Below are 71,752 nucleotides of genomic sequence, written 5' to 3' on the forward strand. Positions count from 1 at the left end.
AACATCTTCTTCTAGCTCTACATTATCATCTTCTAGATCAACACCATCTCGCATCCATCTATTAACAAAAAAGCACTATCGGTATTTAACAAATTACATACAATCGCTAAATATAACTAGTATTTCCGTTTCACTCACACTTTCGTCCACATCATCGTCTCCAGATGTTTGTTCATCTTCAGGAGGTGCATTATCGTTGCCAGACGAAATATTGAATTCCTCTTCATCTGTATTTCCGCTCTCGTACTCCATTGAACTTGCACTCAAATCGAAACGTCCATCGCCTGTCCAAAGTAACAACCAAATAAGTACATCCGAAAAAAGGAGCTCCAAACCCAAACCCTAACATCAACCAAATCATGAACATGCAATTATTTTTTACAATCAATTACCTACCACGAACCAACAATGTAGCGGCAGGAACAACCCGCTCGCGATCCTTGCCCGGCCTCGCCGTCGCCGGATGCGCCTCCCGCCTCCCGCCTCCACGATACACGGCTCCGCCGGCTCACCTCTCGAACGAAACCGCCTCGCGCTAGGCCTTGCCGTCCCAGCGTCGTCGTCCCTGCCGTCTCCCTCCCGATGGACACAACCTTCGAAACCCTAACGACGACCAGCAATGGCGCAAACGAACGAAATTAAACCGCCCAGCGCTACCCCTTGCCGTCCCAACGTCGTCGTCACTGCCGTCTCCCTGCCGATCGCCGAACCTTCCAAACCCTAAGGACCACCAGCAATGGCGAACACGCAAGGTTTCCAAATATTTCCCCGTAACCACCGCCTATCGCACGGCATCTAATCCACGTGATCGACGTACTTTACGGGTCGATCTCTGATTCTAATGCCGTGGGGCCGCCGGAAACCGTCATCACCAAGGATACGTACCAAATCTACGTGGCAAACCGATCATCTATGTGGATAATGACGTGGAGTATAATTATACGACACTAATACGGCCCACCTGCTCGAACGGGTATCCCATCTGAACGTTGTTCGCCAAGGGGGGACACCGGAGCACACCCCAAACCCAAGGGGGCCAAAACAGGCAACCTCCCCAAACCCCAGTTCTCACGCCCCCCTCACGCGCGCCGCCGCGATGCCTCCCTCCCCGGCGGCCACCGCCGCCTCCGCCACCACCCACCTCGCCCTCCTCCTCGTCCTCTCCTCCTCCTCCCTCTTCTTCCTCTACAAGTCCATCACCCTCCGCCGCCTCCGCCGCATCCCCTCCTCCACCCCTCCCCCCACCGCCGCCGCCCCCGCCGCCACCCCGACCCTCCTCTACGCCTCGGTCACCGGCACCTCCAAGGACCTGGCGGCTCGGCTCTCCCTCCGCCTCGCGGACGCCGGGGCACCCGCGCGCCCCACCGACGCCGCGGCCTTCGACCCGGACGACCTCCCCTCGGTCTCGCTCCTGCTGCTCGTCCTCCCCACGCACGACGCCGGGGCGGCCCCGCCCGGCGCCGCCTTCCTCGCGCGCTGGCTCGCGGAGACCGCCGCCGACTTCCGCGCCGGGGCGCTGCTCCTCTCCGACCTCCGCTTCGCCGTCTTCGGCGTCGGGTCCAGGGCCTACGGGGAGACCTTCAACGCCGCCGCCAGGAGCTTCTCGCGGTGGCTGCGCGCGCTGGGCGCCGTCGAGGTGGTGCCCGTCGGGGAGGGCGACGTCGATGGTGGGGACCTCGACGATGTGTTCGAGGAGTGGTGCGGGAGGGTGCTCAGGGTGGTAAAAGGGGAGGATGAGGAGGATGAAGATGGGGTCAATGGGGAGGCCAATGGATTTGAAGAGTTAGATGGCGAGGAGTCCGATTATGATGATGAGGATGACGAGGAGGAGGAGGAGGAAGAGGTGGCGAGTGGGGAGGTTGACATGGAAGACATTGCGGGCAAGGCAATAGCAAAGAAGCAGAATGGGAAGGTGGGTGGTGGCTTGCCGAATGGAGGGCAGAATGGTGCCAGGGCGATGGTCACGCCGATCATCAGGGCCAGCTTGGAGAAGCAAGTGAGCATCAAGTTCTTCTCGCTACATTTTATTATGCATTATGATGCTCTTGATTGGTTATATAAAAGCACATCAACCTATATCTTTGATTAGTTAGATGATGACAGCAAGTTGGGTTATGCATAGTTAAAATAGAATATTGCACATTCCGTTATCTTTGATCTGTCCGTACATTACGTAACATCAGTGATAGGGAATTACAGCAAAACTTGAAGAATTGTGTGGGCGCAATTAAGTAGTTTCCTTCAATAAATTTATTGAAACTAATCTATGTCGTGCTAGTGGAACTAATGCGTCATGTAAAATACTTAGTTTGGCAATTTGCTATGATAGAGTGAGATCGTTGAATCAAGTTCCAAGTAATCAACCAATCATCTTTGTGAAACTTCTAATCAGGATCTAAGGCAATATTTACTGGTGCCAAAATGATGTTGAATAACACTAGGGTTGTGTATTTTGTACCCAGATCTCTGTGGTCCTTGCCTGTGAGGTAGACGCATTATCTGTATAGATGGGCTTAGCAACTTATAGTTTGTCTGTAGTGTACGTGTTTTGTCTGTGTCTATTTTAAATCTACATATTGTGATCTAGTGCCCTATATATCAATCCTTGTGTTTTTTCAGGGATACAAAATTGTTGGTTCTCATAGTGGAGTGAAGATCTGTAGATGGACAAAGTCACAGCTCCGAGGTCGTGGAGGGTGTTACAAGCACTCATTTTATGGCATAGAAAGCCACAGGTGATATTTCTTCTGCCAGTGTAACATGGTAGTATATGGGATGTTGGACTTAGTTCATAAATGTTCTATGACATGGATCTGTCTCATGGCATAGCCCCGTAGAACATGTTGTTATGTGGTTTGCTTCCTTGATTTTTTTTTTCTGATTATATGCTCAATTTGGTAGATGTATGGAGGCAACTCCTAGTTTGGCTTGTGCAAATAAGTGTGTGTTCTGTTGGAGGCATCACACGAATCCTGTTGGCAAGAGTTGGAAGTGGAAGATGGACGATCCTCTTGATATTGTTAATACTGCAATTGATGAACACAGGAAGATGGTTAAGCAAATGAAAGGCGTGCCAGGTATCCATTATTCTACTAAGTCCTATTAAAGTCGCACTGCATATTTTAGTGGCCAAACAAAAGGTAGATCCATGACAAAACACCTGTAACTTGCCTAAATGGATGCATCATTTAGAAGGTCTCCATGCATATGCCAGCAGTAACCATGGTGGAAGTGTTAGTGTTCAATTAAAATATGCTTCTTTTAATCTGTAAGTAACCATGGTGGAAGTGTTAGGGTCCAAATTTGAACTTCTTTTAATCTGTTTACTTGATGTGCTCGGCTTGCAGTGCTAAGAACCTAGGCTCGACATGATTAATGGAACCTCATAAAATGCCCTGTAAAGCTGTTGATTACATAATAGAGAGTTTCTGTCAGGAATATTTGTTAGTACCATAATATGTGTATCATCAAGCAGTACACTGCAATCTTTAATTATGCCGTTTCTTGCTCTCTTTCTTTCAGGAGTAAAGCCAGAACGACTAGCAGAGGGCCTATCTCCTAGACATTGTGCATTATCTCTTGTTGGTGAACCTATTATGTACCCAGAGATAAATGCTCTCGTTGATGACCTACATCGCAGACACATTTCTACGTTTCTGGTTACAAATGCCCAATTTCCTGATAAGATCAAGGCGCTGAAACCAATCACCCAGGTCATATTCGTAATAGATTCAAATTAAGACCCAGACCTTGGCATTTTGATGCCCAAACAACACATTCTACAGATGATTATAATGCCTCTATGGTTGCAGCTATATGTCAGTGTGGATGCAGCTACAAAAGAAAGCCTGAAGGCTGTTGACAGGCCACTCTTCTCGGACTTCTGGGAGCGTTTTCTGGTAGGTTTGCAAAAATATTTACAGATGCACATCATGAAATTATGGTTTACAAATACTAAATATATCGGTTTATTTTATTTACTTTGATACTGCATTAGGATTCTCTCAAGTCCCTGCATGACAAAGATCAAAGGACAGTGTACAGACTGACATTGGTCAAAGGCTGGAATGTGGAAGAGATAGATGCGTACGCAAACTTACTAGAACTCGGGCAGCCTGATTTCATTGAAATCAAGGGTGTAACATACTGTGGCTCGTAAGTGAATTTTAAGAAAAGAACCCACACCTGATGATTCTGTCTTAGCTTTTCGGGTTGATGAGTTCCCCATTTGATATTTTCTGGTAATGCATACAGGTCAGCAACTTCAAAGTTGACAATGGAAAATGTCCCCTGGCATGCTGATGTAAAAGAATTCTCTGAGGTGTTGGCAACCAAAAGTGGTGGCGTATATGAATTAGCCTGTGAGCATGTGCATTCATGCTGTGTGCTACTTGCAAAGGTGGATAAGTTTAAGATCAATGGAAAATGGCATACCTGGATAGATTATGACCGATTCAATGAACTGGTGAGCTTTCTTTTAGCAATAATTAATACTGGGGCTGAGTATTTGTTTTGGTAAAGAAGTTATCACTCTGTTACATAATATAAGCAGTTCTAGCAAACTAAAATAGTTTACTAAAATGGCTTATATTATGGAGCAGATGTAGTAATATTCTACATCCATTGGCAGGCTGCCACATGAAATCGTCTTGTACATATGAGCCTATGTTCACATGCAAGTTTATTTATATTTATACAATGCACTAATGCAGTAAAAAATACAAAATTACAGCGCTAGATTATAGAATATGTGTACATAACAAATTGTGCAAAAAAAAATACTGTTGGGCACTTTTGCACACATGCAAAATGTGTGCACAAATATGACCATATTTTTGCACAAACTTTTGTGTGTACATATCCTAAGTTTCTCACATGTTAATACTATGTTGCTTTGGGAAATTTAATGTTGAACAAGTACTCAAACTAGCAGTAGGTGCATATGAAGTTATGAAGTGATGTTCAAAATGGTACTGTTTTGGGCTCCATATTTGTGCATTGTGCATTGTCGTCCTTTACTATATACATTTGCGGCCATTGGATGAAATTCAGAAGGCAGGGAGAAACTGTGATTACAAGGCACTCCCATAGATCATTGTTTATACCAAGGCTTAACTAGTAGATGGAGACTAAGATGTGACACAGATAAGAAGATAGTTTGCACATCTAGATTGACAATTTATTCACCAATGCAGGTGATGTCTGGAAAGCCTTTTAAGAGCAGCGATTACATGGCTATGACACCTTCATGGGCCGTCTACGGCGCAGATGAGGGCGGCTTCGACCCAGATCAAGCTCGCTTCAAGAAGGAAAGGCGCCATGGAGCTGCAGCACTCAAAGGCTAATCTTTGACCAATCCTGTCACCAAACCATGGGACGGCTGCTTTCAGAGACTAACATATGCACCACATTCCAGGAGTCAAAATTCCGGAATCAAGAATTGTGAGAGAGTGGGGCTCCTGTGCTATTTGTTTGTCTCAGTACCTAGAGTGTATGCAACATGTACCTCTGTTCTTCTGACCCCTGAAAACTTTTTGGTATAGTGATGTTTTCATTATCCTATCCAGTGCGGCGAACCTATACTTTGTATCAGTGATAATTCCTATCAAGTCAATCAGAATTTTGAGAATTTTGGTGTCCTATAACTGACATGAAACAATGGTTTGCTCTGTCGTGTATAGTTCAGTGAAACACAACCCTTTCCTCCAGGATGTATCTGAACTTGCAATCACAGTTTCATCGACTAAATCTATTGTATGACTACCAATCATCCAAATTTCGTCCAGTAGTAGTGCTTTAACTGTAGAGGACAACATACAACTTATTTGCAGCTAGAACATGTCAAGTTTGCATGGTTTCAAGCTACATGAAGTTATCTTATTCCGATCACTATCAAGAGGAAATATTTTTCAACGTGGGACATCTATCTCATCCTCTCAAGCAGAACATTCATGATGCCTCTCATAGGTCGTGGTGGTGTAGAACATGAAATGGAACCATTCTTCAAGCAGTTTTGTGGTGATTTCAATCCTAGCTTCCCCATGTGCACTGGCATGGGGATGGAGAAGTCAAACGGGAGTGATCAACTAACTGTGGTTGACCAACTACTACAAGCTGGTGGACCAATTTGGGTGCCAACGCATCGACGGCGCGCTCCTCCACCGCATCGAGCACCTCACGTCCAGACCACCGCATCACTTCCTCCGCCGCGGGATCTTCTTTGCCCACCGGTGAGACCTCTAGTTCTCCCTACGTCAGTCGATCAACTCAAGCGTTTTAGATTTTAGCTGCTGATGAACCTTGCTGTTTCCTTGTGTAGCGATCTGAACCTGATATTGGACATGTTCCAGAGGAGCGAGAAGTTCTACCTGTACACCGGAAGGGGCCGCTGCACCTTGGCCACCTCATCCCCTTCATGTTCACAAAGTATTTGCAGGATGTTTTCAAGGTGCCTGTAGTGATACAGTTAACTGATGACGAGAAGTTCGTCTGGAAGGACGACTTAACTGTTGAGGAATCTATGCGGCTTGCACGTGAAAATGCCGAAGACATCATAGCATGCGGATTTGACATTGAAAGAACTTTCATTTTCTCTGATTTCAGTTATGTTGGAGGGTACGTTTACTGGTATCATTTGTGGTATTTAAAGGCCTATGCTAGTGTTGCATTTTTTGTTCTATATATTAATAAACTAATAATGACCTCTATCTGCCAGCAAATTTTATCAAAATATGACGGAAGTTGCAAAACGTGTGAAATTTAATACTGTAAGAACTTCTCAATCAAAATCAATATTTTTTCGACACTACCGATCATTGTTTACTCTATATTAATAATTAATTAATTATACTGTTTGTTTTGAATAACAGCTTAGAGGCACATTTGGATTTACTCCGGAAGATCGCATAGGAAAGTGTTCCTTTCCTACTGTGCAGGCTGCTCCATCGTTTGCTTCGTCGTTTCCCCATCTCTTTGGGGACGATGCCAAGATGCCGTGCCTTATTCCATGTGCAATAGACAAGGTAAGAGCATATCTCTGGTGTGATGATATTGGTGTACAGAATGGTTTTGTATCTTCTTTCTTACAACTATCATAATGCAAACTTATCTGGTATTTTCATTACTGCACAACTTTTTGTTTTGTATGCAAGCAGGTTTGCTTTACCTTCTGATTTATTTATATCTGTGCAGGATCCTTATCTTAGGATGACTCGTGATGTTGCTCCTAAAATTGGTAAAACCGGTAAAAATGGTAAAACTGGTCATCCGAAACCTTCACTGATCGAGTCAAAATTCTTCCCTGCTCTGCAGGTATGTTGGGAATATCATAGATTTAGGTCTGAACAGAACATGTCTAGTTAATAGTATTTAATTAGTCTAACTCCCCGAGAGCATTTTTTTTTGCCTTTCATTACTGGTTTGGTTTATTTCCCTTTTACAGGGGGAAAGTGGTAAAATGCCTGCCTGATATGGGGTGGCCCGATCTTCTCAGTAAGCAATGGTGGCGATGATGATCACGGATGATGGCAGCGGAGATACACGACGATGAAGTGGATGATAACTTGTATGACGCAACGAGATCTCTCGATTGGTCCCTGTCGCCAGATGCAACAGCTCTCAACCCTGCAAGATATTCGCAACTCCACACACTTGCGCACGTAGCCGCCGACCACGAAGCGGTAAGTTGCAAACGTCTAATTCCCAATGGAACAGCAGATCACACAAGACTTAAACAGGATCTACACAATATCCAAGCAATATGGTGTAGGGAATTCAATAGTTTTACAGAGCAAACAACTAAGAACTAGGGTTTATCTTAAACGTGGTCTAAAACCGCTAGGGGGGCGTCCTGGGCACTTATATAGGCGTCCGGGACGAGTTCTGGTCGAAAAGATACAAAAATAACCGACCCAGAATAGATCTGGTCGAGACAGACTCGGACGCGTCCGGTCCTGGGATCCGGTCGACCGGCCGTGGACCGGCCGGTCCGGTTGGCGGCCGGTCAACCGGCCGTGGACCGGACCGTCCGGTCTCGTGGTCCGGTCAACCGGGCTGGGAACCGGGAAGCTGCGAAGTTTCCGGTTTTCGTCCAGTACGAGGGGCTTCGCTCCGTCGTCGTCCGGTTAGCGGCCGGTCGACCGGGCCAGAACTCGGGCTGGCCGGTCCGGGGCCGGTCCGACCGGGTTCTGGACCGGCCTGGACTTCTTCTTCTCCTCTCGCGCATGCCTCCCGCTCCTCCTCGCGCGTCCATGAGATATCTTCATATCCAGCTCCATGTCCAGACTTCACGGCCATCTTGTCGTCCGTCTTCATGTCCAGCTGCTCCTCTCCTCGTGCGATGCCCGTCTCCTCTTGATACCTGATGATACATAAGTAATAGGACTTAGGCAGTATAAAGTTCTCATCAATCAAAGTACCGTTTAGAAACAAGTTCACCTGTTGTTTAAGTAGCTTCGCATGAGCTCGTGTCATTGGTTCATCTTCAGTTGATAATGACGGAGGTAGTAGTGAGGTAGGGATGTCCTCATCATCTCCCCCCCCTTCAAAAGGCGTCGACCCCGACGCTCCAAGGTCTTCTCCGTCATATGGTGTCAAATCAGCAACATTGAAAGAATTACTGACACCAAACTCATCCTCCGGAAGATCTATTGAGTATGCATTATCATTGATCTTGGCAAGCACTTTGTAAGGACCATCACCACGAGGCTTCAACTTAGACTTTCTCAGCTTCGGGAATCTATCCTTGCGAAAATGTACCTGCACCAAATCACCAGGCTTGAACAACATCTCTTTGCGCTTCTTATTCATCCTTGCAGCATTGCTCTTGCCTTTCTTCTCAATCAACTCTTTAGTCTTCTCATGAATCTTCTTCACATAATCCGCCCTCTTGGATGCCTCCATATTAACTCTCTCATGTATGGGCAAAGGCAACAAGTCAAGTGGAGTAATGGGTTTGAAACCATACACCACCTCAAAAGGACATAGCTCGTGGTAGAATGTACCGCCCTGTTGTAAGCAAACTCCACATGCGGCAAACACTCTTCCCACTCCTTCAGGTTCTTCTTGATCATGGATCTCAACGAGTTGTGACCATCGAGCTTGGGGATGACAAGTAGTGCTGAACAGCAGCTTCGTCCCCGGCTTTCTCCAAAGCGTCTTCCGAAGTAGCTCATAAACTTCACGTCACGATCGAAACAATAGTCCTCGGGACTCCATGTAGACGTACAATCTCCCCGAAAAACAAGTTAGCAATATGCGACGCATCGTCGCTCTTGTAGCGAGCAATAAAGTGGGACATCTTAGAAAATCTATCCACTACCACAAATATAGAATCATGGCCTCTCTTAGTACGCGGCAAACCCAACACAAAATCCATACTAATATCCTCCCAAGGTGTAGTAGGTGCCGGTAAAGGAGTATACAAACCGTGAGGCTTCAGCTTGGACTTGGACTTGTTGCAAGTAATGCATCTTCTCACATATCTATCCACGTCCCGCCTCATCTTTGGCCAATAAAAGTGGTCAGCTAGCATGAGTAGCGTCTTCTCACGCCCAAAGTGACCCATCAAACCTCCCAGCATGTGATTCCTGCAATAAGAGCAAACGCACAGACGATTCTGAAACACATAATTTGTTAGCCCTAAACAAGAAACCATCATGTATGTGATATTTTTCCCATGCTTTACCAAGAGCATATAAGCGATATGGTTCAGCAAAATCATGATCAGTAGCATACAAATCACATAGTATCTCTAAACCAGGAATTTTAACATCAAGTTGAGTTAATAGCATACTCTTCCTAGATAGAGCATCGAGCAACAATATTATCTTTTCCCTTCTTATGCTTAATAATGTATGGAAAAGACTCAATGAACTCAACCCACTTAGCTAGACGCTTATGCAAAGTAGATTGAGCTTTCGGATATTTCAAAGCTTCATGATCAGAATGTATGATAAATTCTTTTGGCCACAAGTAATGTTGCCAAACCTCAAGAACTCTAATTAAAGCATACAACTCTTTATCATATATTGGATAGTTCAACTTAGCACCAGATAGTTTCTCAGAAAAATATGCAATTGGGCGACCCTCTTGCATCAACACACCACCAATTCCAATACCACTAGCATCACATTCAATCTCAAATTGCTTATTGAAATCGGGAAGTGCAAGCAACGGTGCGGAAGTTAACAATCGTTTCGGTTCATCAAATGCATGATCTTGGGCTGCGCCCCACTCAAAGACAACACCCTTTTTAGTCAAATCATTCAAAGGTGCGGCAATAGTACTAAAGTTGGGCACAAATCTGCGATAAAACCCGACTAGACCATGGAAACTTCTTACTTGACTCACATTCATGGGAGTAGGCCAATTTTGAATAGCTTCAATTTTAAACTCATCTACTTCTACTCCATGCTTAGAGACAACATAACCCAGAAATATGACCTTATCTTTGCAAAATGTGCACTTCTCAAGATTACCATAGAGTTGATTATCACGCAACACTTGCAAAACATGTCGAATATGTATAGTATGATCAGATTCATTGCGGCTGTAAATTAATATGTCATCAAAGTACACAACCACAAATTTGCCAATAAAATCACGCAAAACATGGTTCATCAGTCTCATGAAAGTACTAGGTGCATTAGTTAATCCAAAAGGCATTACTAACCACTCATATAAACCAAATTTCGTTTTAAAGGCTGTTTTCCACTCATCCCCTTCTTTCATCCTAATTTCATGATAACCACTACGCAAATCAATTTTAGAGAACACAGCAGCACCACTCAATTCATCTAGCATATCCTCTAAGCGGGGAATAGGATGACGATATCGAATAGTAATGTTGTTTATAGCTCTACAATCTACGCACATACGCCAAGTACCATCTTTCTTAGGAACTAGAATAACGAGGAACGACACAAGGACTAAGGCTTATGCGAATATAACCTTTGTCGAGTAGCGCTTGTACTTGCTTACGTATCTCCTTCGTCTCTTCGGGATTAGTGCGATATGGCGCCCTATTGGGCGGCGATGCTCCAGGAATCAAGTCAATTTGATGCTCAATACCTCGCAATGGTGGTAGTCTCGCGGGTACCTCTCTCAGGAAACACGTCGCCGAATTCCTGCAAAACACTAGAAACACCAAGAGGAAGAGGTGTCATGTCGTTAGAAACCAAAACCGTACCTACGTACAAAAGCACAAGAGGCATGGCCGTAGGATCCTCACTAAATTCTCTCATGTCTTCTTTGGTGGCTAATGAGACTAAGGAATTCACTCTCTCACTTTTCGTTATATCACTCACGACATTACAATTCTCTCGCCTATCTAGAGGTGCATCTTCCAAATTCACTTCGATCTTCTGACGAGACTCATTGACAATTTGTTGTGGCGACATAGAGTGTAAGTTAATTTTCTTGCCCTTGTACTCCAAGTGATATGTATTGGCACGGCCATTGTGTTGCCACGAACGGTCATAGAGCCAAGGCCGACCCAATAACAGGTGACAAACCGTCATAGGAACCACATCAAAGTCAATGCAATCCTTATACGGTCCAATCGCAAACTCAACACGCACCATGTGGTTTACCTTCATCTCACCATTGCCGCTCAACCACTGAATATAATACGGATGCGGGTGCGGTAGATACTTCAACTTCAGCTTGGTACATAACTCCTTGCTTGCTAAATTGCGGCAACTCCCACCATCAATAATGACCTTGCAAGCCTTGTCAGGACCAACTAAAGCTTTGGTTTGGAACAAATTGCAGCGGCTGAGTAGATGCACTAGGCAACACATTAAGAGCACGTGTTGCGACACAACAATGGTGCGAGCATCGGAAGGATATGCATCTTCACCATCGGTGTCATAGTCATCATTGTACGGAGCATTTGGATCAACATCATCTCCCAGTCTCATACTCGTTGTCCTCATTGACAAACATGACTTTGCGGTTAGGACAATCTCTCTTGAAGTGGCCCTTGCCACCACATGTATGGCAAAGCATATCGCGGTTGCGCGTTGTAGACACACCAGAACCACTCGTACTTGCAGCAGATTCGGACTTCTTTGCATTAGATACATTGGAGACCGGTTTGCTAGGCGGAGTAGAGTAAGGAGCGGAGCGCGTCGAAGCGCCGGCGCCGTAGAGGGCGCGCGGGGTGTAAACGCCCAGCTCCGTAGCACGTCCTTTAACCTTTGCTTCTTCGGCCAAGCTGTGATTCGACTTCTCTTGCATGATGTAACAATTGATTCATATTGGTGTAGGTGTAATGACGAACAATGCCTTTAACATCATACTTCAATCCATTGAGAAAACGCTGCATTGTCATCTCTAGAGACTCACGGACACGACCACGCTGCATAAGCATCTCCATCTCCATGTAGTACTCATCAACGAGTCTTCACACCTTGCCTCAATAGTGTTAGCTTATCAAATATGTTCCGCATGTAATTGGTAGGCACAAAACGAGAAGTCATAACCTCCTTCATCGCACGCCATGTACGGATAGGCTGCGCACCATCTTCGTCGCGGTTACGAATCAAAGAATCCCACCAACGCAATGCATAACCATCAAATTCAGAAGACGCAAGCTTGATCTTCCTATCTTCGAGTAGTGTGGATGTAGGCTCCATAATTTCTCAATCTTGAGCTCCCAAGTAAGGTATTCTTCAACATCAGCTCCTCCTTCAAACTTGGGTATGGAAAACTTAGGCTTACCCAATCCATCTTCTTCATCTTGTCCACGACCATTGCGGCCAAGTTGAACCAAGCCACGAGGACGATGACCACGAGGCGCACCACGAGCATTGTGTGCGTCATCTTCAAGCTCAGGATCTTCATCATCTTCTTGTTGTTGTTGTTGTAGTACAGTCAAGTTCTCAATAGCGATACGCATATCCGCAATATTGCGTCTGTATATCCGTCATTTGATCGGACAATCCGGTGACGGTGACATTAGTAGCATCCGGCGTTTGTTTGATCTCATCAAGCTTTGTACTCTTAAGCTCATCATCGTTAGTGCGGAATTCACGTCGCATCTCATTACGAAGAGCTTCATACTCCCTCCATGTGATGATATCTGCCGAGTTCTTGTTTTCTGGTTAACAATCTTATTATCACTAGCGAGACATGATTAGTAGGTTAGTGCACTAAATCAAAAATATATGGTGGTACTCTCACAACTCACTCAAAGCTGATAAGAAAAGGAAATCTTACTCGTTCCAAAGTAAATTAGTGTTGCTTACCACTTGTAGTAACAACTAGTGCACGGATGTAGCGAAGCGAATATCAAGGGTATAAGAACAATCACACGACAAAGCGGGGTATATGTGGGGCTGTAGGTAGGCTACCTATTTGCACCAATAACAAGCTCTAGCGCTGACCGTAGACAACCAAAGATACTCACACAAGGCGATATAATGGGGCAATGCAACTATATGGAGGAAAAGTTGCAATGCACAAGAGAGACACTAGCAAAGCTCAACGAGACAGGCACAAGATTGCTCAACTACGGATGCAGCAAAGAAAACTTAGGCCTTTCACTTGATTTCAACTAGCACACACTTTTCTTTTTTGTACACACGCAGCTATGTAGCTCTTTTTGCTTCTTTTCTATTTTTTTTTTGACTCAACTCCTTGATAACACGGCCAACAAGATATGCAAAGCACCAAAACCCTAATGAGCAGCCTGTCGAGCGGTAAAACTAGTCTCTTATGGGGAAGTTCCTAGTCACGTATATCGAAAGGCTGTAGCTATGGTTTGGACAAACACACTGTATGCTATGTGGACTCGGAGTAAACAAAAACTGACTCTAGATGATAAACTAGATGAAAACACAAACCCTAACAAATCTACTAGACGAAAGATAAAGGTACGCAAAAACAACTACGAAAAGCAACTAAAACTCGAAATTAGTGCAAGCTATGGCTATGGCAAACCCTAACCCTAAATTTTTTTGGCTTTTTCTGGATAGGAAAACACTCACAACTCAACTATGGGGTGGATTGTGGATGGCTTACCGAGGAAAACTGGAAATCTGATACCAAGATGATATGGGGTGGCCCGATCTTCTCAGTAAGCAATGGTGGCGATGATGATCACGGATGATGGCAGCGGAGATACACGACGATGAAGTGGATGATAACTTGTATGACGCAACGAGATCTCTCGATTGGTCCCTGTCGCCGGATGCAACGGCTCTCAACCACGCAAGATATTCGCAACTCCACACACTTGCGCACGTAGCCGCCGACCACGAAGCGGTAAGTTGCAACCGTCTAATTCCCAATGGAACGACGAGATCACACAAGACTTAAACGGGATCTACACAATATCCAAGCAATATGGTGTAGGGAATTCAATAGTTTTGCAGAGCAAACAACTAAGAACTAGGGTTTATCTTAAACGTGGTCTAAAACCGCTAGGGGGCGTCCGGGCACTTATATAGGCGTCGGGACGAGTTACGGTTGAAAAGATACAAAAATAACCGACCCGGAATAGATCTGGTCGAGACGGACTCGGACGCGTCCGGTCCAGGATCCGGTCGACCGGGCTGTGGACCGGCCGGTCCGGTTGGCGGCCGGTCAACCGGCTGTGGACCGGACCGTCCGGTCAGTGGTCCGGTCAACCGAGCTGGAAGCCAGGAAGCTGCGAAGTTTCCGGTTTTCGTCCGTACGAGGGCTTCGTCCGGTCGTCGTCCGGTTAGCGGCCGGTCGGCCGGGCCGAGAACCGGGCTGGCCGGTCGCGGGCGGTCGGCCGGGTTCACGGACCGGCCTGGACTTCTTCTTCTCCTCTCGCGCATGCCTCCCGCTCCTCCCTCGCGCGTCCATGAGATATCTTCATATCCAGCTCCATGTCCAGCTTCACGGCCATCTTGTCGTCCGTCTTCATGTCCAGCTGCTCCTCTCCTCGTGCGATGCCCGTCTCCTCTTGATACCTGATGATACATAAGTAATAGGACTTAGGCAGTATAAAGTTCTCATCAATCAAAGTACCGTTTAGAAACAAGTTCACCTGTTGTTTAAGTAGCTTCGCACGAGCTCGTGTCATTGGTCCAATCCGAACTTCATTGGACTTGAGCTTCACAGCAGGTTCATCTTCAGTTGATAATGACGGAGGTAGTAGTGAGGTAGGGATGTCCTCATCACTGCCAGTGACCTCAATACTGCAATATATCTGATGGATAAACCTGATGTTATTAGGAAAAAGGTCTGTCATGAGCTTTGTTTTGAATCGCATGTTTTAGTTAGGCCATTTAGTTATGTTGAAAATGCCTTTGGTTTCAGACAAGCACCTTACAATTCTATTACTCCCTCTGATCCATATTAGTTGCCACTAATATAGATGTACCTACACATATTTTAGTTCTAGATACATCCATACTAGTTTCAAGTACGCTTTCTCAGGTGGCCAGGCCACCACGGAGCTCCAAAGAAATATGGAGCTAATGTTGATGTAAGCCTTTTCCTCTCTGTATTCATGAGCACCTTTTAATGAAGTAGTAAACTAGTAATGCCACAATCATGCACCATAATTAATTTGATTTCTGCAACTCATAATTTAAATTATTGCACTTAAGAATTACAAAAATGATTGTGTAATAGTTATTTTGTTTCGTAAGTTAGATTATTAGACTATTATATTATTGTATTGTATTCCAGTTGATCAATCAGCTGTATTTCAGTTAATTTTTATTTTTCTTACGGAATGCAAAATCATTGTTTAATTTTCATTTATTTAATTTTCATTTTGTCTTTTCAGGTTGATGTCTCTATCAAATACCTAAATTTCTTCCTTGAAGACGATACCAAGTTTGAGCACATAAAGGAGGTACACTATTATGTGCTGCTGCATGGGGAGTGGCGTTTTGGCACCCGGGAGCATATGCTCCCGGTTTTTAAACTTCGTTTTAAATGCTCTTTTAAAATGTTTAAAAATTTGAACACAAAATTTAGTGGATACATTTTGAAATTCTACAAGTTCAAAAAGTGGTTTCACAGAAAACATACATTTTGAGTGCCGTCCGTAAAAAAGACAAATTTTTGTGTAAAAAAAAGTTGTGTACGAGACGTTTTATTTGTCTTTTTTACACAAGTCATAAAAAATGTCGATTTTTTGCAAGACTTGTTGTGCGCACGTAAAATGTTGATACGTAAGCGAGAAATTTTTTGTTTGATTTTATTGGACATTTCAAAATGTTTTTCCGGTGGCAGGAGCATATGCTCCCATGTGCCGAATTGAATTTCCGCTGCTGCATAGTTTTTAGAATAGTTTGCAGAATGCACTTGCATTGAAACCTATGTTGCATTTACATTATGAAACTCATTAATATCACCAGGGGTACAAATCCGGAAATATACTGACAGGCGAAGTGAAGGGTCGTGTCGTCAAAAAATTATCGAAGATTGCATCAACACATCAGAGAGAAAGAGATCAAGTGACCGATGAGGTACACAATTTGGTTCTTCGATTTTTTTTAAAGATGTTGAACACGTGCTCGTCTCTTAAAATGATGTCGTTCCAACTACATTTGGAATAAAACACTTAATGTTTCCTTGATCAACCCAATTTTCTCAACAGTTTTTGTTTTGTGCAGATCGTTAATGCCTTCATGTCTGTCAAGAGTCCTCGTCCCAATATGTTTGGCTGACGGTGCTGTAGCTGGACTTCCCATTTTGATTATGGGAAATCATAAAAGGTGTATATTTTATTCCACATCTCCATAGTTTCTCCATGCAAAGATATCCTGAACCTAATGCAATTGCAACTTCGTGCAAGAACTTCGGCCACAGTAATGTTCTGGGTAAAGGTTAGATTGTTGGATCATTTAGGAGAGTTTGGATGGTAAAACCAGGGAGCTCATTGACCCAATTACAAGAAATATGAGAACTAAAACAGTCCCTAGCTATCTCACGAGCCACTGAATTTTCTCTCTCCCATAATGATTGAATTCAACCTTCCCAATGGATCCTGCATTTGACATAATTTTAGCATAAATGACAGTACAGTAGTTCCCCATTTGGCTCACTCATGAATTAATGCTTCCAACGAATAATACAAATCATTGTGCTATGTTTACACTCTATTTTGATTTATCACAAGGGCATTCCAAAGTTAGCAGTACTATCCAACTTTGCTAGTTTAACGTGTGCTGACACTTTGGCTTTGTTCTTGAGGAGCGGTTACATCTGCAGGAATGAAATATCATTATTCCTTCCTGGGTGACCAATGGTTTTCTACCAATAATCTTTACATGAACATAACCCATCCCTGAAATGATGAAATCTCGTTGCATCTCGCAAAATGATCTCCCTGTCCGCAACCTTGGAGATGAACTTGATCGCGGTGTGGCAGTCATTGCATACACGCAGGTTCTTCATGATTCGCAGCGTCGTCCCCTCTGGCGTGCTGATAAGGCCGAATGCAATGGCGAGCTTCTCACTGTGGCGGCTCAGCATCTCCTCCTTGAGCTCATCGTCGACATCGTGTAGGACAGACTGGAGGTCGGGCACGAAGCCGGCCTTCTTGATATCCTCCCACATCTTGGCAGCTGTCCTATAGACGGCGTCCCTCTGCGGATGTAGGACGTCGTCTGCTCCAAAGACATGTACTCTGCTCTGTATGTGAGTCCAGCTAAAACCCGTCTCCTTCTTCACAGCCTTGTCCTTCCTCCGCTTCCATATCTTCGCTGCGTCGTTCCACCTCCCACAGGCAGAGTAGACGTTGGAGAGAGCGGTGTAGGCACCACTGTTATCGGGATCAACTGACAGCAGCTTCTCTGCCGCCAGTTCTGCCAAGTCTGCATTCTTGTGCATTCTGCAAGCTGAAAGGAGTGATCCCCAGGCTATTGCGTCAGGCTCCACAGGCATTTGTTGGATGAATTCCTGAGCTTCAGAGAGTAGGCCGCTGCGGGCGAGGAGGTCAACCATGCAGGCGTAATGGCTCATTTCAGGTACAATGCCGTGCATGTCCTGCATCTGCTGGTAGTATCTCTTCCCTTGGTCCACAAAACCAGCATGAGCGCAGGCTGAAAGCACACCAACATAGGTTATGCGGTCTGGTTTCACACCAACACAAAGCATTTCTTCAAACAGACCAACAGAATCTTCTCCCAGGCCATGCTGTGCTAAAGCTACGATCATCGATGTCCATGTGACCTTCTCCTTGCGCCAGCGGACCCAATCAAACACCCTCCTTGCCCATGGCAAGTTGCCTGACCTTGCATACACGGTGAGGATGGCATTGCTGACAGAGCTAGATTGCCCCTGCCTGGACCTGATAGCCTTGCAGTGGATCTGCTTGCCGTACTCAAGACATGCTAGGCTTGCGCAAACACTAAGAACAGCAGCAAGCGTATAGCTGTTTGGTTCGGGTCCACTTCTAATCATCGACCGGAAGAGCTCGATCGCCTCGTCATTGTGACCATTCTGCTGATAGCCGACAATCATCGCAGTCCAGGCTACAACATCCCGGTTACTCATAACATCAAATATTTCCTTTGCACGCTCCATATCACCAAGCTTAACATAGCCTTCCAGGAGAGCAGTGAAGGATATCACATTGAGATCGGCCACCACTGCCTGGTCCATGACCCCTCTGGCATCCTCAACACTGCCAGACTTGGCATACATTGAGATGAGGGCGTTCGTGACCTGGCAGGTGTAGGGCGTTCCACACCTCAAGATATACGCGTGCACCTGCTTTCCGATGCTCACCATGCCGAGGTTGGCGCAAGCAGATAGGACGCTGGTGATTGTGATGTCATCAGGCTCCATGGAAGAGTCGCTCAGCATCCGCGAGAAGAAGCACAACGCCTCGGCATCAAGCCCATTCTGGTTGTACCCTGCGATGACCGCGTTCCACGAGATGATGGTCCGGTCCGGCATGCTCTCGAACGTGGACAGCGCAAGGTCCATCCTGCCCAGATGCGCGTTCAGCGACACCATGGCGTTCCAGCTCGACACGCTCCGCATCGGCATCCTTTCAAACACAGCCCTCGCCGTCTCGGCGTCTCCGCTCTTGCCGTACATGTTGAGCACCGAGTTGGCCACCGGCACGCAGCTGCTGAGGCCGAGTTTGACGACGAAGGAATGGACCTTCCTCCCGGCCCTGCCGGCCTCCGTCGCGGCGCAGGACGAGAGCACGTTGGTGAGCGTGAACTGCGTGGGAGCCAGCCCGTCCGCGACCATGTCCAGGAACGTCCTGACGGCCTCCCCGAACCGTCGGGCGCGGTTGAGCCCGACGACCATGATGGTCCACGACACGGCGTCGCGCTCGGGCATTCCCGCGAACACCGCGCGGGCGTCGGCCAGGCGGCCGGACTTGGCGTACATGGACAGCAGCGAGTTCCAGGTGAACACGTTCCGCTGCGCCGCGGGGATCTCGTCGAACAGGCGCCGCGCCTCCGGGAAGCTGCCTCCTCCATGGCCGGCGTAGTAGGAGAGGAGGTTGTTGCAAAGGTAGGCGCTGGCGAGCAGCCCGGCCTTGACGGCGCGCGCGTGGATGGCCCGCCCGGCGCCCGGGTTGGCGGCCGTCTCGCACAGCCGCAGGAGGCGCGCGTAGTGGTCGCCGGCGGAGGCCGCCATTGCCGCCCGCGGCGCCGGCGGCCCGGCGTGGAGCTCCAGGGCGGCATCTCGCATGTCGCGGAGAAGTCAGCGGGCTTCCGCGTGCGGGCCGCGGGCCGCGGCCCACGGGATTCAACCAGAGCGAGGCTCGCTCACTCGCTCGCTTCACTTTTCCCCACAAAACAGAGGCTCACAGTCACAGGGAACGGAAGCTCGCCAATAATTTTGTCCTCATCTTCTTCTCTCTCCCCGAAGTCGCACGCACACCGGCCGACAGGAAGATGACGGTGGGTATGATCAACGCGAACCCGGTGGTGCACGAGCGGCCGGAGCGCGCCGCCCACCACGCGCACGCCGCGGCGGCGGCTCTCGATGCGCTCGATGTCTTCGGTAAGTGAAGCACGAGCTCCTGTTCCTCAATTTTTTTTTTCCTTCATTGCTTGGCTTGGAACTGATTTTGTGCGTCTCGTGTCCAGATACGGTGCGGGACATCAAGGACCCGGAGCATCCCTACTCGCTGGAGCAGCTCAGCGTGCTATCCCAGGAGTCCGTCTCCGTCGACGAGAAGCTCGGCCACATCCAGTACGTATGCGTGGAAGGAGCTCGGGGTTTCTAGTGATTGGGCTACGAGGTTATCAAATTAGTAAGGGCTGGGAATAGGAGGTATTTCTTACCGTTAGTTTCCCATGTTAATTGCTAGTTCCGGGCAATAATAATTGATACAGATCAGAATATGAACCTTTGTCATCTACAGTGGAGATTCATAGTGTGATCTTCAAAGAAGGCTGCCTACAGAAATGCAACGCGCTTACCGGTTGGGATTTGATTTTCCTCTAGCTTGCTGTTCCTCCATTCTGAATACAGCATCTGCGAGTGTCAGGATGCATTTGCTTATTGCGAGCAACCTTCATTACTCTCATTTGTAGTACAATACAGTCTGCTAGTGCAAGAAAGATGTTTAGCTTTGTGCAAATGATGGTCCAGGTTCAGTTTTTTGTGATCACTGATCAAATTTTACAATTGCCTGCAGGATAACCTTCACCCCAACTGTGCAACACTGCAGTATGGCTACTGTGATTGGTCTGTGCCTCAGGCTTAAGCTGATGCAAAACTTTCCTTCGCATTTCAAGGTACTTTGTATGTTCTTATGTTCATGGAGTTCTGATTAAGTCGAATATCTGGAATGCTATTATGTTATGTGGCATACCTGCCAGTAGCAGCCATTTATACAATCTGATGGAGTTTACATGCATACTCATTCTGGGCAGCAATTTGTTTTTCTTCGTCTCTGTGTGGTGAAATATGGAACAGATGGAATGTCATAAAATTTGACAATTAGTTGATACGGTTTTTAAATCCATCAAGACACCTGCTGCATATGTACATATGTACATGCTTGCAATTTTATGAACATGATGTAGATCAAGGAAAGCAGACAAGTATCACAGGCCATAAACTGTAATATGCTTGCACTTAGAAGATCTTATAAGGATTAACATTATAATATGTTTATAAACCTACTGAACACCATTTATGGTGTTTTTTATCTGCCTCAAAGGGCCTTCACAAAAATAGACCCGTCTATAATTATTTCTACTCCATTATTTTTCCCAGTCGTTAAGCATTTCAATAGGACTGTGATCCTTTTTTTAGGGAAACCGTGAGCTTTACTGATCATAAAACAAAGTGTTTGCATACTTTTGCGATCAGCTCTGCTACACTGGTTAGTGCTGACTCACTTAACACCCCATTAGACTCACGCTTCCCAAGCTACGGTAGATGATCACAACCTGATTACTACACCTATCAAACTTCTTGTGATCCTTGTCTTTCTTGTATATGAATATGCAGATTGACATTAAAGTTGCTCCAGGGTCTCTTGCTAACGAAGAATCAGGTGTGTAAGATGACAAATATCTAATTCATGTCTAAGCTTGTTGTTGTCAATCCAATATGATTGGGTATTCTAAGACACATGGCATTATTATATTATCCATAAAACAACAATAAACCCATTTCAATTTTTACTCTCTCTGAACTCAGCAAAAATGTCTGCTTAACTAGGAGACTGAGATTGGCAGTTGCATTGTATAACTGTTTGAACAATGGTTATTTAATATTTATATTATCAACATGCTGAATTGGCAGTAAACAAACAACTGAACGACAAGGAGAGAGTTGCTGCAGCCTTGGAGAATCCCAACCTTCGCCAGTTGGTCGATGATTGCCTCTGCTCGGATCATTCATCCTCATATTAACCTGTCACTGATACCCCACATCGATAACCTGCCTGCTGTACAGCAATAATCAGGCATTTTGTTTTACTCTATAATTTACCTAATCATGTATGTCCCATTACCTTTTGTTTGTCAGCTGTATGTTATCTCTGTAATACCGCAATGTTTCTTCATGCCTGCTTGTCCACCATTTCTTCAAAGTAACAGTATGATTTAGCATCCAGTGATGTCACATTCCTGAACAAAAAGGAGGAAATAAAAGAGAGTATTTTGGTGTAGCATGATTTGGTCCTATTTTACTGGTTCTTTGTTGATTATCATATTGTGGGCTATTGCCAGCAGAGTCTACTGTGATGTGCTGTTAAGTCCTGTCACGCTCTGATTTTGATTAGTCTCTCAGTTATGTGGTGTCATCGTTGCTCTCGACGCATTAAGTCGCTGGTTATCAACTTTGTTAAGAAGGGGAGCCGTGTGGTGCTCTCTACACCTCTTAGCATTATCAAACGAGGCATAATTGGTGTGTTAACGTGCGTGGCGTGCTATCTTTGTGTACCACTGTCCGTCCTATGAATTTGTCTGCACCCTGTCTCGGGTCAAAACATGACTCGGATGAGTATCGATCTTGTGAACTGGAAGAAACCTGTCTCTTTGACTGCTGCCATGGTGACCCCCTCTGATTGCTCTGTTACTGGTTCGATGGGGATTTGGCATCAGATGACAGCTTCCACTGCGATTTGGCTCTATCCTTGGTGAGCACGACATAATTTGCAAATCAGATGCAACTTGCTTCGCTGACGAGAGAATGGAAAATTTGGTGAGTTTTTCCCCCCGAAATGGAAGCTCGGCCGATTGATGCATACGGCTTTTATTTATATTTTATTCAACAAAAATCTACCAAAAGCATAAATCATAAAAATCGAAGCCACCACTTAACACCTAAAGACGCAACAATGGTGAAGTAACATGTTGCTAGGGCCTCATGCCCTAAAAACACAAGCAACGCCCCACTAGCTAATTATCGGGGCATCACTGAGCACATATCTGGTCTAGCAGACCCTTGGCGAGTGCCTCATGCCCTCGTTCCAGAAACTGTCACAATCCTCAATCGTTGTCCATCTTCAGGGCACATATAAGAATATCTCTTGCCAGACTATCGTCGACACTACCATGATGCCCGACAACGCTTTCACCCTGCACGAGTCCATCACACAATGTCTATCTCCGAGGCCCCACAACACTATGCCGCTGAGACTCGTCGTCATCGACGCTGTAGATGCACACCACTCCACCACTACCATCCGCCATCTAGCTGCGCCACTCCAAAAAGCGATGCCCCAAGAGGTAGCACGATGCAGAAATCGCTGCCATCATCTGACGCGTGAGACCCATATCTGGGTTTCCCAGGAGCCGCACTAGTTGGTAGACAGTTGGTGCAATTGATGCCTTCAACAAGGTAACGATTTTCTCACGCCGCCATCGCCCACCGTGACTGGAGTATAGGGCTCAATTTTCACCGACATATGCGCCTTCCCAACTCGTCGTCGAGGCCACCTGGCCAACCACCTCCGGCGGGGGAGGAGGCCAACAGCCGTGACCCATTGTTGATGACGACACAATGCAGTAGGCACAACCATGGTCACATCCATACAAGGCCCATCTCTAGATCGGGGCGGAATCACCACAGCCGTCTGTTGCCGTCGGCCGTTGTCAAAGAAGGCCATCGAGGTTCGCTATCCGCTGCCGTCTGCTAGGTCGGTGCAGGCGAAGCCGCCAGGAGTGTGATCCGCGCCCCCATGCCAAGTCCGCGGTCAAGGAATCCGCTGCCGCCACCATGCCACTAGGCCTTTGCCCGATGACGCCTCCGACAGTGGTGGCAGGAGGGCAGTGCACATGAGAGGAGGATGACAAGGGAGGAGCCGGGGTCGCCCAGGCGCAGCGTGGCGCCGCCACACGGGGCGATCGTTAGAGCATGACAACCTTTTTTAATAGCGGACATAATGGTCTCAGAGTCAGGTCTTAATATGTGGAGTAGCTAGTGTGTAAGTGATGTGAGAAAGCATAACCCAAACATAGGATGTGCGTATTTTATAGTTTATAGAGGTGAGTGTACGAATCGTGTATGTGAGCATCTACGTTTATACCTTGTTTCTCGAAAAAAAGGAAAATCCAAACATTTCAGGTGGGGGAAGATTGACACTTCACTTTCCCCCTCTCCCTCTCTCAACTAGCTACAGTATCTGAGCCCTCCTTCCTCGCCGGGCCGCTCCTCCTCCCTCTCCGCCGGGCTAGCCGGCCGGAGTTGGAGAGGAGATGGCGCCGAAGTAAATAGCAGTAGTATTAGGTTTAGATCTTGGTCCCTAGTGGCGTATGGCGTGCATGCCGGGAGTGAGGTGGCGGATCCCATCGGCTGGATCTGGCGCCTCGTTGTCTTCCTCCTCGATCTCATGCAACTCCGGTGGTCGGAGACAGAGGTGTGGCGGAGGAGGGAGATGAGGATCTCCATAAATAAAGCCGTCTTTCGCGGATCTGGTAACTGCCGATCTTTGCGTTGACCTCCTCCTCTCTGCTCATCATGGTGGTGAGGGAAAAGAGGTATGGTCACCTGCTCGTCGCCGGTTACTGCGTCTGCAGCAGGGAAGCTTGTTGGCTTCTTCTCGGAGGCTTCGCACGGCGCCGTTGTCGCCGTATCTTCTGGCTGGAAGGCAGCCCCTCCATCGGAGGTTTCCCACGGCGCCGTTGTCGCCGTTCTCCATGGCCGAAAGGCGGCCCCTCCATCCTCGTGTGACGGCGACTACCCGTCCTCAAGGCATCATCAACCTCCGTCAAGCGCTCATGCCGATTCGGAGGCTCTCCTGCCTCGTCGGAGTTAACTCCCACCTCTGCGCCCCAAGTGGTCTCGTCCCCGGTGGCGTAGAGGCTGACTCCGGCGAGCTTCGTCGCGGTGAAGAAGGAGTTGGACCTGATCGCGTTTCTGAGTTTTATTTGAGGGTCCTCAGTGTAATTTGCAAGGGCCATGTTGTAATTTTCTTGTTTTTTCAGGCCTGTTTGTAAAATGTACTCCACCGCATATGAAATGAAGCCCTAGGTCCTTTGGGACCTTTTCCTGTGTTGAAAAAAAAAACATTTCAGGTGTTAGGACAAAACAAATGGTAAATAACCTAACTTTGTTTAACTGGAAATACTTCCATCGCGGAGACCAGTATTTTACCTGCACCGCACACGCCTGCTGCTGCTGCAATCGCAAATCGATTCGTGGCAAGATAACCACACAAACCTGACAAGTGACTGTACGAGCAAAAGGACAAGCCCCGGATCTTGTGCAGATAGGTGCGTTGGATTTGGTCTTGCCGACGGGAGCTTGCGAGAGCCTCAAGTTAACTGGGGACAGCATCGATTAAACTAAGTTAACATAGTCGCGGACGGAGACAGCGATAGAGATATTTGTTCTGGGGTTGAGATGAGCTCCGGCTCCTTGGATTGCTGTGGGCACAACCCATGTGTGGGCATGGTTGTGTTGCGTGGATACATCTCCCTGTAGCTAATCCGGTCCCATGGGCCCACCTGCATTTCTCAAGTGGATAAGGTATTGGTTAACTGGTTATGCAGTGCATGGTTTGGGTCCAAAACTTTGGGATATACCCTATATGTAAGTATTTAGGAGGAATTAGATAAACTAGTACTTCATGTGATCTAAATTAATTGACTCTCCTATCTAGCTGTGGATGTATCTAGATATATTTATTGACTAGATACGTCTATATTTAAATAAAATAAAGTCAATTAATTTGGATTAGAGGAATTACTGAATTTATTAGTACTACTAGAAAAAAATGACATCTAATAGAGAGGAGAAGAGCTTTTTTTTTTGTGTTTTGTGAATTTATTAGTACTACTCATAATTAATGGGAGTAACATAGTTACTACTCCCTCCGGTTCAGTTTATAAGGCATACACGTAGATTAAGAAAACTTTAACCATTAATTTATTCAACAAAATATGAATTATATGTCATAAAAATTATAGCGTTAGAAACTTCTCTTGAATAGTTGAATATGCATCCAACGGTATAACTTTTGTAGCATACATCTCATATTTTGTTGATAAAATATATAGTCAAAGCTTTTTCTTAAACGACGTGCATGCTTTATAAACTGAACAAGAGGGAGTAGTAACATCACACAAGACAACACATTTTGGTGACATGTTATGGCAATCAATGAAGAAACAAAGTGTTAGGACATGGATCCGCACTGGGCGAGACAATAAATGGGTGTCAAGTCTAAAGTAAATATGTCATTTCAAGTACTGGAAGGAGAAACTTGGTTAATAACAATTGCTACCGGTAGCTATCACTATTACCTTTTCGTGACCTTCGCGATGGTAATTCTACCTCGGCTAGACATCAATTAAAATACATGGAAGTCATGGAAACGATGCAAAAGTTGAGGTGGGTCAATTGGGCCAACAACCACTGAGAAGGTTCTGCTCATATTCCTAGAAAAGCAATAGAGTATCATCTCATACTCTACTTTAGGGACCTTGGTCAATTGTTTGGCATGAGGCTAGCCATAGTGCTAGTATCATAAGGAGTATCATGCATGCCACCTAGGCAAAAATCTGATGTGGCACTATAATTAATGAGGAGAGATATGCTAGTGGTATCATAACATGATACTGTATCATAGCACGTGAAACTAAAAAATTTAATGTCAAATACATCCTATACACACAATTGCATTGAGATTCTACAAATAATTAAATATCATGAGATTATGATACTACTAGACTAGATGATACTAATTACTATAGGGGTAGTATCATAGACTTGTATCATATGGATGATACCACTATATGATACTTTGCACTATGGCCAGCCTGAGGATCCATCTAATCTTATTCATGGGTTGTTAGTGGGCGAATGTAATTACTATTTTACAATAAATAACGTTGCCAGGAGCTCTTTCTCTAAAAAAACTGAAATACACGGAAATTGATGTTCATTCCCAAATTCATGTGTACTATCAGACTAGTCACAATGCATAGTATCATATAGATGTATCATGCGTATGATACTACTACATGTTACTATCTCTACAATGCATGGTATCATATACTAGTATCATAGTCTTCATATATTAATTATTTTGTAGAATCTCAATGCAAATATATGTACAAGATTTACTTGACATTAATTTTTCTAGTAGTATGTGCTATGATACGGTATCTATCTATGATACTAGTACCCTCTCTCTCATAATTAATTCTGACTGCCACATCAGCATTTTGCATGCATGTAATGCATGATACTACCTATGATACTCCTATTGGGTAGTCTCAAGTTGCGAAAAGGCAGTATGAAGATAAACAATCCCAAGCGAAAAGAAAAATTGAAAAAACCTAGTCAAACAGTTAGACAGATGGGCGTCCACATTATTACGTGAAAAATGACCGGCAAAATATCGGAAATACCCCCCTCCAGTCCTTATCCCTCCTTCCTTTCTCTCTCTCTTCCCCTCGCGATCCCCTGGCCGCCCCGCGCAGCAGCACGCCTCTGCATCCTTCCACCCAAGCGCTCCAAGGGATTCTCCTCGGCTCCGCCGGGCTGCTGCGCGGTGGAGATCCATCCGAAGCCCGATCAGGGATCGGATTCTCTCTGGTGACGAACCCTAACCTGCTCGTTCTGTTCTTTCTTCTTTCTTTGCGGTCAATCAAATTAGATTTTGCTTTCTTGGAAGGATGCGACGATCCGTGCAGTTCGTCGCGGATTTGTGTACCTGATCGTGTAGCACTTGCTCTTAGCAGTTTAATTTCCCAAATTTCCCCTGGTAATTTTAGTCAATCGAAATGATGTTCGAGCTGCTGTGTCCAATAAGATTTCTATGACTGATGTCGCCTAAACCAAATTCTTTTGTACTGACCTAAAATTGATTGATTGATTAGTCGGCGTGTTCGTGCTAAATTCGGCCTCATAAGATTTTTATGTTTGATGTTGCCTAAACCCAATTCTTTTGTACTGACCTAAAATTTTCTGTTACAGGCAGTGGAACTGAAAAGTTCGTGGTGCTGTGAGTTTACCTAGTGGCGGTGCTATAAGATTAAGATGGGGGACGGGGTGGCTTTTGAGGCCGCCAGGAAGATCATCATGCACCCACTCTACGCGTCGAGGTCGTCACCTTGGCTCGACCTGAGGGTGTTCTACGTGAGGGTCAGCAACTGTGTGGTGGATGAGTCTGCGCCGGAGCATCTCACGCTGAACCATATCCCGCTATCTCCTGATACCGTCATCGAGGTCAATGGGCGGAGGAGCAGCATGCACACCGAGTTCGTCTCGTCGTCCCTCAGAAGGGACAGGATCGACAAGAAGACCGAGGAAGCCACGTATGTGAGCACGGATAGCATCAGGATGACAGGGAGCGTGAGGTTCCAGGTGTTTGATAAGAATGATCTCTTGCTCACTGGAGACCTGGAGTTATGCAATGCCAATGGAGTGGTTGGGGAGCCGAAGAACAGCAGCAAGAAGTGGAATATGAAGTGCCAGTCGTCAGCATCGTGCAGTGGTTTCTTGAAAGGGAAGATGTCCACAGGCCCGGAGTCTGCCCATCCTGTTGTCGAGGTTTATGTTGCTGGCACTTTCTCTGGTACGCCTATTATACTAACCAAGACGATCCAGTATATTTCACGAAGAAAGTCCCAGATGAAACTGAAGCTTGATTCCATCCCTGAGAATGAAGCAACTGAACTTCAGAAAGAAAACTCACATGAGGACCTGTTGAAGGTACTTATCCACTTTTAGGTTTATAAGCGGCATGTTCCCAGCACAATAGTGACTCACATATGACATATTCGCTATAGTGAAACCCATAAATGGAGATGTATTCTCTCTGGACTAATTTCTTGCTTATCCAGCCCATTTTACCATATTCAAACTGCATACTATAGAAAAATTCCTGCAAGTATGCACAATCAAATTTCAACTTAACAAACAATGATAAGCTCATGTATTTTGTATTTGTGTATGTGCTGCTCCCTCTGTTCCCTTTTATAAGATATTTTTGGCAAGCCAATTAAGCCTACCAAAACGTCTTATAAAAGGAAAGAGAGGAATTACTATCTATGGCCATTTCTCACCATGATACTATTTCCACAAACCCCACTTTGCACATGGTTTGTGCATGGTACTCATTGTAGCATGTTGTGCAAGTTCTATCTTTTACTTCTTGTTATGGTGTATGTGTGGACATCTGCTGGTGCACATGCTCGTAGAATAAAGTGAACGGTAGAAGAAACTGAATATTGGCACGTGTGAATGTATGCCCATCGGAATTAGTAACTTATTAGGTAGCTGATTGGTATGGTACCTCAAGACATGTTGCCTATGGGAATTTCCAGTGCTAAACTCCGTTAGCTCAGATATGCAGCGATGGAATCTCATTTAGTGGTTTATAGAGATGCTAGTATTGTCCACGTTAAAGTCAAAATCATTATACTACACACATAAAGATTCTGGATAGAGGGTGTTAAGGTTGGTAGCTCTTTGAAGTAATTGGTGGATTCATGGAATATACCATGCATTAAACTAGTTTCCAGTCTCCTTGGTTATGCTACAATGCATATGGAACGAGTTTTCTATTTCAATTCCTCAGATCATCCTACATGTGATGATTCAGAAATGCTTGAGTTCTAACCAAATGGCTGATTATACAGCATTCGGAACCTTAAAATTTAGCAAGACCATAATAAGATTGAATGTCAGACTTACCAAGGTTCTTCCTGAAGTGTGTTCATTAGTTGACTGGGGCTCATGGTTTTTGAGTCGCGACTCAAAAGTGAGTCGCCGAGGCGGTGCGACTCAGTGTATAGTCGACCAAAGTCGCTGTATATTCGCCATAAGTCGCTGTATAGTCGCGAGTCGCCGTGATTTTTGGAAAATGACTTGGCCACTATACATCGACTATTCAGCGACTTACTGCCCTGGCTTATGCTTATGTGGCAGTTATGCTGGTGCTGCTGTAGAAATCTTCGTTGCAACTTTGACTGTTGACTTATGCCCGCTCTTTAGTTTATCTGGTTTGACTAGCATCAAGTCCTGCTCACCTTTTATTTTGTAAGAACAACACAAAACACATAGATCTTTATCTTTGATTGCATGTTAGAATGGGTAATCCAGTTATTTGCTGTCATCTCTGTTGAAGACTAACTCCAAATTTGAGGCATGTTGGATTTGTATATTAATGACGTGTGGTGAACATCTGCAATAAATGCCAGTGGTACATGATTAGCTTAAATTGTGGTTTTCTTTTATTTGCAATCTTGTGAAAATCCACATCCTAGTTCATATTGTGCTGATATCTGACAGTATTATTTCCTTTCCCATCTCTTGTTTCAGGTATCAGAATACCACGATCTCAAATCCGAAACAGATGTGGACGTCGACTATAACAGCTTGTATGCAAGGCAGGACTTTCTAGATGGCGAGGATGGTGCGCTTTCATGGTTTAATGCTGGTGTGCGAGTTGGAGTTGGGATCGGCCTTGGCGTATGCGTGGGTGTTGGACTGGGCGCGGGTCTGCTGATCCGGACGTACCAAAGCACCAGCAGGAACTTCAGGCGACGACTACCCTGATGGCCAAACTTCTCACGAATATAGATATGTATTTATCTCGACCTTGTAGGAGACTAACTGTCCATCTTTCATGTCCATGCTAGTGATGATAGATGAGCGAGGCCCTTTGTTCTGCAGCCACTCTTGGTATCTGATGCTTTCTTGTGTGAACTGCCAATCATTTTTGCCCTCTTGAGGTGTAAATGCGAGTATGTATAGTAAGAATAAGTGTCGAGTTGCTTGCTGTCACTGTGAGCATTAGATGGTTCTTTCTGAACTAAATGTGTTGATGAATGAACGTAAGTGACCGACAAGTGCAGTGTATGGTCTTTGAGGGTGATGCCACACCTAAGAATTGTTGGAAGTCATGACTTATTGTGCAGAACTCGATTAGGTGGTCTGTTGTTTTTGTCATATAGTTGTGATTTTCCAGATTTTGGTCACTTTTTAGCTTGGTGCGTTGGCCACCATACAACTTATTTGTAAGTGCCATCCAAGTTTATGATGCATGCTGGTATGCATGTTTTGTATATAAATTTTAAAGCGTAAACCAGATTTCATAGCATAATGAAGTGTGAAAGTCACACTTGTATTATAACTAGAGATTTGCAATGTCTCTCTCCCCGATCATAAGTACACGATCTTCTACATAATTTGACATCATCTTGAGGATTAAGGTTGGCCTTTATTGTTACATGAATATGTAACTGAAAGGTTTTCCATGACAGAAATAATGATGCTAAATTTTGTTTGACTAATCTCAATGATACTTCTATATATCAAATTAATAATGGTGAAAGTTCAGCAGCTTGGCTACACGTTTCACCTGTTTTAGAGCATAGGTCCTATCGACAACTATCCTAATCTGTACATAAGTATCTGGATAGATGGAATGTAGGGTGGTCACTGTAGGCCCTTAATACCGAAGATGGTATAGTACAACTGTTTCTTAATCGCCCTAACAGAAAGCCAATCCTGCAAGACCATAGCACAGTCGCATAGAGAGAGCTTGTGTACAACTAAAACGTGAGCATCCTTCCAAGCCTTGTGCAGTACTGAAAATGCCTGTTCACTTGCAAGCCACATCTTAATCCATCATCTTCTCTCTTAAATGATAACGATTGCGTATACATTTGTACCCAAGAAATATTAGGTTCAATAAAATTTACTTGCCACCACAATGTCACAACCAAAATCATTTACCTTTAATCCACAATGGGCATGTGCCATCATAGTCAAAAGGACATTAACCACCCCCACTACCACCTAATCAAAAGCCACAGGCCTCACGATTGTGATTATTCTTCCAAATGCACACACACTCCCCTCTGTCTTTTCTGTCCAGTTTGCTTGGAATGTGGGTGAACTGGAGATGCAAACAAGACAGAACAGAAGAGGCCACAGGTATCATACGCATGCATGTAAGTTAACTTCCAAGGCAATCTTTGCGCTCAACCGAAAGCATCCACTGACTGCCGCTTCGGGGTGACATGCTTGCTCCCCAGACGAGACACCTCACCTCACTCACCTCTCCTGGCTTCTCCTAGCAGGTCTCCTTGAAGAAAGGGGAAGAAAATAGGTCGGGGAAAACGAGAGGCCTGAGGGGCTCTCGCCGTCTCACACACCAACTCGGGGAAAAGAACTCTGCACTGCATTTTTCAGGCACCTAACCTGCCGGTAGTTTCATGGTGCGGTGCAGGGGAGTTGGGGCTCCTGGCAGAGTTTCTGTTGTGGAGGGGTGAGAGATGGCCAAGGTGCCTGATCTCGGCTCCGACTTCGCGCAGAAGATGCTGCTGGACCTCCGGCGACGCCGCGAGAGGCTCGGCTTCGGGTCTGCGGCGCAGCAGCAGCAACGCACGTCGTCGAACGCCGCCACGCCTCGGGGTACGTTGTTGTCAGTGTTTGTGTTGCACTCGCAGTTGTGTTCTTGCCTTTTGAATGATCACGTGCCTATGATGAATAGCAGATACTAATCCTGATGTGCTGATATTGCTGTAATCTGGTCCAAACACACTGTAGAATTCATGTTTAGATGCTGATTTGCTGTCTATTACAGATATTTGTTCAAATTCTCAGAAACCACTACGAAGCCAGAGGCCACAGCAAGGAGCTCCCGATCCTCGAGCAAGAAGACCAGAAGCAACAACACCACCAAGATCATCAGTAAGCAACAGTTCCGGATGATGATACTACCTTCTATTCTAACCTCTTATCACCAATTGATTTCCTCTGCACTTGCGGTACCAGCAACAACCCGGCAATGCCATTGCCACAGCCGGCAAGCCACGGCGGCGCCGCGAAGTCGCGCCTGTCGCAGCCGCAGACGCACGCGCCATCGTGCCGTTCCAAGAAGGAGGAGGTGCAGGGACGAAGCATGTCGCCGCGGGCAACGTCGACGTGCAGATGGCGGCCCTGGCCCTCGCGCTCAGCGACGGCGGCAAGCTCCGGAACATCGAGATCATGGCGCGCAAGGGCTCCGTCTTCTTACGAGGGCCGGACACGCCGGGCCACCACCGTGGAGGCGCCGGCGGCGTTGCGATCGGGGTGCAGGACCTGAACGACATGCTCATGGCGGCGTACTCTTCGGGCGGCGGGAGGAGGAGGCCTGACGAGCCCGGAAAGAGGCTCTTCGGAGGATCCATGGACATGGAGGAGGCACTGAGCATGCTGGTGATGCTCCAAGACGCCTCGGGGTACATGGAAGGATCGGGGAGCGGCAAGGTGCTGCTGCTGAAGGGTAAGGAGAACCGGGAGAGTTCGGTGACGCGCTCACCCAGCTCAGCTAGGATTGTGGAGCTCGTTGAAGAAGAATCTGAGACAGAGCAGGCCAAGAATGCTTCTATGCAGATAGTTGTTCACAACAAGTTTCAGAGCCATCATAGTCCAGGCAGCAGCTCAGTCACACAGTCTGGTCCAAGCGATTCCCAGACCAGCAATGCTTCTGAAGGCGAAAAGGATGGCTCAAAAGTGAGGATGCCGAGCGTGATCGCCAAGCTGATGGGGCTGGACAATCTTCCATCTTCGGGGAAGACCGTAGTGGAGCGCAAGGGGACTGAGAGGTTTGTTAAGCCTGAATCTGTGACAAGGATGGAGATCAGAGCGAATGCGATGGGCCGCAAGTTGCCCATACGGATTGTAGCTTCAGAGAAGGTGCTATCCAATGGACAACACAATATTATGTTGTCTGAGGATTGGAAGAATAGCCTGACAAGTTTTAGAGAATCTGAACTGTCAAACAGTTCATCGCACCCTGCAACTAGTAATAAGCACGTAAGGGTGACCATGAGAGAAATGTTGAGAAAGATGGTAGGAGCAGAGAGAGGGGCTGATGGAAGCCAAGAAGTTGAAGAGAGGATCATCCATGAGGACAAGACGGTTACTGAAGAAATCAAACTGCAGAAGCCTGTTAGTGTCGGGTGCCGAAGCGACTCGGGTAAGAAGATGGATTTTCTGAAAAGATTTAGGAAGAATTCAGACAGCAGACCAGCCATGGAAGATAAGCACATTGCTCAAGAAAAGAGTGCATCCGTTGGGAAGAAGCAAGCAACAGGCATGAAACGGTTGCTGGGGAGGGACAGTGAGGCCAAATCAAGGAGGGCACGAGAAAAGCTTAACAAGGAAAATCTTGCCACTGCAGAAACCAAGGTTGCAGATCCTGGAAAGAATATCAAGGCAGATCAGATAAGACGGCAAGCACAGAGTAAGCACATAGAAAGACAAACTACACCGAGGAAAGTGCGGAATCGCCGAGAAACACCAAGCGAAACATCGAGTTGGAACTTAGAAGACAAGAATTCACTGATGTCAGAAGCAGCACATATGAAAGAGAAGCCTGAATATTCGGTAGTGATACAACGGGAGGATGAAGAGCCTGCAGAAGTAAATGATGTCAGTCTTAGCAAACCATCAGATAGCACTAATGGTGATGGAGGTTTTTCGGAACAATTGTCAATCGTAGCGAGAGGCAGCACCACAACCAGAGAAGCTTCCTCAGATCAACCTTTACAGAAAATAACTGAAGGAGCAAGTGATCCTACAATTGCTGTACAGGCAAACGAGGAGTTAAATTTTTCGGATCAGAGTGCAGTGGCTGAGATAAGTGTAAGTCTGTCCAAACTAGGCGGGCATCTAGTAAATTCTCGTGCTCGCGCGTTATATTGTTCTAACGAAGCGTGTGTTTTGGTCTAAAATGCAGGATGGAAGGACCAGCCACACAACTAGTGAAAGTACACGGATACCTGAAACATTCACTGAAGAAGCACACCAACAGCAACAGCAACAACAACACGTGATGGTGAAAGAGCAACCGACTGATGGTAGGCATATTCTTGTGTACTGTAGTAGTAAACGGAAGAAATCGACACCTTTGTCAGAAGCTATTGAATGGACAACCCTATGCTTTCATTGCAGGTCTGGATCATACCACAACCTCCACCGATTCGACAGGTTCGCAGGAACACACGACACATGTCGTCTCATTCGATTCTTTCACAGACAACCAGCTCCTGCTCGCGAGGATGCTGGCAAAGGACCGATATTTGCTTGAAACCGCGAAGGCGATAGTCAGAGTTCACGATCCTGTCAGTTTCATTGACGATGACAATCGGCTGGACAAAGGCAACTATGATCTCCTCTCCGACGTAGCCCGGGAAGTGATCAGAAGAAAAGGTAAAAGGACCGAGGCGCTGGAGGATGTCAGCGTGGCGTGCACGGTGACCATGAAACTGCGGCATCTCGATGATCTCGTCAGAGAACTGGACGGCGACGTTGAGAGCCTCGACATTCAGAACAGCATGGCTGAAGGCTTGCAGAAGATACTTCAGAGCGACATTCAGAACGACCACCCCGACGCCAACTCAACGTGGGATTTCGGATGGAACCGCGTGTCGAAGCTGCCAATCGAGAAGAACGAGGTCGTCAAGGACCTGGAGAAGAACATACTGGGCGGCATCATCACGGACGTGGCGAGGGATCTCATCGGAGTATCGGTGCGGCATGGCTCTTGTGCCTGCGTGGCTTGACTCTTGAGTGGAAGTGAAGAGATACGAATTTTAGAGTGCCTGATGTCACTACGTTAGCCTAAATTTTTGTTATGTGCCACATTTTTTTCGTTGTAAAGCATTTTTTCTTGTAGTATAAAGGAAATGTGTCGTGCTTGAGTTCTTTTCCATTTTCAGACATGCTCTAACTTTTTAGGTCTTAGGGCCTGTTTGATTTAGAGGATTTGAATAGGAAATTTATATGATTAAATTTTATAGAAATTTTTTCTATGATGGTTGTTTGATTTCTATGATTGATTCTCATAGAGCATGACCGCTTTGCACTAGATCTCGCAGGAAATCAAAGATCCACGCATACCTCTTTTTCATAACCCTTTGCTTTTCCTGTTGTGAAATCAAATAAACTTTGTCGAAAAAATGTAGGATTAGGCTGAATTCATGTAGGATTAGGGGGGCATGAGTGCCTGACATTGCAATTCTACATTTTTCCTAATTCTATGTTTTTCATATCCTCAAAACATGTTGGACATCCCACGACACAGATGCCCTCGCTGATACATCTTAAATGTATCTACTCTTTCAAGCACTTTGCTCAAAGATTTCCTCTAAAATCTCAGCATACTTGGAATAAACTGTTTAATCTGACATTGATCTTAGCAAAAGTCTTCTTTCTCTGTTTTCGCATGAATTAAAATCGGGGAAAAATACCACGGAAGTTTTTTCACCAAAAGATGAGGCCCGGAACTTGGAATCACACGAGAGGACCCAAGAGGCCCAAACGAGGACCAGTGGCGCGCCCTATGCTGGTGGCGCGCCACTACGGCTCGTTTGGCCCTCGAGCGTCATCTCGCCTCCTCCCTTCGCATGCTGCCTTATATACCCTAAAAACTTACCCCTCCAAAAGCACGAAGCTTTTCGCGAAACAGAGCGCCGCCACATCCACGATCTTCGTTTTCGGGGTCAGATTGATCATGCTCTCCACCCCGGAGAGGGTGATTTCGAGGGCTTCTTCACCATCACCGCCACCAACATCATCACCAGCAACCATGTGCTCACTCTCTATCATCATGAGTGAGTAGTTCTCTGTAGGCATAAGAGGTGGATGGGGTTTGAATGAGATTGATCATGTAATCATCCATATGTATTAAGATTTGAGATGTTTGTCTTGAGGATATTCATGTATGAGTGTTGGTACACCTTTGCTATGTTTAATGCATGTTACTAGGGTCCGAGTGACACGATTTTAGTACTGAACCTATATTTCTCTATCATATATATGAGGTTGGTATTTATGTGGAAGGTGTATTGCTTATTGTTATGTTGAACCTGCGAACCCTGCAGTGATAATTAGGAAAAAAAACAAGGGGAATATGTGATAGTTCGAGGATATTATGTGTTCACGAAGTCTAATGCTTAGACCTTAATTGCTTATAGTTCCAAGTTGGCTCCGGTAAAATGAGCAGGCAGGACAAAACATGTTATGTAAATTCTCCTTTTTAGTATGCATAGCTATATTTGGATCACAAACCTACACACAAGTGAATTAGAGATGAATGCTATATTATTAGGATTACATTATATGATCAATATCATTCATGCAACACCATGCTATCACCTAATGCCTACGCTTTTAGTCACTGAAAGTTACACATCATTACTTCTGGTGAAAACTAGAAATTTTTATTATTGTTTACTATTTTATTCTACTGCTTTGAATCAATAACTACAAATCACCACTTGCTCTATGAGTTTATTGATATACAAGTGTGGTTGAGAGTTACGTCTCAATTGCTAAAATCTTATTGGTATTTGTGTATTCCCCTTGAGTCGAACTATAAATTTAGGTAATGCTTCCTATCGAAGATTTCAGCGATCCCCTATACTTGTGGGCATCACTCGCCACCATCAATGTTTGCACATAGATCGAAACGACATCAGATCTAGCGCTGCCGCCCTAGCATCGACAACATCCTCCATTAGTCCCTCTAGGAGAAGCTTATTCCAAACACAAAACCCCCGATGGGTAGCGACGTTGGTTTGCTATCATCCGCCAAACCAGCAAGTATGAGCCCCCTACCCCAAGTTTCCACTATATGGAGGACATGCACCACACCTCAATGACACTTCCAAGAAGGTGACGGCCTCCATGGACATCATCGACAAAAAGTGACGACGGGCTTTCACCCATTCAAGATTGTCATTAATTATGTAAATCACACATTTCAGCTCCATACACTTTAGGCTATCCGAGTGCATGTTTTTTTCTGCCCTTGCTAACTATGCTACCTTCCGTTGTGTTGTTCTCAGTGCATGTTATGCCTTCCACTGTGATGTGTTTTGATGTGTTGCCTAAATGTTTGTTACGCACCATATAAAATATTGTGAGAAACAACCAGCTTCGTACTCATTTCAAGATCTATTTAGTCCTTGTGGAAGACATTTGATCTGTGGAAAAAAAGAAACTACAGTTACGTTATCTTGCCATGCATGATGAGAGTACATACTACCAGCATAATCATGCATGGTAGCAAATTACTTACATATATCTTTGCAGCTTTTTTGCTTGTGGTTGGGGAGTATATCCATGAAACAAAACTTTTTATATAGTTAGTGAGTGAGTTTTGTGTGGATGTTTCTTGTCTTGTGATGACCCAATACTTTCGTTCTTTTTTTCTATTTTCTAGTAGAGATGTAGAAAACTTCTCTAGTGGCATCAAGTTGATTCTATTGGTATGCAGTGAATGCTAGTCCTTTGTAGTTTGAATCGTGTTTAGTTTTTGTGCCATTTTCTTTCATAGATCTGTTCAAGCTCTTAACTTATAGCTTGTTTCCTCAAATTCAGGGTGCATGATTTTCCAGCAGTACCATTCTCAGTTTAAAATCACTAGCCTCTAGATATCAGTAGCCTAATATCTTGCATTCTTAATCAGAAAAACTTCGATTAATATAACAGTCTTGAAAGAAATTATCAGACATTGGGATGGAGGTTTGCCACGGAAGCTTCTAGATAACCTTAGATCCATCAATGAGCTTACACGTACTATATCTAACTATGTGAAGAAGAATGCACTTATAATGGGAAGGAAACCATGGGAGTGCACATCCACTTACATCAAGGCCATTACTTGGTCGTTTGAATGCCATATTGATTCAATCTAGTAGTTTTGATTGTGAATTAGGTGAAAATTTTATTTTTGCATGGAATCATGAACTCTGCCTTAGGAGTGCTAGCAACAAATCTTTATTTCTTATTGATTGAAAAATTATTTAATATAGGGGTTCACAAATTCTGAGGTGAGTCATTATTATTATTATTATTATTATTACCTTATGTAGGATCTTATTTACATATAATTTGTGTTATGTGTATTCAATTGTATGACAATGCTATTAAACCTGTCTGCAAAATTATTATGTAGGGAGTGACCTAATGGACATGCATGTGATGCCATCGATCTAATTGACATTCATTCAAGTGTCGAGTGTGATGCAATCATTCCCCTAATTGACTTCTCGGTGTTCTAGCTATGATATTATCTTTTGTGACCTTTGTTTGTATTAGAAAGTCAGTGGCAGAATCTCATGACTTAAATGGCAGGAAATCAATAGAAGGTGATAAGGAGAGTGACAAGTTTGAAATTCAGAACTTCTGCTTTCTTCCTAGTATTATATTTAATCTCCATGAGGAGTATCATTATCTTAACCTTGTTGATGAAATTACAAGGCGTAGTTCTCAGAAAAGTGACAACACAGGAACATGGACACATGCACATGATCCTCCTGGCCGCCAAGATAGACTCTTGGAAGTGGAGATATTTTTTTTTCAAAATCAACACGTATCTCCTCAAAATTCGATATTAGGAACATGAAGGTACTATTTATTTTTTGGGGTTGAATTGCACATTTTCTGCGGGCTGAAGCAAAGCAAAAACCCAATGGTATAGAAATTATGTAGTATTACCAGACCACATATGGCACTTATTCGACCACAAATGAACAGATAAAAATGGAATGAAAATGATTCAAAGATAACATATTGTAAACAACACAAATACACTCTACCAACGCTATGATAGGCCTGCATATTTACTCTAGAAACCTCTGTCAAAATATTTTCCAGTCTATATGCTCGTCTGTCGCCTAAGATATTTAAGTATACTAGGATCGATGAACATAACACATACATATTTCAAAAGTATGTCCACGGAGGATTTTGATTTGTCACTTTATCTCATATATAGGACCACTTTTTGTGTAGGAAAGGATTTTAAGTGATAACGTCCTAAAAGTAATAAGCAATGTAACTATAGTTACAAAATACGATCCAAAGTTAGGGCAAGTGTAGTAGTAATGACACATATTATAATTGTACAATAGGAAAATTCTTACCTTGAACTTTAGTTGTTGGTTCATAAGAGCAACATAGGAATATGCTAATTCAAATTGTGTATTAAAACTTATTCATAAAAAGGAAAAAATGTGATTAATTTTGCCAAGTGTAGTAATACAACAGTGCAGTACATATAAAATTGATGTAAAGCAACATTATTGAAAGGTTATAGTGCAACATTTATGTTCGACATAGTACTAGCAAATAGTGCCGCAAGTTGAAGGTTTCAAAATGACTGTCATTCCACCATTTCCATCCTTTCAAAATATACCTGCCGCAAGGGATGATATTATATTACCCATTGCGTCGGCCTTGAACAAAAGGGATCTTGTCGTGAACAGAATGACCTCCTAGGAGGTACGAGGCATTGCCTGCTGGATATTGCCGGTGCCAGGACGCACCAGGGCGGGCACACCGTTCCTTAGCCAGCTAGCGCCGACGTTGGGACGTACCAGGTGTGGCACACCGTTAGTGATCCGGCGGAGCACACCTCCGGCTGAAATAGGCGGCTACGCTATGGTGATACCTGTGTACACAGGAAGGAAAGAACTGCCTATTGGGTGGAATGTAAGGTCCATGGATCCAGCTGAAAGCTTTCTGCCGTGCACGGTCAAAATGAAACTGCACATTCAACATGAAAGCCAGGAGTATCATTATCTTAACCATGTTGACGAAATTATAAGGTGTAGTTCTCAGAAAAAGTGACAACGCATGAACATGGACACTGACACATGCCCCTCCTAGCCGCCAAGTGATGCGCGTAGATGTACACGTCCGTTGGGAACCCCAAGAGGAAGGTATGATGCGCACAGTGGCAAGTTTTCCCTCAGAAAGAAACCAAGGTTTAATCGGACCAGTAGGAGCCAAGAAGCACGTTGAAGGTTGATGGTGGCGAAATGTGATGCGGCGCAACAACGGGGATTCCGGCGCCAACGTGGAACCCGCACAACACAACCAAAGTACTTTGCCCCAACGAAACGGTGAGGTTGTCAATCTCACCGGCTTGCTGTAACAAAGGATTAACCGTATTGTGTGGAAGATGATTGTTTGCAAGAAAACGAGTAAAAACAAGTATTGCGAGTAGATTGTATGCTATGTAAAGAATAGGACCGGGGTCCACAGTTCACTAGAGGTGTCTCTCCCATAAGATAAAAGCATGTTGGGTGAACAAATTACAGTCGGGCAATTGACAAATAGAGAAGGGCATAACAATGCATATACATGATATGATAAATATAGTGAGATTTAATCCGGGCATTACGACAAAGTACATAGACCGCCATCCAACCGCATCTATGCCTAAAAAGTCCACCTTCGAGTTATCATCCGAACCCCATTCGGTATTAAGTTGCAAAGCAACAGACAATTGCATTAAGTATGGTGCGTAATGTAATCAACAACTACATCCTTAGACATAGCATCAATGTTTTATCCCTAGTGGCAACAAGACATCACAACCTTAGAACCTACTCGTCACGATCCCAGGTGTCAATGAAGGCATGAACCCACTATCGAGCATAAATACCCCCTCTTGGAGTTAAGAGCAAAAACTTGGCAGAGCCTCTACTAATAACGGAGAGCATGCAAGATCATAAACAACACATAAACAATAGATTGATAATCACCATAACACAGTATTCTCTATCCATCGGATCCCGACAAACACAACATATAGTATTACAGATAGATGATCTTGATCATGTTAGGCAGCTCACAAGATCCAACAATGAAGCACAATTAGGAGAAGACGACCATCTAGCTACTGCTATGGACCCATAGTCCAGGGGTGTAGCATCCCAAAAATTTCAAAACCAAAACAAATGAATTTCCCTAGTTCCAAATTTTGGAACCAACAAAAACTTTTATTAAATTAAGTTTGGTAAATAAGAATCTTGCTTAATCCTTGTGCTATTGCCATGATTTCTTGTTACTAGTACTTGAAATAATCTTAAACCCTAAAACCCCACCCCTCTTCTCACCATCCTAATTAAAATAAAATAGAAGGAAATTAAATAAGAAAAAGGCATAGATGCCTATTGCTATTTCTATAAATCTTTACCCTAGACCTTTCCACTTTACTTAAAGGATTGGAAAAGCTTTATAAACCTTATATAGTACTTCTTAAATCATTTCCAGGTTGAAACCAAAAAGAATAAAAAGGAAAACTAAAAATGCCATAGAGGCATATGAGAGTAAAATAGCAAATAAGGGAATTTAAGAAAATTAAACCTAGGCCTTGTTGTGAATGGTTGAATCACCTCCATATACCATTTCAACACTCAACCACACTAATTGGGTCAAACCAACTCAAAGTTAAATTCAAATACAACATATGCATAGAAGCCTATGTGACACATAGCTAATTCACTAAACCTTGACCTATGACTTCAAACCTTGACCAAATGGAGTGAAACCATCTCTAAACCTAATATAACATTAAATGGACTCTAACCCATGCCTAAGTAAAGCAAGGGAAGCAATTCACAAGTTTATTACAATTTGACACATCACCTCTTATGTATTAAGGCCAAATTTGCAAATCTTTGAACAAGACCATTTGATTTAGTTTCAATGCTTTTAAAATGTTTCTAAACTCATAAGAACCACATGAGAGTCAACCAAAGTCAAATCAAATAGAGAGAAATCAAATAGGGAGAAAATTCCCAAATTTCACTCACATACACATTATGCCAAATTGCAAAACTTCAACCAAGGCCACCATTGCTTGATCTCTTGCTTGTAGAATGTGTATATATGATAAATAAACACAATTGCATCAAAGAAACCAAAATCAAATCAAAGAAAATCTCAAAATCAACATACATGTGATAATGGTCATTTGGCCATTTTATAAAATGTTCCCCACTTTACCCCTCTGTATTTCTTAATTCTCAAACCAAACTTAGTCAACCAATGCCATGTCATCCAAGACCATGTAAAGGTCAACAACTTTCATGTTGACCATCTCTGCTGAAGTTGACCAGGTTGACCAGTAGAGAATTGCCAAGTGGTGACCTTGAATTAAAGTGAAGATGACCTAAAATTTGAAATCTCACAAACCACCACCAAAATGAACACCACCACCACCATTCCATCACCTTAATTATATAAATGAACTCCACCAAAAAGAATTGCAAAATTCTAAATTTTTCTTCATGCGGCCATTGTGTCGAACACCTTGCAGGCATGATTCATATTTTTGCACACATGCTTTTATCCAGTGGGTTTTGGCCTAAACCACCTTTAACTTGTGATGATCATCACCCCTCTACACCCCTGCACCTCTACACGTCCTTGCTCTTGCTGCTTTAAGCATGGAAAAGCCCTAAACTATTCACACCGTGCACCATGCCGGCCACCATGGCACTCGAGCAACCTGAGCCCCTACTCTCCCCTACACCTTGTCAATTATCATCTCTGGTACACCAGGACACTGCCTGTGCACGGCCGAGCCTCCCCCTTGCACGCTAGCAGCCAGAACGCACGCGTCCAGTACCTCGCCACGGCGTGCCAGACACGCGGTGACCGCGCCCCGACCCAATCCTGGACGCGCCAGAGCGCCAAGCGCTCGAGCACCCTCGTCCTCCCCCTGCATGCCTACCTCTGCTTAGCGCTTCGCCAACCTCCCCTCTACGCCGTAGACCTGCCCACTGGCTCGCGGACGCCTCGTCACCGTCGCAATGATCCGAGCTCTGCCGCCACGGTACTGAGGACACTCGAACGTCGCCAGCCTGCCATCGTCCTCCCCTCGCTGCCCCTTCACGCGCATTGTACACGCCATGATCGCAGCTACCTAGCGCACCCCCTAGCTTGCCCCTTCGCGCCCGGAACGACCTCGCCGTCGATGCCCTCTCACAGCACCCGCCGGCCTCCACACCATTCTATAAATAGCGCTCCTCCGCCCCTGCTTCCTTCACACCATCTGCTCCCCTACCTCTCCTCGACCTCCTCCACCTCTTCTCCACACCGATTACGCCACAGAGAGTCCCAATTTAGCCGGCGATCGCCGGAGCCCGCCGCAGATCAATCCATTGATCCACGCCGCCCCGAGCTCCGCCACGGTGCCAGGCGCCTATTCACCCTCGCCAACGACGCCTCGACACCCTCCCTCGACCGCCGGCGACCTACAGCGCCCTCCGACCCCCTACCCCGCCGTCGCAGCACGTCCTCCTCTCCCGTCGACGACGACGACGGTCGACCGTCGATCGTCCGTCCGATCCAACGCCTCTCGATCACGGTACCGATTCGTCGTTTACGAGTCACCGACGCGTGGGACCTCTTGTCGGCTGGCCCGCGGCGTGGTCGGTGTTAGTTGGGCCGGCCCGATCCGTTTAGCCTGTTTAGCCCATTTTTGCTTTCCCGCGTGGCCCAGTAATTCAAATTCGATTTAATCTATTTAGTTCAAATTCAATACTGGTGCCAACTTCAAAATTAAATAGTTTGAAATATACCAAACCAAATCTAACAAATTTTATATATTTAGAAAGCTCATGAAATTATCTAAACAATGCCACTGGCCTCATGTCCAAATTCGAAATTAAATTTAGATGATAAAAATAACAATGCAGGGACTTTTCTGACTTCAAATAAATATTAGAAATTATCTAGAAATGATTTTAAGTTGATTCCAACTCTAATAAATCACATTTGACATAATCTAATTGTTTATGTAAAAACATAGCATGGTTGTTTTGCATGATCATGGACTAAAATTAAATAAGGGCTATGGAGATATTTCTAGTTCATTTAATACGTACTCATGGAATTATTTAAATAGTATGAGGGCTTATCTCTCATTTAAATTGTGATCTTAAGTAATTCAAATAGAGGTACTGACCTTGGTCAAGTAAGTCTCATGCTTAGTTACTTAGAAATTTTAAATCATGTAGAGGATAGTTCAACTTATATGAGGTATAGCCTCTCACTTAAATCATTAATCCAAATAGTTCAATGAGAATTAATAACACATATATTATTAACCCATAGATTCCTAATTGAAAATATTTAATCATTCTAATAAGTGGTATTTAAATATTTCAAACCTAGTTATTAAATCATAGGAAATACTTTGGCCTCATTTAAATCTTGCCTCCACTTTATTAATATGAAGTAGATCCCATGGTCCATTTAAAACTCACCTTAAATTAATTAATAATATTAAACCATTGTAAGGGTTATTAAAATAGTAGGAGGTGCTCACCTCATTTAAATCATCTTTCTCAAATAAAATGAAGTAATGTATTGACCTTTACTTTCCTAGGCTCATACTTGCTCACTTGTAGTTTTTAATCTAAATAGGTATTTGAATTTCCAAAGATTAAATAAATCACATGAGATAATGAATCTCATTTAACTCACTTTTCTCAAATACTAAGTGTGAAGTGTTGACCTTGGTCAACATAGGATCAGCCCTGGTTATTTAAGAATATTAAATCAACTCAATACTAGTCCTTTAAATTAGTTACAAATATGTGTTAAATCATATGAGAGATACCCCTCTCATTTAAATCTTGTTCTCAAGTAATCCAATATGAGGTAGTGATCATAGTCTAGGTAACCTCATATTGAATTATTTGGTGGCATTAAATCACTACCGAGGTTATTATTAAATTGCATGAGGTATGGAACCTCATTTAAATCATTTTCTCAAATGATAAGTATGAAGAGGTTGACTTTAGTCAACCTAGGTCATATATTATTCATAAGAGAAATTAAATCTTAAGAAGATTCAATGAGAGGAAATTATTTTCTCACAAACTAAAGAGAAACCCTAACTCCATTCTCAATGAGAGGAAATTATTTTCCTATTATTAAATAAGGAAACCCTAGCATAATCTTGTAATAAATATTAAGTAGTGATGCTAGATCATTGTGTGAGCCACTAAGGCTAATTCGGAGTACTTAAGTATTGTTTGGTGATTGTATCCTCGTATTCGTTTATAGACGCTAGTACCGGAGACTATCCAGAGGAGGAGGTATTCTACCAAGAGGAAGAAGAAGAACACTTTGATCACTTCACCAATCAAGGCAAGATAATACTCTTGCAAGCTAATACTAATGCCAGCTATTACCAGTGCAAGTAATCAAATTGCTAACCATCAGAATGCAAAGCTCTCCAAGAGCAAGACATCATTACTTTTACTTTATGCTTAATGCTCCTATCCCAAATTTTTACTTAACAAGCTTTACTGGATTTTATTTATCAAAGTTACTTTTTGGTTTATGATTCACTTGGTTGAATTATAGAATAGTACCAAAGGATTACACTTAGCCTAGCAAGCTCCAGGATATTTAGCACCCCTCATGAAATAGTTGCTAGCGCTAATCAATTAAAATATGACTACTCTAGATGGGAACATGTGACTTTGAAATGAAGTTGAAACCTTGGAATGATGGTTCATTCCATTGAATGACTTTGAAGGTGAATATGACCAAGAGAAGATAGTGATTTTTGATAATAAACTGATGGTTGGGTTCGGATGCGATACCCTTCCAATTTTGAAGGTACCCCCACAATACCCAACATGGGTAAGGGCTTAACTAGAAATTTATGTGCTTTAGTATGGGTTCCCTCTGAACAAGCGTCATCGGGGTTAAGCTGAAGGCTGCCTCTACAGAAGTGATGTGATATGACGTGAATGAGGTGAATTGTCCGGCCCAAGCCCTGTGCAGTTCCCGGGTTAACAGTTGGTTCTCACCGGGAGGCCAAGCTCATGGGGAGAGGTGCCTATACTAGGGTATATAAGTGAAAGGTTATGGTTGGTAGTCCGCATACGGAGTATGATAAATCAGGGCCAGCTAACCCTGACGGATTATTGCAAATATTGTGGCACAAGTGTATGACCTCTGCAGAGTGTAGAACTATTCGAATAGACGTGTCCACGGTTACGGACGATTGGAAAGGCCATACCGTTCCGTCATCAGACCATTTTCAAAAATGTGACATGTGACTGGTGACTGGATTGTGACCGGTAAATGGTGACTGGAACCACAACAGAGTTGTGGGAATGACACTAATGTTCCCACTTGAGTTAGTCTAGTGATTCAAGCATCTTTACTAAATGTTTATGAAATAAACTTGGCTTTGTGCAAATAAACCTAGAGCTTAGTATCCCTTTGCCACAATCGATAATGCTTACACTAGTATTAGTTTGCGAGTACTTTAAAAGTACTCATGGCTTTGTCCCTGGCTATTCAAATGGCCAGACTATGAAGGTGAACAGTTGTACGAGGAAGATGGACAGCAGAACGTCTACGACAACTAGGACCGCTCCTGACGTCAACAAGTTGCCTGTGGAACAGATGGACCACGACCGTTACTTCGCTCCCGCTGTGTGCTTTGTAATAGGATCTCTAGATCCACTATGTTGTATTAAGACTTGGATCGGGTGATCCTTTGTTGTAAGACGATTACGTGTTGTAATAAATGATGTGTTGTGATATCAAGCTATTATGTCTCGCAAAAACAATATTCCTGAGATTGCGATGAATGGCATAATAGGCATCTGGACTTAAAAATCTGGGTGTTTACAAGTTGGTATCAGAGCCATTGTTTGACCTTAGGAGACCCTAGATAGAATGGACGTTCGGAAAATTTTAAGTTTCTAAAATAAATGAAGGGAGTATTTGTGAAAAACTTATTCATTTTCTCCTCTACCAGATCTTCTTAAAAATAATAAACCATGCACCTCCTTATAAATCCATTTAAAATTTTGTCACACTTGTTCACATCTCTAACTTACTCATCCATTTCACTTTCAGATGGAGCCCTACGTCCAGACGGAGACCTACGATCTGGAAAACGGAGGAAGTCTGGTGTTTGAGCGCGACTTGTACCTAGTGTCCGAGAAGCTCGAACGCCCACCTCCCCAGTTCCACGGAGTCCGGATCCACAACACCCCGGCTGGGGAACAGTAGTGGATGATCACCGCTGACTTGAAGGGAAGTTCGGAGCCTCCCATCTCGGAGAGGATCCTTTTCTCCTTCAAGGCATACAGCTGGGTGGACGGTCTTGCTCACGCTCTTCAGGAGGGACTTGCTCGGGTGTGCGGACAGAACATCGCCACACTCCGGGGGAGCCGCTTCGCCCACTTTGCGAGGCACGACACCATGGGAGAGCCCATGGCACTCTCTTCGCACCCGGTGCTCGGGATCCATGTGCAGCATTTGGACTTTATGCTTAATGAGACCCGGAAGGACCTGGAGCTGACACGTGTCCACTCCCACCGTGCCCAGATGGCTTTGGCTCATCATGCTGACGCCATCAGACTACTCGCCAAGGACCGCCGGTCACTTCGCCTGCAGCGCGCCAAGAATGTCGCTACGATCACCCGTCTTCGCGAGAAGATTCGCACCTTAGAGGTGGCTCGTCCGGACACGGCAGGACCGGATCCGGGAGATGGAGGAGGATGGAGAAGACATCCAAGGAGGCGATGACTTCCTGAGTGACGACAACGACTTTGAGGATGACGAGTTCACTGATGAGGAGGACTACGAGTTTCTGGAGGCTGCCGAGGATGGGATCATTCCCATCGATGTGGATGAAGACAATGAGGAATAGTTGCCCTAGCTTCACTTACGTAGGAGTGAGTTGTATCCCGCACCATGTATCGTAGTTATGGAAGAAGGGTTCTTAAAAACCCTTAGTGCTTTAGCTTGTAATGTGTGATGTTTGATGTGAATAAATAAAGTTTGTGCTATGTTCAGCACACAAAAGATCTCAAGTGTTAAGTTTAAACCTAACTCAAAATAAGCCCTAGAAAATTCCCTCTTACCTCATGATCTATCTACTGGTTTAGATGGCACCCCCAAATCGCAACGCAAACCAAGATGCGCTGATAAAAATGCTGCAGCTCATGATGGAAGACAGAGAGACCGAACGCACTGAGAGGCAGGCCAATATCACTGCTCTGCAACAGCTAGCTCAGAACAATCAAGGCCGTGGAAACCACGATCACCCTGGGTCAAAGCTGAAGAATTTCCAGAACACCAACCCTCCAATGTTCAGCAAGACTGAAGAGCCCTTGGATGCTGATGACTGGCTCCAGACAATTGAGAACAACCTTGAAGTTGCGGGAGTAGAAGCCGCAGAAAAAGTACTGTTTGCCACCCACTACCTGTCAGGACCTGCAAGAGCCTGGTGGACTAGTGCCCGTGCAATGAATGCAGGACAGATGATGACATGGGAAGACTTCAAGCTGAAGTTCAGCAAGTACCATGTGCCCCAAGGATTAATCAAGAAAATGAGAGATGAGTTCCGTGAACTCAAGCAAGGAAGAATGTCCGTGGTGGAATACCGCGACAGGTTTCTCACTCTGTCAAGGTACGCCCCGGACGAGACCGACACCAATGAGAAGAGGAAGGAAAGATTTTTGAACGGACTGCACGACGAGATGCAAACGGTGTTAGTGAATATTCCGTTCGCTGACCTCGAAGCCCTCGTAGACTCAGCCATACAGATGGAAGGAAAGCTGCATCAGGCCAATGAGAACCGCAAGCGCAGAATGATTAACCAGAATGGACCCCACCATACTCAGAAGTACCGCAATAACTCCTCTGGAGGATTCACCCCCAGAAACGACAGGCCACCTGCTCAGATTTATCGCCCCAATAACAGCAACAACCACGGAGGACCCCCGAAGCCCGGAGGCAACAACAATAACAACCGCAACCCCAACAACCACCACAACACTGGGAACAACACCAACACCAACACTGGCCCGAGAACTGGAAGTAATGCCATCCCCGTCACCCCGAAGGACAAGTCCACTATAAACTGCTATGAATGTGGAGTTGTAGGCCACTTTTCCAAAGAATGCCCCAAGAAGCTTGCCAAGATTGCCGCCAACACCGCTACACCTGCCCAGCAACAACGCCGCTTCGCAAGTAGAAGGAACCAGAACAACAACAACGGACGTTTCTACCACATGACTGCCACTGAAGCTCAGGAAGCACCTCAGACCCTGACAAGTATGCCTTCCTAAATCAAAATACCCAATCTCTCTTAGGAACCTAACTTTTCTTAAAATCTCGGGACGAGATTTGTTTAAGGGGGAAGGGTTTGTAGCATCCCAAAAATTTCAAAACCAAAACAAATGAATTTCCCTAGTTCCAAATTTTGGAACCAACAAAAACTTTTATTAAATTAAGTTTGGTAAATAAGAATATTGCTTAATCCTTGTGCTATTGCCATGATTGCTTGTTACTAGTACTTGAAATAATCTTAAACCCTAAAACCCCACCCCTCTTCTCACCATCCTAATTAAAATAAAATAGAAGGAAATTAAATAAGAAAAAGGCATAGATGCCTATTGCTATTTCTATAAATCTTTACCCTAGACCTTTCCACTTTACTTAAAGGATTGGAAAAGCTTTATAAACCTTATATAGTACTTCTTAAATCATTTCCAGGTTGAAACCAAAAAGAATAAAAAGGAAAACTAAAAATGCCATAGAGGCATATGAGAGTAAAATAGCAAATAAGGGAATTTAAGAAAATTAAACCTAGGCCTTGTTGTGAATGGTTGAATCACCTCCATATACCATTTCAACACTCAACCACACTAATTGGGTCAAACCAACTCAAAGTTAAATTCAAATACAACATATGCATAGAAGCCTATGTGACACATAGCTAATTCACTAAACCTTGACCTATGACTTCAAACCTTGACCAAATGGAGTGAAACCATCTCTAAACCTAATATAACATTAAATGGACTCTAACCCATGCCTAAGTAAAGCAAGGGAAGCAATTCACAAGTTTATTACAATTTGACACATCACCTCTTATGTATTAAGGCCAAATTTGCAAATCTTTGAACAAGACCATTTGATTTAGTTTCAATGCTTTTAAAATGTTTCTAAACTCATAAGAACCACATGAGAGCCAACCAAAGTCAAATCAAATAGAGAGAAATCAAATAGGGAGAAAATTCCCAAATTTCACTCACATACACATTATGCCAAATTGCAAAACTTCAACCAAGGCCACCATTGCTTGATCTCTTGCTTGTAGAATGTGTATATATGATAAATAAACACAATTGCATCAAAGAAACCAAAATCAAATCAAAGAAAATCTCAAAATCAACATACATGTGATAATGGTCATTTGGCCATTTTATAAAATGTTCCCCACTTTACCCCTCTGTATTTCTTAATTCTCAAACCAAACTTAGTCAACCAATGCCATGTCATCCAAGACCATGTAAAGGTCAACAACTTTCATGTTGACCATCTCTGCTGAAGTTGACCAGGTTGACCAGATAGAGAATTGCCAAGTGGTGACCTTGAATTAAAGTGAAGATGACCTAAAATTTGAAATCTCACAAACCACCACCAAAATGAACACCACCACCACCATTCCATCACCTTAATTATATAAATGAACTCCACCAAAAAGAATTGCAAAATTCTAAATTTTTCTTCATGCGGCCATTGTGTCGAACACCTTGCAGGCATGATTCATATTTTTGCACACATGCTTTTATCCAGATGGGTTTTGGCCTAAACCACCTTTAACTTGTGATGATCATCACCCCTCTACACCCCTGCACCTCTACACGTCCTTGCTCTTGCTGCTTTAAGCATGGAAAAGCCCTAAACTATTCACACCGTGCACCATGCCGGCCACCATGGCACTCGAGCAACCTGAGCCCCTACTCTCCCCTACACCTTGTCAATTATCATCTCTGGTACACCAGGACACTGCCTGTGCACGGCCGAGCCTCCCCCTTGCACGATAGCAGCCAGAACGCACGCGTCCAGTACCTCGCCACGGCGTGCCAGACACGCGGTGACCGCGCCCCGACCCAATCCTGGACGCGCCAGAGCGCCAAGCGCTCGAGCACCCTCGTCCTCCCCCGCATGCCTACCTGCGCTAGCGCTTCGCCAACCTCCCCTCTACGCCGTAGACCCGCCCCGCGGCTCGCGGACGCCTCGTCACCGTCGCAATGATCCGAGCTCTGCCGCCACGGTACTGAGGACACTCGAACGTCGCCAGCCTGCCATCGTCCTCCCCTCGCTGCCCCTTCACGCGCATTGTACACGCCATGATCGCAGCTACCTAGCGCACCCCCTAGCTTGCCCCTTCGCGCCCTGGAACGACCTCGCCGTCGATGCCCTCTCACAGCACCCGCCGGCCTCCACACCATTCTATAAATAGCGCTCCTCCGCCCCTGCTTCCTTCACACCATCTGCTCCCCTACCTCTCCTCGACCTCCTCCACCTCTTCTCCACACCGATTACGCCACGGAGAGTCCCAATTTAGCCGGCGATCGCCGGAGCCCGCCGCAGATCAATCCATTGATCCACGCCGCCCCGAGCTCAGCCACTGTACCAGGCGCCTATTCACCCTCGCCAACGACGCCTCGACACCCTCCCTCGACCGCCGGCGACCTAGCGCGCCCTCCGACCCCCTACCTCGCCGGCGCAGCACGCCCTCCTTCCCCGTCGACGACGACGACGCTCGACCGTCGATCGTTCGCCTGATCCAACGCCTCTCAGTCACAGGTACCGATTCGCTGTTTACGAGTCACTGACGCGTGGGACCTCTTGTCAGCTGGCCCGCGGCGTGGTCAGTGTTAGTTGGGCCGGCCCAGTCCGTTTAGCCTGTTTAGCCCATTTTTGCTTTCCCGCGTGGCCCAGTAATTCAAATTCGATTTAATCTATTTAGTTCAAATTCAATACTGGTGCCAACTTCAAAATTAAATAGTTTGAAATCTACCAAACCAAATCTAACAAATTTTATATATTTAGAAAGCTCATTAAATTATCTAAACAATGCCACTGGCCTCATGTCCAAATTCGAAATTAAATTTAGATGATAAAAATAACAAGGCAGGGACTTTTCTGACTTCAAATAAATATTAGAAATTATCTAGAAATGATTTTAAGTTGATTCCAACTCTAATAAATCACATTTGACATAATCTAATTGTTTATGTAAAAACATAGCATGGTTGTTTTGCATGATCATGGACTAAAATTAAATAAGGGCTATGGAGATATTTCTAGTTCATTTAATACGTACTCATGGAATTATTTAAATAGTATGAGGGCTTATCTCTCATTTAAATTGTGATCTTAAGTAATTCAAATAGAGGTACTGACCTTGGTCAAGTAAGTCTCATGCTTAGTTACTTAGAAATTTTAAATCATGTAGAGGATAGTTCAACTTATATGAGGTATAGCCTCTCACTTAAATCATTAATCCAAATAGTTCAATGAGAATTAATAACACATATATTATTAACCCATAGATTCCTAATTGAAAATATTTAATCATTCTAATAAGTGGTATTTAAATATTTCAAACCTAGTTATTAAATCATAGGAAATACTTTGGCCTCATTTAAATCTTGCCTCCACTTTATTAATATGAAGTAGATCCCATGGTCCATTTAAAACTCACCTTAAATTAATTAATAATATTAAACCATTGTAAGGGTTATTAAAATAGTAGGAGGTGCTCACCTCATTTAAATCATCTTTCTCAAATAAAATGAAGTAATGTATTGACCTTTACTTTCCTAGGCTCATACTTGCTCACTTGTAGTTTTTAATCTAAATAGGTATTTGAATTTCCAAAGATTAAATAAATCACATGAGATAATGAATCTCATTTAACTCACTTTTCTCAAATACTAAGTGTGAAGTGTTGACCTTGGTCAACATAGGATCAGCCCTGGTTATTTAAGAATATTAAATCAACTCAATACTAGTCCTTTAAATTAGTTACAAATATGTGTTAAATCATATGAGAGATACCCCTCTCATTTAAATCTTGTTCTCAAGTAATCCAATATGAGGTAGTGATCATAGTCTAGGTAACCTCATATTGAATTATTTGGTGGCATTAAATCACTACCAGGTTATTATTAAATTGCATGAGGTATGGAACCTCATTTAAATCATTTTCTCAAATGATAAGTATGAAGAGGTTGACTTTAGTCAACCTAGGTCATATATTATTCATAAGAGAAATTAAATCTTAAGAAGATTCAATGAGAGGAAATTATTTTCTCACAAACTAAAGAGAAACCCTAACTCCATTCTCAATGAGAGGAAATTATTTTCCTATTATTAAATAAGGAAACCCTAGCATAATCTTGTAATAAATATTAAGTAGTGATGCTAGATCATTGTGTGAGCCACTAAGGCTAATTCAGAGTACTTAAGTATTGTTTGGTGATTGTATCCTCGTATTCGTTTATAGACGCTAGTACCGGAGACTATCCAGAGGAGGAGGTATTCTACCAAGAGGAAGAAGAAGAACACTTTGATCACTTCACCAATCAAGGCAAGATAATACTCTTGCAAGCTAATACTAATGCCAGCTATTACCAGTGCAAGTAATCAAATTGCTAACCATCAGAATGCAAAGCTCTCCAAGAGCAAGACATCATTACTTTTACTTTATGCTTAATGCTCCTATCCCAAATTTTTACTTAACAAGCTTTACTGGATTTTATTTATCAAAGTTACTTTTTGGTTTATGATTCACTTGGTTGAATTATAGAATAGTACCAAAGGATTACACTTAGCCTAGCAAGCTCCAGGATATTTAGCACCCCTCATGAAATAGTTGCTAGCGCTAATCAATTAAAATATGACTACTCTAGATGGGAACATGTGACTTTGAAATGAAGTTGAAACCTTGGAATGATGGTTCATTCGATTGAATGACTTTGAAGGTGAATATGACTAAGAGAAGATAGTGATTTTTGATAATAAACTGATGGTTGGGTTCGGATGCGATACCCTTCCAATTTTGAAGGTACCCCCACAATACCCAACATGGGTAAGGGCTTAACTAGAAATTTATGTGCTTTAGTATGGGTTCCCTCTGAACAAGCGTCATCGGGGTTAAGCTGAAGGCTGCCTCTACAGAAGTGATGTGATATGACGTGAATGAGGTGAATTGTCCGGCCCAAGCCCTGTGCAGTTCCCGGGTTAACAGTTGGTTCTCACCGGGAGGCCAAGCTCATGGGGAGAGGTGCCTGTACTAGGGTATATAAGTGAAAGGTTATGGTTGGTAGTCCGCATACGGAGTATGATAAATCAGGGCCAGCTAACCCTGACGGATTATTGCAAATATTGTGGCACAAGTGTACGACCTCTGCAGAGTGTAGAACTATTCGAATAGCCGTGTCCACGGTTACGGACGATTGGAAAGGCCATACTGTTCCGTCATCAGACCATTTTCAAAAATGTGACATGTGACTGGTGACTGGATTGTGACCGGTAAATGGTGACTGGAACCACAACAGAGTTGTGGGAATGACACTAATGTTCCCACTTGAGTTAGTCTAGTGATTCAAGCATCTTTACTAAATGTTTATGAAATAAACTTGGCTTTGTGCAAATAAACCTAGAGCTTAGTATCCCTTTGCCACAATCGATAATGCTTACACTAGTATTAGTTTGCGAGTACTTTAAAAGTACTCATGGCTTTGTCCCTGGCTATTCAAATGGCCAGACTATGAAGGTGAACAGTTGTACGAGGAAGATGGACAGCAGAACGTCTACGACAACTAGGACCGCTCCTGACGTCAACAAGTTGCCTGTGGAACAGATGGACCACGACCGTTACTTCGCTCCCGCTGTGTGCTTTGTAATAGGATCTCTAGATCCACTATGTTGTATTAAGACTGGATCAGGTGATCCTTTGTTGTAAGACGATTACGTGTTGTAATAAATGATGTGTTGTGATATCAAGCTATTATGTCTCGCAAAAACAATATTCCTGGGATTGCGATGAATGGCATAATAGGCATCTGGACTTAAAAATCCGGGTGTTTACAAGGGGTGAACTACTCACTCATCACTCCGGAGGCGATCATGGCGATGAAGAGTCCTCCGGGAGATGAATCCCCTCTCCGGCAGGGTGCCGGAGGCGATCTCCTGAATCCCCCGAGATGGGATTCGTGGCGGCGGCGTCTCTGGAAGGTTTTCCGTATCGTGGCTCTCGGTACTAGGGGTTTCGCGACAGAGGCTATAAGTAGGCGAAAGGGTAGGTCAGGGGGGCTCACGAGGGGCCCAGGGGACAGGGTGGCGCGGCCAGGGCCTGGGCCGCGCCGCCCTATCATCTGGCCGCCTCGTGGCCCCACTTCGTTATCTCTTCGGTCTTCTGGAAGCTCCGTGCAAAAATAGGACCCTGGGCGGTGATTTCGTCCAATTCCGAGAATATTTCCTTACTAGGATTTCTGAAACCAAAAACAGCAGAAAACAAGCAATCGGCTCTTCGGCATCTTGTTAATAGGTTAGTTCCAGAAAATGCGTAAATACGACATATAATGTGCATAAAACATGTACTATCATCAATAAAGTAGCATGGAACATAAGAAATTATCGATACGTTGGAGACGTATCACCAAGATCGACTCATAGAACTAGATCTAGGTGTTTTTCCAAATCAACGCATAACTCCACAAATTTTGATATTAGTAAGAGGAAGCTACTATTTATTTTTTGGGGTTGAATTACACATTTGTATGCAGGCCGTAGATCAAAGCAACAAAAAAACAAGATTGTATAGAAATTTTGTAGTGTTACTAGCACATAGATGACACTAATTCGGCCATAAATTAACAAATAAAAATACAATGACAATGATTCAAAGATAGACCATTGCAAATAACACATTTACACTCTACAACAGTTATGATAGACCGTGACATTTACTCTAGGAACCACTTTCAAAATAGTTTTTACTTTTTAGTCCACTTGCATGGGAACTCTCGCCCAAGATATTTAAGTATACTAGGATGAACATAACACACATATTGCAGAAATTGATCCATGTAGGATTTTGATTTGTCACTTTATCTCATGTATAGGAACATTTTTATGTAAGAAATTGTTTTAAGTGACAACATCTCAAAAGTAATTAGTAATGTAATTATAGTTATGACATATGATCTAAGGTTAGCGCAAGTTTAGTAGTAATCATAGTAAAAAAGTGTCGTAGTAATGAAACACATTATAATTTTACAATAAAAAAATAAATCTTACCTTGAATTTTAGTTGTTGGTTCATAAGTGAAAAATAAGAATACGCTAATTTAAATAGTATATAAAAGTTAGTCACAAAAAGGAAAAAATGTGATTAATTTTGCCAAGTGTAAAAAAAATGTACCAACACCATGTACTAGTACATGTAGATGATATTGCGGAATGCGTGTTGAACTATTGATTCATATGTGTTTGTGGATTTGTTTATATGCTATCGGTACGAATGGGGTTTCAACAAGTTTGACGAACAAAAGGTTCAGATTTTCATATGTGGATGGCTTCTCAATTCAAATATGGTCTTCCTCTTCCATGATGGATGAGTGGACACTTGTAAAAAATGTTCCATCCTTCTTTGAACAACATGTGGAGATGAAGAAAAGGCTCAGTTCTATTAAGTGGGACGAAGATAGAAGTGGCTAGGGTGAGTTTATCAATATATATGGTACAAATGATGGAACATAACATATATTCATGGGAATCGATGATGATGTTGTTGATTATCTATTTTTGCTAGATATTCACAATAAAGATTGGACAAAAGGATCAAATGAAAAGGATGAACCGGTTAGAATTAGTATTTCACCATTGGTTACTAGCTGGGTTCATGTATTCCCAAGATAGCCGGTTGGTTTATTTTATCACTTTCTTGGTTGCTACTGTAGTTTATTTGTTAAATTCTTTACCACACAACTACTTAGTCTTTGTCGAAGACATTTGATTTGTAGGAAAAAATAACCTACATTTTAGGCTCTCTTGACATGCAAGCTAAGTATATACAACCAACGAAATCATCTATGGTAGTAGTTTACGTGTATATGTCTTCTCTTTCAGATGAGTTCTAGTTTTTTTTCTCATAATTGGGGAGTATACTACTTGGAACAAAACATTTCATATGTATTGAGTGGATTCTGTGTGGATGTTAGCATGGCATGAATGGTTAACATGAAATGGTGGTATCTCGATGATCTCGTCAGAGAACTTGACGGTGACGTCCAAATCCTAGACATGTCCCAGAACCTTCACCACGAGAGCGACAATGGCACGGTTGGAGGCTTACAAAGGATACTTCAGAGTGACATTCAGAATGTTTAACCAGACGCCAACTTGACATGGGGTTTTGGTTGGAACCGTGTGCCAGAGCTGCCAATCGGGAATCACAAAGGTCGTCAAGGATATGGAGAAGAAAATACTGGGTGGCATCATCACGGACATGGTGAGGTATCCCATCGGAGTATCGGTGCGGCATGGCTGTTGTACTTGTGTGGATTGAGTGGAAGTGAAGTGTTGCATATGAGATTGTACGATTGTTTTTACAGTGCCTAGGTTAGCCTATTTTATCTAATAAATTAGACTAGATCTTGTTAGTTGTTAGATTAGAAAGTATAGATTACAGTTGTCTTAGTTGTTAGTTGCTAGTGGTGTAGTTTACAATGTGGTGTAGATTAAAATTGTGTAGATGATCTAGTAGTATAAAGTAGTTAGTGAAGTGTACATGAATTTGCTATTGTAATTGTTCGTGTTGTTGCTAGTATCACGTTAGAGTTGAAGTTCCATGGTGTACACGAGAAGAAAAAAAACACGGGGGCAATTGTTACCAGCAATAAGGAACCCTCCTCACATCGGGCACGAAAGGCCTAGTTAATTAGAGATCGTTGATAACGCGTGAAGCACACGTCCGTTGGGAACCCCAAGTGGAAGGTGTGATGCGTATAGAAGCAAGTTTCCCTCAGTATGAAACCAAGGTTTATCGAACCAGTAGGAGTCAAGGGCCACGTGAAGGTTGTTGGTGAAGGAGTGTAGTGCGGCGCAACACCAGGGATTCCGGCGCCAACGTGGAACCTGCACAACACAATCAAAATACTTTGCCCCAACGTAACAGTGAGGTTCTCAATCTCACCGGCTTGCTGAAAACAAAGGATTAAACGTATGGTGTGGAGAATGATGTTTGTTTGCGAAGAACAACAAAGAACAGAGATTGCAGTAGATTGTATTTCAGATGTAAAAGAATGGACCGGGGTCCACAGTTCACTAGTGGTGTCTCTCCAATAAGATAAATAACATGCTGGGTGAACAAATTACAGGTGGGCAATTGACAAATAAAGATTCAATGCATATCATGATGATCACTATGAGATTTAATCAGGTTATTACGACAAAGAACATAGACCGCCATCCAGCATGCATCTATGCCTAAATAGTCCACCTTCGAGTTAGCATCCGCACCCCTTCCGGTATTAAGTTGCAAACAACATACAATTGCATTAAGTATGGTGCGTAATGTAATCAACACAAATATCCTTAGACAAAGCATTGATGTTTTATCCCTAGTAGCAACAGCACATCCACAACCTTAGAACTTTCTGTCACTGTCCCAGATTCAATGGAGGCATGAACCCACTATCGAGCATAAATACTCCCTCTTGGAGTTACAAGTATCAACTTGGCCAGAGCCTCTACTAGCAACGGAGAGCATGCAAGAACATAAACAACACATATATGATAGATTGATAATCAACTTGACATAGTATTCTATATTCATCGGATCCCACCAAACACAACATGTAGCATTACAAATAGATGATCTTGATCATGTTAGGCAGCTCACAAGATCTAAACATGATAGCACAAGAGGAGAAGATAACCATCTAGCTACTGCTATGGACCCATAGTCCAAGGATGAACTACTCACGCATCAATCCGGAGGCGGGCATGGTGATGTAGAGCCCTCCGGTGATGATTCCCCTCTCCGGCAGGGTGCCGGAGGCGATCTCCTGAATCCCCCGAGATGGGATTGGCGGCGGCAACGTCTCTGGAAGTATTTCTGTATCGTGGCTCTCGGTCTTCTGGAAGCTCCGTGGAAAAATAAGACCCTGGGCGTTGATTTCGTCCAATTCCGAGAATATTTCCTTTGTAGGATTTCTGAAACCAAAAACAGCAGAAAACAGCAACTGGCGCTTCGGCATCTTATTAATAGGTTAGTGACACTACTGGTCATAGTGTGGGAGATTTGGGTGAATCTCTAGTAAGCTCATGAAAGGCCGAGGAGTATGACTTATAAGCTCCACCCGAGGGGAAGGCTATGGTAGCCTAGTACCGTGCCGGCATTGAGCGAAACTTGCTGCACAAAAACTGACAATTCAAGGCATAGTCCATTGTTCGGTTGTAGTCAAGCGTAGCACCTTGCCTAAGTGGAAGTTCAACTTAACAGTCTCCACTGAAGTGCAGGTATATTAAACAGTAAATGGAACTAATGAGTCATCTGATGTGCATATGAGATCTGGTGGGGGATTGTTGAATGTAGATGGGCTGCAGCCCAATAAGGCAGCCCATGTAGTCTACAATTCCTGAAATCTCAAGGCCCATCACGTTGGCAGCTTGGGACAGCCTTGGGGGACAAAGTTTAGTCCCACATTGCTAGTTGGAAGAGAGTTGGAGTGGTATATAAGGGCTGCTATTCTAGTCATTCCAAGTGAGTGAGAATAGAAGGAGCCCTCGCGCACTCCTCCTCCTCCGCCCGCCCCGCCTCGTCTCGTCTCGTCACGTCACGTCACGTCACGCACGCACGTCGCGTTTCGTGACTCGAGTTCGAGTTCGAGACACACTCAAGGAAGCCTAAATTTTTGCTTGGTGCACCAACTGTGTTGGGTACGTGTCGGCCTGCATGTGCATGCTCGCCGCGTGTCCCTGGCTTCCTACGCGTGGCAACGCGGTCGGGTCGGCTTCCCAGGCTATACCAGGAGACAGATCAGATCTAGAGACACACACAGTTCTCAGAACTCTCTAGTCCATCTCTCTCGCGAAGTTCCTTTTGCTGCGCTACTCTCTAGTCTTCCTCATCCCGGTGACTGCGTGCACAGCCGTCCGGGAGAGCAGGCCTCCGAAACTCCGTCCGTTGAGATCCTGCACCGGGAGACAGGCGATAAGGTTTTTGGGGAGCGTCTCGGTGCGACTGCTCGCTACTGTTCGTGCTCTTCTTCGACGGATCGGCTGCTTCATCGAAAGATCCGACTACACCATGGGCGACATCAACAATACCCATGGTGGTGGTGGTGGTGCTGCTGGTGCGACCTTCCCGGTCACGATGTACGTGCTTTTCCTCTCCTACCTTGCACTGCTACTTGTTCCATGTTCAGATCTGATGCATGTGCTTAGTCTGATGTGCGTGGTTAAGTATGCTTGTGCATCTGTAATGTTGCTTTCAGTAATTAATCTAATACGGAAATTGCCTAATAATCCAACAAACTCTCCCACACAACAGAGAGGATTGCAACCGCTGGCCTCGACTCAATCAAAAACCATGACCACCAGACATCCTATGTTGTCATTGTCCAACAGAAGAGTCGTTTTAGCCTATTAGATGTACTACTATTTTCTTTTTATTTGATCGTTGTTTTTAGTTGGTTTATCATTGTTGTCTTCGCGATGTAGATTTTTTTTATCTTCCGTTGCAACGTACGGGTACTTTTGCTAGTAATACACATATATAGATTGTGGGATTTTTTATTTTTTGCGGGTAAGTTTGGTAACCTTGGCTATCACCCGACTGAATCGGCATATGTCATGTCGTGTTGGTCTGCAGGTACAGTAGGACCCCTTTGATCCAATCTCCCGTCATTTCGTTTTGGTATTCCGGTACGGATGGCTTCAGTTGACACGGGGAATGTGTATGTTCGGCACGAGGCTCCTTGGAATCGACATACACAAATTCAGGGTGAGATTCTAAAAACGTTTCGTCGAGGGGCCATATATGCCAAGTGTCCAATAGGGGGCCAATTTTGTCAAAAACAAAAGTGGTTATATACGTTTCCGAATCCTACTCGTTGACGATCCAGAGGGGAACTCGATATCACGATCACGACCGATAAATACACAGAGCTTGCGGAAACGCTGTCAGAACCACGCTGAGACCAGCCATGTCAACCGAATGTGCGAGCTCTCGCCCAAACTTGGCCAGCCCGGTGCCCGTCACATCGACGAAGCGCCTCCGTGCATGCGGTGATACGGCGACGACCCTTCCGGTGGATCTCCTGCTGGAGATCGCCTTTCAGTCTGACGCTGTGACCATCCTCCGCTGTGCCGCCGTCTCCAAGCCACTACGGGCCTCAATCCTCGACCCCGGCTTCCGCCGGCGCCTCGACCTCCGTGGCTTTGACCCCTCACTCCTGCGCGGCATCTCGTACAAGCTGGAAGCCAGAGGCGTCGTGCGCGTAGTCCAGAACACAGCGACGTCATCCGAACCCATCCCCGTCCGCTCGAAACCTGCAAGCCTCTGCTGCTTCGAGCTCGTGGCCTGGCGCGACGTCATCGCCGTCTTCCGACACAACAGCTACAGCTGCGGCCAAAATCATGCTGATGTCGTCGTCGACAGCCGCCGCAGCCTTACCGAGCGGCTTACAGTCTGCAACAGCATCACCGGCCACACCGTCTCCCTCCCTCCCGTGGCCGTAAGAGAAAACTACTACCCTCCGGCGTTGCTCACCGTCGACGACAATTTCGAGCTGCTGATCGCCGACAAGGATCTTGGTACCCGAGTCTACTCGTCCCGGGACGGCGGATGGAGCGCCGCCCGCGCAGCCCACCACGCCGTGCATCCACCACCCAGGCCGCTGCGTGACCAAAACAAACACCCCGTGGTCATCGGACGCATCGTCCACTGGCTATGCGTCCCGGGCTGGTGCCACAACCTAGGGGAAGCCCATGCCTTACAAATCGTGGCTCTCGACGTCGACACGGCACAGGCGACCGTGATGGAGCTGCCGCAGGGCTGCGTCAGCCGAATGAATGGCTTCAAGAGCAACAACGCGATCACGTTGGCTGTTTCGGCGGATGGCGCTAGGCTGCTGAGCTTGATCGTGTCTGAGACCCAGGTGATCTCGATGTGGTCCTTGTCGGTGGACGGAGGGTGGAGCCGGCAGGTGCTGATGGACAGGCAGCACTGTGGGGCGTGCACCGCTCGGTGCGGTTCGAGGGTTTCGGGGAAAGGAGCGGCACCCTGCTCTTTCACATGACCCATGTTGGCCTCGTCCACTTCAACCTTGCAACTAAGCAGGAGGCGCAGGCCCTCTGCATGAGCGACGACCCGACCACCACCAAAATCTCGCATGTGCGATTGCACGAGATTAACTTGGCATGGATGCTGCGAGACATGAAACCTTTCGTCTAAGGATGGTTCTTGCCTTGGATGGGCCGATGGGGTTCGATCGGCTCTACAACAGCGTGTTGGTGTGGTGGCGTCCGTTGGCGGCGGCAGCGGCAGCGGCTTGACAGCGGGGTGGTGCTGGTGCCGGCAGCGGTGAGCTGGACGGCGGCGGCTAGAGGTCCCGGCGGCGCGATGACTTCTGCGTGTGGTGAGAACCGCAGCGAGATGGCGTTGCGGCACAGTGAGCGCTCAAAGTGGTTGCTTATGGCGCGGCGGCCTGCGCTCCTGGTCCTGTGTGCCGAGAGGCGGGTCCGATGTGGTCCTCCAACAGTGGCAGAACAGCAACAAAAAAAAAAGCGCTATGCAACGTATAGTGACGCCCCGAAGGGCGAAGGCCACCTTGTTGCTTTACAATTTGGGCAATACTGAGGTCCCGAGGATCTGATTTCCTAACCTCTTTACACATATCATTTTTTTGCTTTATATAAAAAATATTCCCGCTTTTGCTTCAGTGTAGCAAAAAAAGATTCGCTCACGAAAGAAAATAAAAAAGACTAAGCTCGCCGGATAACTCGCTGGAGAGCTCGTAGAAAAAATAAAATGCTGTTGTAGCAAAAGTCGACATCATTAGAGACATCGACGCAGTTGTTGCCGGAAACCCTCACTGGAGGCCTCGACAGAGACCACGTAGCAAATATATTGTTCAATTGTAGCGAAACCACATAGAAGTGGTAGCAAAAAAGTAGTCCTATGTTGCAAAATAATAAAATAGAGACATCGACTAAGACCTCACCGGAGAAGGTTGCAGCAAAACTTTTGTACTATTATAGCAAAACTACAAAATGATCGTAGCATTTAAAAACACACAAAAAATCATCAAAAAAAATCGCGAACAATAGTTTTATAATTCATCACCAACTTGAATAAATCCAGCTGGTAGCAGGCTAGCAGCCCTAGCCACCAGGTGTAGCCCTGCACGCTACCATCACCAATCCTCTTGACAGTAGCGACAATAGCATCACCGACCAACATCGGTAGCACCTTCAAGTGCCAACGTAGCAACCGTGTCACCCCTTTTGCAGCGACCGCCGCTAGTGGGAAGCATCTATATGGCTGATAAGGAGGAAGGCGGCAGCCATACGTCTGCACGGCCATCGGTGACGTACCCCCTGACGACCTCAACCTTGGTACGACAAGGCCACGACCGCGGCCATGGGAAGCAGAGGAGGCCGTGGAAGGTCGAGGAAGTCGCATCTGCAAGTTGTTAATAGGTTGTATTAAGTCTTTGCTTAGTCCCTCTACTCACTTGTTACAGTTTGGTACAGATGAGGTCGCTCCATAAGATGGTGGTTTCTAGGTTGACATCGACGCGTAGCTTGGGGTTCCCAGGTGGCAGCCTAGAATCTATGGTCTGGAACGTCGCCGTTATGCTACTGACCTCTTAGGCCTTTTGCTATCTTACTATGTCTAATAATATAACTTCACGTTCGATGATTGATGTAATGTCAGGTCAGTGACCTCTGCTTGTAGTACTTTGGTTCTTTTCTATGTTATGAGCTCGTATTACATCTTTGGGCCGTAGAGTCACTGGCGTGTTACCGATTCTCTCATTGTAGGCTCTTGAGCTCTACGTTAGGCTATGTGAGACGAAGATCTATCATTTGTCTAACCCTGATCCCGGGGGTGCCACATCCAGGCCTGTAGTACCGGTCTGGGTTCGGTTAGTATCGTGTCTTCCCTAGGTTTGGTAGGGACACTCCTGAATATTTGGTGGGGGGGGGGGGGGGCTCTGTTACTTATTGGGTACCTGGCAGTACTACTGTGGTTGTACCACGCTGGTCCGTCCGTACATAACACGCGAAAACTGCTTGTAACGGTTCGATTTTTTAGCCCCTACATGTAGTCCCCAAGGATACTTATGTCTTATTCTGTCGCTCCACCATTAATGACCGAGCTTAAGTTGCCTAGATCTCTCTTCCTAGCAACTCAAACTCCTTATCTTCTAGGATTTTGAAGAGAAGACCTAGATCTAGATCGCGGAAGTATTAGGCATGCTTTCTTCTTGTGTCCACGTGTATATGAAACAGGGAGCTATTTAGGACTGGGTGATCTCATATCCCATATGTGCAGGCGTGCAGCCTTGAGCTAGAAGGAGGTTCAGTTCTGAAAGTTCTCTTTCCTGACAAAATGTCAAAGGCCCCTCTTCTAACCGATGTGGGCAGAGTTGGCTATGTGGCCACGGCCGTGTGGTACATATGGTGGGAACGTCGACATGCAACTCACAGTGAGTTACTGCAGACTCCAGCAAGAACAGCGCAAGCAATCTCCACTTTAGCTGTCAATTTCTCACGGGTAAAGAAAAAGAGAAGTGGCATTCTGACGCATGGGTGGATTATATCAAAAGAGGAATGCTGATGCAATTTTTAGTTATGAGGAGGGTAAAGAAAGTACTGATGCAATCATACGCGATGAAAGAGGGTTTTTTGTGGCGGCAAGCAATTGTGGTATTCCTTTTGCTTTTGAAGCAGCGACCACAAAAGCTCGGGCGCTTGGGGTGGAATATTGTTACTGAGCCAAATGAGTTGCAACGGAATAGAGATAAACTCGGATTCTAATGAAGTTATCAAAGTGGTGAAGAATGGAGGCAACTCGTACTTTTCTTTATCGTAGTTTACGGAAGTTGTTTTTAGCCATTGTCCTAGGAAAGCTAATGTGGTAGTGCATGTCCACCTGATTTTATTATACACGTATTAGCAAATGATGTATCCTTATTTTTTGATCAATAAAGCTTGACATGATGGCTTTTCCTAAATAAAAAAGAGAAGACCTAAATCTGCCCCCCTCGCCAAAAAAAAAAAACTTGATCCACCCTTGCAACCCCGTAAAAAATGATAATTATACACGATGTACATAGTAACATACACGCCGTCCATAAATATGATTGGAGTTATAGAACCATAAGCCGTACATACCCTAACATCGACAAGCTAGCTAGGGCACCATGGAGAAGGAGGCGAGGCGCCCAAGCAAAAAGGCTCGCGGCACGTCTGGTGACTCCACCAGCGGCCTGGCGGCGCTCGCGCTCCGGCTGTCAAACAAGCTCGCCGCCTGCGAGGAGCACGAGGGCAAGAACATCATGTTCTCGCCGTTGTCCATCTACACCGCGTTAGGTCTTGTGGCGGCCGGCGCCCAAGGCACCACGCTGGACGAGGTCCTCGCCGTGCTCGGCGCCGTTTCGCGTGACGAGTGACGAGGTCGCGGGAGTCGTGCGAGCCGTGGCGGAGGGCGCCCTCGCCGCCGCCGACGAAGATCCGTCAAGGCCGCTGGTCGTTACGACCGCGTGCGGTGTGTGGTGTCAGAAGGATTGGTCGCTCAAGCCGGCCTACCGGCAGGCCGTCGTCGAGTCCTACAAGGCGGAAGTACGCGCCCTTGACTTCGTCAGAAAGGTAAATTCATGTCCTCGGCGGCGCGTCTCATCCTGGTGAACGCTTGTCTGTCTAGCCTGCCCTTACACGCCATGGGGGTGTGCATGCTTGGGGACGGCATACACGACGTCCTTCGAAAACATCGCGCGAAATTCTTTTGGGAAGCTAACGGCCCAAAGAAGAAATATCATTGGGTCAGGTGGGACGCGGTGTGTATGCCCAAGTCCATGGGGGGACTTGGCATCATGGATACCAAACTCATGAACGTTTGTCTCATGGCAAAATGGGTTTGGAAAATCATGACTGGCGCTCAGGGATTGTGGGCGGACATCATCCGCGGCAAATACCTGAACGGTAGAGACATCTGGGTAGACTCGCACCCAAGAGGATCACAATTCTGGAACACGCTTCAGAAGATCAAGCGAGTGCTTTGTTTGGGGACAAAGCATCAGGTGGTAAGTGGGACATCGACCCGGTTCTGGCATGATTGGTGGCTAGGACCGAGACCTTTTAGGGAGAGATTCCCAGGCCTCTTCGCCATATCGGCAGACCCGGAGGCCTCGGTGGCGCAAGCCGCCGCCGGAGGGTATTGGGACATCCCCTTGCGTAGGGAGCTTGGTAGGCTTGAGCACAGGGAGCTCAATGACATCCGGAGGGATCTCCAGACAGTTGGTCTGAGGGCCGGGCGCGATGTGATCCGATGGTCTCTCGAACCCTCTGGAGAGTTCTCGGTACGATCCCTATATCTCAGGCTATGCCAGGGCACGACACGGAAACACTATGGGGTGCTGTGGAGGATCGCTGTCCCTCTCAAGATCAGGATCTTCCTCTGGCAGCTAGTGCGTAAACGCCTTCCCTCTAATGACAATATTCGTAGGAGGAGGGGACCATCTTCGGGGAGATGTGCCCTTTGTGGAGAGATGGAGGACACAAACCACATCTTCTTTACCTGCGTTCTAGCCAGATTCTTGTGGAGTGCGGTTAGAGAATTACTGCATTGTACCTGGAACCCCACGTGTTTGGCGGATGTGTATAGGCTACTTCAACCGTACAGAGGCCAAACTAAACGGGTCTACTGGATTAGCTGTGCGGCGCTGTGCTGGACCCTATGGAATATTAGAAACAAATTTTCCATTGAGGGGCGCTTCCCTAGTCAACCTGCTGATTGCATATACAAAATGTCTCTCTATCTACAGGTGTGGAAGCAAGTGGCTAGGAGACAGGACCGTGAGGCTGTGGAGCTGACCATTGACAGACTACGCACGCTCCACACTTCCGCCAGGATGCAGACATAGCATTCTTAGCTGTCACTATTTTCTTAGCATGTATCTGAACTTTGCCTATGTCTGTGTGTTTGTGTTCTCCAAATGTTGGGGCATTTGGATGTGCTTGTTAGTGAACTATGTTATCTTTCGCGTTATCGGTGTGAGTTGTATCCGGAACCTTCAGTTGTATGGTGTGGCTTCATTAATTTAAAGCCGGGCTCTGCTCGAGCCTTCAGTCTAGACGGCAGCGCCGTTCGCGTGCCATTCATGGCCGGAAGTAGAGGCCGCGAGTACATGGTGTCCTGCTACGACGGGTTCAAGGTGCTCAAGCTTCCATACAAGCAGGGGAAGAATGGTGGCGGGGCACGGTACTCAATGTGCATCTTCCTCCCAACCGCGCGGGACGGGCTGCATAGCCTTGCCGACCAGATGTCATCTGGTGGCCCAAGCTTCTTGTTTGACCACCTGCCCACGTGGCAAGAGAGCATGACTAGGTTTGGTCTCCCCAAGTTCAAGTTGTCCTTCTTCTGCAGCATGAAGGAAGTTCTCGAGAGCTTGGGGCTCCGGGCAGCATTCGGTGACGCCGATCTGTCTGACATGGTGGAGGCCAATTTCGGCGATATTTCGGTGGAAGATGTGTTCCACAAAGCAGTAGTTGGAGTGAACGAAGAAGGAACCGAGGCCACGGCCTCCACGGCGGTCACCGTGATTCTTCAGAGCCGCAGTCCTCCTATGGACTTCGTCGCGGACCACCCTTTTGCTTTCTTCATCGTGGAGGAGGTGTCTGGTGCGGTGCTCTTCGCCGGCCACGTCATTGACCCTTCTATGAAAACGGACTCATAACAGGGTTATTCTGGAGTGAGTCATTTTGCCTCGATGAAAGTAGGAGATCTGATTGAATTTGTCTTGTAAAAACTGTTGGAGATCTCCCACATAATGCTTCCATCGAGCTGCCAGAACAGGTAAGCCATCCTAAGATCCACCTTGTGTTACCACTTACCACCAAGAGCTCGTTTGATTGGAGATGGAGACGTAGGACCAAATTATAACCGCAGGAAACACCTCTGAAACAGTTTGAAGGCTCGAAATCCACGGTTTCTTCAGACCATTGCACCACTCTAGCTCTCACCTACGGCTTGGGTCGTAGCGGCAACGCCCAACCTCTGAACTGTAGCAGCCCAGCCATACGCTTTGCACTGTTGCTCCATCCTGTCCCTTCTGCAACCACAGGCTTCTCCTTCTCCTTCGCCGGCTCCTACGACTCCAGCACATGAGGTCGCCAAGTTACTACTTACAAGTACTTCTTGGTGGTTCCATACAAGAACCGAAATTCTCATGCCCCTTGCAAGAGAATACAAAGTTGACAGAATTGGCAGGCCCCGTGCTAGAGAATACAAAGTTGACAGCAGAAAATGAACTGAAAAAGTTTGAGACACAACTCATTTCTTCCAAGCAGGCAAAGTTAAATGTATCCGAGTAGGAAAAAAAAAAAGAATACTCTGGGTAGGATAGGCTCAGGTTGGAAATTCGAAAATTGCGAATTAACCATGCCAGTATGAATCGATCTGAATTCCATCACAGCTTTATCAGTAGTAGGTCAGTAGTGTTTCCATGAAAACAAACAAACCATTCGATAACAAGGAGAAAAAAATGGTAAAGGAGCATTCACAAATAGAGCAAATACGACATTTTGTATCCAAATTGAGTTGACAAGAATGACATAATTTGCCAGAAATAGAACCAACTGTCAAACCTCCACGATGCTGGTGAGTGAATCAGAGCCAACTGTGAACTGTCAAAACTCCACGATGCTCTGTCAACATCTAAAGGTGTCAAAACTTCTTCACCCCTGTGATGAACTGCTTCAAGGCAAACAATAGAGTCAGAAAAAAGGAAATAAGTGTCAGATAGAAGTTGTTATTGTGTCCAGTGTTCCTGCAAGTCTGTAGCAGTGAAAAATGTTATATACACTGCATTTTGAAATCACATTTGCAGAGTGGTTGGACTAATATCAATTTGTTATAAAATCTGAAGTTTGTCTGAAAATATAAAAAAATTAGTGAAACACATGCAAATATATCTGTCTGCAGGTAGTAATAACATACTCATGGTTTAGTTCAGCCTCCTGAGTTAATCGACTGAGTTACATGATATATATCTGTCTACAGGTGGTAATAACATACTCATGATTTAATTCAGCCTCCTGAGTTAATTGACTGAGTTACATGAGTTCGGGGCTGTACTAGCACTAAACTAGTCCACCACAAGCATATGTATCTAACTTCAACCATCTACGGTGATGAATGGTCAAAAATGATGAACTCGTGAACTTAAAGAGCTCTTCAAGCGGCTCTAGTACATGTACATTCAGAAATAATCAGCTGGTGAACTTGAAGAGCTCATATAATTTAATTGTTCAAAACTTTATACATTAGAATGTGCATTTCATATATCAATGATTTGCATAGTTTATAAGAGGGCGTGCATGCCCTGATCTGATTTATATCCTTGCAGCTACAAGTACATTGTACCTGAAAAATAGTGTCCTCAAAATGGGAATAAAGCTTAGCAATATTGAACTAGTGTCTTTTAACAGTACATCATATTTGCACCTATTTTTTTGAGCAATCATATTTGGACACATAATATATCGGAGTAGAAAAAATATCTCTCTCTGGATCAGGATAGAGTTACCCATCAAGCAGGCTTGGAACTGGAATGCTACGAATTGACCATGCCACTGCCTATATCCATCTGAATCCCAATACAACCTTACCGATGGTCCATATTGTTTCCATGAAAAAGAATCATTCGATAACAACAAGAAAAAAAAGTAAAGGTGGATCACAAACATAAAACAAGACATTTATAGTAAATGAATTGCCAAGAATGGCATAATTTGACAGAGATAGATGGTTATGAACATGGGATATCCTTTGCTGGTGATTGAGTGAGTCAGGGTCAACTGTCGACCACCACGACGCTCTGTCAACATTTCAAGGACTGAAGGCAAACACCAGAGTCAGCAAGAGGAAAATAAGTGCCAGATAGAAGTGACAAATGTTCTAGAGATTGTATTCTGGAATCGCATATGCAGAGTATTTGGACTAGCGCCTCTCGGGACCTTGGGGATCATCACTACCTCGACACCCCCATTTGGAAGGACATTGTTGCTGGCCTCAACACCTTCAGGGATATTTCTTCTGTCACGATTGGTAACGGGCTTGCTACGGCCTTTTGGTCCGATCTTTGGTTTGATTCCTCCCCCCTCAACCTTCGTTTTCCCCACCTTTTCTCCCACACCACCCGTCCCAACATTAGTGTGGCTACTGCTCTATCCTCTAGCCTTGACCTTTCCCTTGTGCCACGCCTTACTGAGGTTGCTATGACCGAGCTTCGTACCCTCACCACCGCCCTAAGTTCTGTGGTGCTTCGCCTCGACATCCCGGATTTACGTGTTAGCCGCCTTACTAACAACCTGCTTACAAACAAGAATTTCTATTCCAGTTTTTTCAGCAACCTGCAGATGGACGACATTGCGACAAAGGTTTGGCGGAGTGCAGCCCCCCTTAAGTGCAAGATCTTCTGCTGGCTCGCTAGGAGAAAGCGCCTTCCCACCAATGAACGGCGCTTCCGTCACCACCTTGCCAGCTCCGCTACCTGCCTCTCATGCCCCCGTGATGAAGACACCGATCACCTCTTGCTTCACTGTCCTAGGGCCAGTGAGGTCTGGAGGTTCTTCCACCGCGACTTCGACGACCATGACTACGCCACCTTTCCAGACTTCTGGCTCCTGCGCTGCCGCACCTACGAGGAGACTACCATCAACACCGCCATTGCTTGGAGCATTTGGAAGCGAAGGAACACCCTCACCTTCAACGGCGTTATTGAGGACATCACCACGGTTGTACAGCGCTGCCTCGAGGACATCAGGCTTTGGGCTTATAGATGCACTACCCCTGTTTCCTCTCATCTTCTTAATTCTTGGTGTAATGGCTATGATCCTCCCTGAGACCCTCCGTCTCTCCTCTCTCTTGCTCCCTCCCCATCCCAAACCTCCTATACATGTAATGTTCCCCTGTACGCTTTTTGCTTTGATGATATGAAAAA

The 71,752-nt window shown here is 45.0% G+C and overlaps 5 protein-coding genes and 1 pseudogene across 5 annotated transcripts; 5 read left to right on the forward strand and 1 right to left on the reverse strand.

Annotated features, from left to right (window-relative positions):
• Positions 1-1,096: 1,096 nt before the first annotated feature.
• On the forward strand, positions 1,097-5,626 carry LOC124702791 (S-adenosyl-L-methionine-dependent tRNA 4-demethylwyosine synthase-like). The gene is made up of 8 exons (XM_047234957.1): positions 1,097-1,996; positions 2,620-2,735; positions 2,902-3,077; positions 3,523-3,713; positions 3,813-3,899; positions 3,998-4,155; positions 4,255-4,465; positions 5,196-5,626. The coding sequence occupies exons 1-8, from the start codon at positions 1,097-1,099 to the stop codon at positions 5,343-5,345; spliced, it is 1,989 nt and encodes a 662-aa protein (XP_047090913.1). The 3' UTR covers positions 5,346-5,626.
• An 11,503-nt stretch (positions 5,627-17,129) lies between these two features.
• On the reverse strand, positions 17,130-19,644 carry LOC124698749 (pentatricopeptide repeat-containing protein At2g22070-like). The gene has a single exon (XM_047231186.1). It carries the CDS (start codon positions 19,642-19,644, stop codon positions 17,242-17,244), a length of 2,403 nt encoding a protein of 800 aa, XP_047087142.1. The 3' UTR covers positions 17,130-17,241.
• Positions 19,645-19,820: 176 nt separating this feature from the next.
• LOC124698750 (protein AE7-like 1) lies at positions 19,821-22,084 on the forward strand. The gene is made up of 5 exons (XM_047231187.1): positions 19,821-19,959; positions 20,046-20,151; positions 20,600-20,699; positions 21,421-21,466; positions 21,718-22,084. The coding sequence occupies exons 1-5, from the start codon at positions 19,851-19,853 to the stop codon at positions 21,825-21,827; spliced, it is 471 nt and encodes a 156-aa protein (XP_047087143.1). The 5' UTR covers positions 19,821-19,850; the 3' UTR covers positions 21,828-22,084.
• Positions 22,085-27,820: 5,736 nt separating this feature from the next.
• On the forward strand, positions 27,821-30,776 carry LOC124702795 (uncharacterized protein At1g01500-like). The gene is made up of 2 exons (XM_047234959.1): positions 27,821-28,581; positions 30,193-30,776. The coding sequence occupies exons 1-2, from the start codon at positions 27,907-27,909 to the stop codon at positions 30,427-30,429; spliced, it is 912 nt and encodes a 303-aa protein (XP_047090915.1). The 5' UTR covers positions 27,821-27,906; the 3' UTR covers positions 30,430-30,776.
• Positions 30,777-32,089: 1,313 nt separating this feature from the next.
• On the forward strand, positions 32,090-35,548 carry LOC124702794. Its single transcript, XM_047234958.1, has 5 exons — positions 32,090-32,292; positions 32,465-32,571; positions 32,656-34,509; positions 34,604-34,724; positions 34,819-35,548. The coding sequence occupies exons 1-5, from the start codon at positions 32,154-32,156 to the stop codon at positions 35,427-35,429; spliced, it is 2,832 nt and encodes a 943-aa protein (XP_047090914.1). The 5' UTR covers positions 32,090-32,153; the 3' UTR covers positions 35,430-35,548.
• A 30,405-nt stretch (positions 35,549-65,953) lies between these two features.
• Positions 65,954-68,485, forward strand: LOC124695881 (annotated as a pseudogene).
• Positions 68,486-71,752: the final 3,267 nt, after the last annotated feature.

The sequence above is a fragment of the Lolium rigidum genome, chromosome 3 (genome assembly GCF_022539505.1).
Source record: "Lolium rigidum isolate FL_2022 chromosome 3, APGP_CSIRO_Lrig_0.1, whole genome shotgun sequence".
Classification (NCBI taxonomy): Eukaryota; Viridiplantae; Streptophyta; class Magnoliopsida; order Poales; family Poaceae; genus Lolium; species Lolium rigidum.

Coding starts and splice junctions, on each gene's coding strand:
- LOC124698750 (XM_047231187.1), top strand. CDS start 19,851: ATGACGGTGGGTATGATCAACGCGAACCCGGTGGTGCACGAGCGGCCG. Junction 19,960..20,045: donor CGATGCGCTCGATGTCTTCG/GTAAGTGAAGCA, acceptor TCTCGTGTCCAG/ATACGGTGCGGGACATCAAG. Junction 21,467..21,717: donor TCTTGCTAACGAAGAATCAG/GTGTGTAAGATG, acceptor CTGAATTGGCAG/TAAACAAACAACTGAACGAC.
- LOC124702795 (XM_047234959.1), top strand. CDS start 27,907: ATGGGGGACGGGGTGGCTTTTGAGGCCGCCAGGAAGATCATCATGCAC. Junction 28,582..30,192: donor CACATGAGGACCTGTTGAAG/GTACTTATCCAC, acceptor CTCTTGTTTCAG/GTATCAGAATACCACGATCT.
- LOC124698749 (XM_047231186.1), bottom strand. CDS start 19,644: ATGCGAGATGCCGCCCTGGAGCTCCACGCCGGGCCGCCGGCGCCGCGG.
- LOC124702791 (XM_047234957.1), top strand. CDS start 1,097: ATGCCTCCCTCCCCGGCGGCCACCGCCGCCTCCGCCACCACCCACCTC. Junction 3,900..3,997: donor ACTTCTGGGAGCGTTTTCTG/GTAGGTTTGCAA, acceptor ATACTGCATTAG/GATTCTCTCAAGTCCCTGCA. Junction 4,156..4,254: donor GGTGTAACATACTGTGGCTC/GTAAGTGAATTT, acceptor TAATGCATACAG/GTCAGCAACTTCAAAGTTGA.
- LOC124702794 (XM_047234958.1), top strand. CDS start 32,154: ATGGCCAAGGTGCCTGATCTCGGCTCCGACTTCGCGCAGAAGATGCTG. Junction 32,572..32,655: donor CAACACCACCAAGATCATCA/GTAAGCAACAGT, acceptor TTGCGGTACCAG/CAACAACCCGGCAATGCCAT. Junction 34,725..34,818: donor GAAAGAGCAACCGACTGATG/GTAGGCATATTC, acceptor CTTTCATTGCAG/GTCTGGATCATACCACAACC.